Raw genomic sequence first — 72,089 nt, 5'->3', positions numbered from 1 at the left:
ATTTTAGATATGTATGTAGACATATGTATTTATATCCAAATGTGTGTACTTACAATTACATATACATAAGTATGTATATATTAAAATTGATAAGCATACTTACAATGTATAGATATGATGGATGTTCCCTATTCACATTTATATGCATATACATTAATTTAAAATTCAACAACCAACATTAATCATTAATATTTTTTCGTTATAAGTTTACTTATAGATTTCAAGCTTTTTTAAAATAAATATGAGCTATAATAAACATCACTGTTGAATTTTATAGACAATATATTTTTATGAAATGTGCTATGTTCCTAATCCTAGTTAAAATCACATTTAAACTACATGGACCCTCTTTTATCATGAGGATAGAACCAAGTGAAAGCTCATTTGAAAACTCTGGTCGTATTCATATAAAGAGACCTAAACTCTCTCTTCCCAGAATTTATGTAATTATTTAATCTCACTCTGATTGTTTTTACTACCTCTAAGCTTTCTTGGCTTTATATGTCATTACTGATCCTCAAATTAGCCCTTGGTTCTCACAAAAGATCTGGCTTCTTTCCTCTTGCTTTAAGCCTTGGCATTTTTCTCTGGATAGAGCTTACACTTCCCATCTGGCTCCATTCCCTCTTGACCATTAAGGAAAACTATGAAACTCAATCAACTCAGCTTGGCTGGGTTTGCTCAGTCTGCCTGGGATTTAAGTGCATTGTAGGAATGGAGAATTTATATTGGGAGGTGTGCTTGGATTATTCAAGCCTCAAGTGCCAAGATAAACAGTTCTAGCCCTTTTTTGTAGATAGTACAGTGTAAATCTAATTTTTAAAATAAGGCTTACTTTAGATAGATTAATTTTACTTTTGTGTGTGAAGTAAAATTGAGAGGGAAACATAGAGATTGGAAGAGCAGAGAAAGCTAAGTGATATGTATCTTGACTGTGCTACAGCACTGAAATAGAGTAAGACCAAAAGAAAAATCTAACATTTTTTTCAGATTTGTGCTCTATTATTATTTCAGCCCCACATTCAATTCTAACAGATCCTTTAAAAACTAGGTTAGTATGATTTGATCTGTGTGGATATGACTATGGGTAATAATATCAACAATGACATTGTATAAATCTTCCTATTTGTCTTGGACTACATTATGGATTTTATAGACATTAGCTCAGTAATTATTTATAATGAGGAAGGAATCTACATACAAGTATTTGAAAATGAAAAACAGAATTAGAAAAGTTAAGAAAGTTTCGAAGGATCATGCAGCTAAGGTGGACTTCAAATCTAGTCTATTTCTAATTCTAATGCTCCTGCTCTTTACTGAGTTAACCTGAAAAGTCATAATTAATATAACAAACACATAGGAAATGCTAAGTTGTTAATATCAGCTAGGCAGAAGAGGTATTTGTTAGAGGAAGTCCTTCTTTTAACCTGTAATTAAAATTCAAATGACTGCTTTTGATTTTCATGAAATAATGTTTTTGCTTCACAATAAATTGGAATTATTGGCTCATCATTCTTCTTCTTCCCTCAAATCTCTTGTAGATATTCCTATTTTGCTTACACAGAATTGAGCAGCTTGCATTGTTAGAGTCTTGTCTAAATTGTGATTGCAGAATTAGCCTCCTGCTGTTATAACTGGTGCTGTGAAATGAGGTCTCAGGATAGAGTCCCAGTCACCAGTTGATGCTGATGTTTTCCTGTTGCTCTTTCTTCCCATACAAATAAAACTGCTGCCAGATACATTTATCAACTCTTCATAGAAAGCATGGCTCTGAATTTAGTCAGACCTAGTGCACTAAGTTAAAGGTTATGGGTGCAAGAATATTGCCATTGGAGGATATTGTCATATACAAGGAACCCCAGGTTGACCTCTAAGTACAGGTCTCTTTTTAAGTGTGTGTGTGTGTGTGTACAAAAACTCCCCTCTCTATAGCTGGCTTCCATTAGAGCTGCAAACATACTAAATTTTTTTTCTAGCTAGCAATATAGTAATTTATACATGTATATCACAAAAATTAAATTATTCAAAGTCTTTTCAAGGTAGACAGCTTATACATTGTAGATTATATGTTATAAAAAGTCTATATAGTATAATCATTAAAAAAAATCAATGCTTGCCAAAGCCTACACTGTATTTGTACTCTGCTGTATTAAGATCTATCTTTTCTTTAAAATGGAATGTTCACCAATATATTTTGTATGTAAGTGTCTCATATTAGCATAGTTTTTCTGATTTGAAAATAATTGAATCATCGGAGACATTCTGAATGGTGACCCAATTATCCTTTTTCTTTTAAGCTCCTATAAGAGAATGACATAGATTGTATTGCTTACACAGAAATGTATTTTTTTTTCAGTTTTGGCAGTTCAGATATCTTATATTAGGATGCTGGCAGGTTTGGAACCTGGTGAGGGCTTCAGCGTATTTATTTGTTTTTCCCTGGCTCAGGGATTTGAATAATATATATTTGTTTGTATGGAAAGTTAGATACAAATATTCAACTTCTAATGATCTTTCATAGACATATATATATGTATATATATATGTATATATATATATATAAAGATAAGTAAAAGTTAGCAGGAAAAGTAGAGCAAATATCACTGAAACTGAAAACAATATTGGTAAGAAAATGTGCAAAACAAAAACCTGCTTCTCTGTAAAGTTCAACAGAATTGTTAATGCTAGCCATGGTAACCAGGAGAAAGAGAAAAGAAAATATATCAGAAATGAAGGCTGGTCAATTGTTACTGGTTCCATAAATATAAATAAATGAATTTAAATATTGTGACCAGTTCCATGTCCACAAATTTGATGAAATTATTTTACCCTCTAGGAAATAGAAGCAGAAAGGTCACTTACCACTTAGACCAGTATTATCCTAACAAAATCAGGTAAAGACATGGGAAGGGAAAAACTACAAACTAATATCTCTCACAAAGTCAATGTAAATATACTGAAACAACAATAAGTAAACTAGATAAAGAATATACTAGTAAAATGGATCTAACAATGTATGAGAAGAAAGTATACATTAAAACCAAGTGAAATCTACTCTACTTAGTAGAGCCAGATTAAAATTCAATTAAGGTCCTATTAATAGGCTAAAGGAGTAAGACTATATGATCACATGAACCAATGTAGTCAGAAACAAAGCTGTTGACAAATCTGTTTAAGTGGGAACAGAGGGGAAACTTCACAGTAAGATTTAAAAAATATGCAAAAATTGTTTAAATAGTTGCAGTGGCTACTCAGGAAGCAAATATAGAGAGGATCATGGATTGAGGCCAATCTATTCAAGAAAGCAAAACAACCTCTCCCCTCTTACAATCACAAACTAAACTAAACCAAACTAAATCAAAACAACAACAAAACACAAGATCTCAACCACTAAGCCAGCAATAGTGATGTATGATTCTAACCCAAGCTATTTTGGAAGCTGTTGAGGGGATCTAAGGCCATGCCTTGGCAAAAACATTTCCTAAAAATAATCAAAGAAAAGGGCTGAAGGCATAGTTCAAGTAGTAGAGCATCTGCTTTGCAAACATGATATTCTGAGTTAAAGCCTTACTTCCACCAAAAAAGGATGCCCCAAAGGGAAGAAAAAACACACAATATCATAATTAAAAATGAGAAATAAAGTGTTTTCTCACTCCTGTTGCTCTAAAAGTTGTAACACAATGAGATCAAACAGGAAGGAAAAGGCACAAGTGAGGGAGTAGGAGGAAACCTGTATGTGCAGATCACTTGATTGTTTAGGTTAAAAAAAATAAAGAACTAACAAGAAAAAACCTGTAATAAGTAACAGAAAGTTGCAGGATCCAAGTACTGGTGGTTCACACCTCTAATCCTAGCTACTTAAGCTGAGTTCTGAGGACTGCCATTCTGAGGACTGCCATTCAAAGCCAGCTCTGGCAGTAAAGGCCATGGGACACTTATCTCTGATTAACTACTAGAAAGCCAGAAGTGGTGCTTTGGCTCAAAGTGGTAGAGTGCTAGCCAGCCTTCAGCAAAAGAGCTCAGGAATAGCACCCAGTCCCTGACTTCAAACCCCATGATTGACAGAGAGAGAGAGAGCGCATGCAAGAGAGAGAGAAAGACAGATAGAGAGACAGAGACAGAGACAGAGACACACAGAGAGAGGGACAGAGAGACAGAGAGACAGAGACAGAGAGACAAAGAGACAGATAGATAGAACAAAAGAGAAAGTTGCAGGGTAGAAAGTTAATATTAAAACATCAACCCCTTATCTACATTTGAAAATTGAACAACTAGAATTTGAAATAAAAAAAAACTTAATGCCAAACCAGGCTGCATGGCTTATGCCTATAATGCTAGGAAGATGAGAATGTAATGATCATGGTTTCAACCTGTCCAGGGAAGAAAAGTTCATGAGATCCTCTTCTCCACTCATAGTTGCCTTCAATTACATATGCCTGCCATCTCAAGTTATGTGGGAAAGGAGAAGATGGTAGTGCTGGGCCAGTTAAGGCAAAGAAGTTCCAGAGCCTCTGTCTCTATGGAATGGAAACTGGATGCTGTGGTGTGTGCTTGTGCCAACAATGACAGATAGCTTAAAAGTGAGCAGATTGTAGCTCAGGAACATGCTTGGGTGGGAAGCAAGACCTTCACCTAAAAATAGCCACTGAAAACTGGTCTCGAAGTATGTCTCAGCAGCCTAGCAAGCTAAAGTCCCTGAGTTCAAGCCCCCACTACTGTCCTTCTCTTCCCTTAAAAGCCCTAAAACAAAGCAAAACAAATACCCAAAATACTATTTACATTGTCACTGAGGAGAAGGTAGTAGGGAAGGAAAGATACATATAACAAGATGCATACTTCTATCAGGTCATGTAGAATTTCTACATGGAAATACCAGAATACACCCATGAAAATGAGTAAAGAAGTAAATAAATAAGTAAATATGTAGGGTCACACACAGGAAGACTCAATATTGTGAAAATAGTCAATTCCTTAAAGAGGCTTCTGCATATCAAACGAAAGATTTCTACAGTAAAGAGATAGTTCACAGAAGGGAAGGGAATCTTTGCAATCAATTATTTGTACAAAGCATTAATATCCAGAATATATAAAAACAAAAGAACAAATAGTCTAGTTAACAAATGGCCAATCAACTAGAACAAACAGTTGCAATATCAAAAGTATATATGGAGGTGGCAGAGTGCTAGCCTTGAGCGGGAAGAAGCCAGGGACAGTGCTCAGGACCTGAGTCCAAGGCCCGGGACTGGCAAAAACAAACAAATAAAAAAAAAAAAAAACAGAGTAAGTTCTAAGTGTACAGGGATTCTGGCCAGAAAGGAATAATCGACTTTGCTCGTCTGAAAACACAGATTTGAGCTCCGGGTAGCATTCCGCCACCGCGCCAGTGCCGGTGCTGGCTCAGTGCCCAGCACAGCAACCCGCACTCCACGTGGCTAAAGCACACAGCATAGACCAGGGAGAAATCCTCCAGACAGCGGCTGAGCACAGACGACCTGAAATTGCAGAGAAAGCGTGAGTACCCCACGAAAGATATTCTCACTCGCGCCCACAGAGCACCTTCTGGAAGGCAGCCCTTCCCCCACCGCCAGAGCAAAGCACCATCTTTGACACTGGCATAGGGTCAGACCAGATTGGAACTAAAGTGGGCCTGGGGAAAGCAAGGTCAAAGGAGCCATCTTGGAAAAGGGCAAGAGGGACCAACCAGTGAAAGCCAGCTCCGCCCAGAAGAACGCCCCCTGCCCTGGTGGGAGGCGAGTCCTGGGCCTCCGCTTAGCCAGAGGTGCCCTGCCCTGCCCACTGGAATTTCTAAATTTAAAACAATAGCGGCTAGCAGCCACCAGCGGCACAGAAACACCAGACGGGGGAACAAACAGTTCCTGAGACAGTTAAACGGTCCTGTCACAGAGGAAGCCCAATTCCCAGCCTGAAATGGAGCTGCATTCCATAGCCACCTCTGGGAAGGAGGCCACCCGCCCAGGAGGGAGGAGCCTCCCCCAGGCAAGCAACTCTCAGCCGGGTAAACCAGGCCAGAGGCGCCCTGCCCTGCTGAGTCCACAGCCTATTCAAAGCCAGGCATCAAAGGCAGTGGCCCCACAGCAGAGGAGCCACAGTTCCCGAGACTGCTCAGGTCCCCATCTACAGAGGATACCCAAGGCCTACCTGCAAGCTGTGCGAACCACAGAGACCCAGCATTGCATCAACAGGGGAGAAGGGTCAGAACAGATCCACCCCCTGCAAACTGAAATCAAGTCAAACCAGCCAATCAGGAAAATAGACTACAGACCATCGCAAGGAAACCAGAGACTGGGGAAAGACCACCCAAACAAGAAGGACTCCATTTTTTTTCTTTTCAAATATTTTTAAAACTTTTTAAAAAGAATTTTTTTTTTAAATTTTTTCACTTCTGAAATGTTGGGTTTTTTTTTGTTGTTGTTGTTTATTTTCCATTTTTACCGGTTTGTTTATCAAGTTTTATTTTGTTTGTTTGTTTGTTTGGGTTCCTTTTCTGTTTTTTTTTTCTTTTTATTTTTTTCTTTTTTAAATAATTTTTCTCTGTTTTGTGCAACTGTCTTCCAGTATTTTTACTTTATTTCTCTCTTTGCATTCTCTTTCTTTAAAAATTACTTTCCTATGAATAACACCTCCACTCTTTTCTGCTAACTCTCCATTTTCTATCATTTTAACCTTGTTCTATCTACTGATTCTACTCTTCTCCACATTTCCACATCAATGAAACTAAACCAAAATCACCCCCCCCCCAATATATTTTACTCTATTATCTTTACTACCTCCAACTTACCCTCCTGAATTACTGCCTGGACCTCCAGTTTCCATTGACTCCTGGTTATTGGATAGAGGGTATCCCAGCTTAATTGGAGTGAATCAAAGGGGTTCATAGAGAATGCCAGTCCTAAAAGAACTTAATATAAAAACAAGAATTGCTTATAGGGTCGTAACAGTAAATAAGTAACTACTGAATACAGGGCGCAGGATCGGTTGTTATATTGAAATTGTATTCTTTTTTTGGGGGGGGCAGTCCTGGGGCTTGGACTCAGGGCCTGAGCACTGTCCCTGGCTTCTTTTTGCTCAAGGCTAGCACTCTGCCACTTGAGCTACAATGCCCCCTCTGGCCATTTCCTGTATATGTGGTGCTGGGGAATTGAACCCAGGCCCTCATGTATAGGAGGCAAGCACTCTTGCCCCTAGGCCATATCCCCAGCCCACTGAAATTGTATTCTTTAGGAACACCAAATCTAATTTTATAGACAGGTATACAAGGTATCTGTATATAATTGTGAACTTGTAAGATTTACACAACAGTGCTTGGTAAGGGCTGCTTTGGGTCTTAAACAGTGCTCACAGGTACTGGTAGACTGGCATTCCCAATCCAAATGGGCAGAAGGAACACAAGAAAGATGGCAAACAATGAAGTCTTATCCCCCACTCAAAACAAGCAGGAAGCAGAGCAGACAATCAAAGACATAGAAGAGCACCCCCAAATGCTCTACAAAGTCTACTGATAAACATGATAAATGAAAAGTTTGAATCTCTTCAGTCAATTATTCCAGAGCGTGAGAAGGCCAAGCAAAAATTAATGGAGAATTTCATGGCATCCACAAATAGAAAGATAAATGAACTTCAAGAGTCAAATGAAACGATAGCTACCTAGCTTAAAGATTTGAGAGACAACACTTAAAACCAAAGTAATGAAGTTAATGAAGTAAATAAGTCCATATAAGACCTAAGAAATGACATGGAAATCATCAGGAAAGACCAGTCAGAAGGAAAAGAGATTCGAAATCAAGTAGCTAGCCTACAGTCCCGACTAACTGAAGCAGAGGACCAAATCTCAGGGGTTGAAGATTCCTTAGATTCTATGGAGAAAGATCCAAATTCAATACAAATCCAGTCCAATCAACAAAACAGATCACTACAGGAGATTCAAGACACGATCAGGAAGCCCAATTTAAGGATAATAGGTATTGAGGAAAACTTGGAGAAAGAGGCTAATGGGATAGGCAAACTATTTAACAGAATATTAGCTGAGAACTTCCCAAATATCCAGAAGGAATGGCCTATACAGATACAAGAAGCATTTAGAACCCCAAACTGACTAGACTGGAATAGGACATCCCACTGACATATTGTGATCGAAACAGGATCAGTAGAGTACAAGGAAAGAATCCTTAAAGCTGTTAGGGAGAAGAAAACAATCACATATAAAGGAAAAGCAATCAGAATCACCCCAGACTTCTCAGCAGAGACCATGAAAGCAAGGAGAGCCTGGAATGAAGTATACCAAACACTAAAAAAAAAAACTACCAGCCAAGAATTCTGTACTCAGCCAAACTCTCATTCATAGCCGAAGGTAACATGAAAGTCTTCCACAGTAAGGAAAAACTGAAACACTATATCTCCACCAAACAACTTTACAGAAAATCCTCAAAGATGTACTATACAGGGAAAATAATCAAGATCCCAATACAGACAGAGAAATGAACCCTAAATAATAAACATCAGATCAAGAAATGGGAAGACACAGCTTTAAACAAGATAGTGATAATGAAAGCAACAAACGATCATCTCTCAATCCTAACTCTCAACATTAATGGACTTAATTCTCCAATCAAACGGCATAGGCTCGTAAGTTGGATCAAAAATCAAGATCCATCTTTCTGCTGCCTCCAAGAGACACATCTATCCAGCAAAAGTAAACATCTTCTAAATGTGAAAGGCTGGAATCAAATCTAACAAGCAAATGGCCCCCATAAGCAGGCTGGAGTTGCAATCCTAGTATCAGAAAAAACTGCCTTCAAATTTAAAAAGGTAAGAAGAGACAAAGAAGGCTAGTACATACTGGTAAAGGGATCTCTCCAACAGGAAGATATAACCATTCTAAATATCTACACACCAAATGCAGGAGCACCCAACTTCATCAAACAAACACTACTGACTCTAAAAACACTCATAGACCCAAACACATTGATAGTTGGGGACTTTAACACTCCACTATCACCTCTGGACAGATCAACACACCAAAAACTGAACAAAGAAACCACAGAACGAAATAATTGCATAGACCAACTAGACTTAACCGACATCTACAGAATATTCCACCCAGCAACAACAGAATACACATTCTTCTCAGCAGCACATGGAACATTCTCCAAAATCTATCATATCTTAGGGCACAAAGAAAATCTGTACAAATTCAGAAGTATCAAAACCAGTCCCTGCATTCTCTCAGACCACAATGGAAAAATATTAGAGCTAAACTCAAACAGCCACCACAGAAAATCCTACAATTCATGGAGACTAAACAACACACTACTGAACTATCAGTGGGCCATTGAAGAATTTAAAATGGAAATTCAAATGTTTATGGACTTCAACCAAGTTGAGGACACAAATTACCAGCTCCTTTGGGACACAGTAAAGGCAGTACTCAGAGGAAAATTTATATATTTGAGTGCATACAACAACAAACTGGAGAAACAGCAACTCAATAATTTAAAGAAGCACCTTAATTTTCTGGAGAGAGAACAGCAAGCTAAACCCCATGTCAATAGACGATAGCAAATAATTAAAATCAAATCAGAATTAAATCAATTAGAGACGAAAAAACCATCGAAAGAATCAACAAAACAAAGAGTTCGTTCTTTGAAAAAACCAACAAGATAGACAGACCCCTGGCAAACCTGACCAAAAAACGAAGGCAGCTCACTCAAATAAACAAGATAAGAGATGAAACAGGTAACATCACCACAGAAATAACCGAAATTCAGAAAATAATAAGGGACTATTTTGCAAAACTTTATGCCAACAAATTTGAGAACTTGGAAGAAATGGATGATTTCCTAGAAAAAATTCATATCCCCAAACTTAAACATGAAGATTTAAACCTTCAAAATAGACCCATATCCAATATTGAAATAGAAACGGCAATAAATGATCTCCCATCCAAGAAAAGCCCAGGTCCAGATGGATTCACTGCAGAATTCTACAAGGCCTTCAAAACAGAACTCACACCAATATTTCTCAAACTCTTCAATGAAATTGAAAGAGAACGTTCACTACCAGACTCATTCTATGAAGCCAGTATAACCCTCATCCCAAAACCAGGCAGGGACTCATCACAGAAAGAGGACTATAAACCGATCTCCCTGATGAACATAGACGAAAAATTCTCAACAAAATTCTGGCCAATCAACTTCAACAGGTCATCAAAAAAGTCATACACCACGATCAAACTGGATTAATCCCAGGGATGCAAAGTTGGTTTAATATACGCAAGTCAATTAATGTAATCCACCACATCAACCGGAGCAAGGTAAAGAACCACATGGTTTTATCTCTGGATGCGGAAAAAGCTTTCGATAAAATCCAGCACCCATTTATGCTAAAAGCCCTGGAAAAACTGGGATTCCAGGGAACGTTCCTGAATATAATCAAGGCAGTTGAAGATAAACCATAACTCTAAATGTTGAAAAACTAAAGCCATTCCCTTTAAAATCAGGAACAAGGCAGGGATGCCCACTATCTCCCCTGGTCTTCAACATAGTACTAGAATTCCTAGCCAGAGCAATTAGGCAAGAAGAAAAAATAAAGGGGATGAAATAGGAAAAGATGAAGTTAAGCTTTCTCTCTTCGCAGATGACATGATCCTATAACTAAAAAATCACATAGACTCTACCCCCAAGCTACAAGAGCTGATCCAAAACTTTGGCAAAGTTGCAGGATATAAAATAAACCTTCAAAAATCAACGGCCTTTCTCTATGCTATGACCCAAAGACCGAGGCTGAAATCAGGAAAGCAACTCCTTTTGCAATAGCTTCCGAAAACATAAAATACCTAGGAATAAACTTAACCAAAGAAGTGAAAGACCTCTTTGATGAGAACTTTCAAAGCTTGAAAAACGAAATTAAGTCAGAACTAAGGAAATGGAAAAACCTCCCATGATCCTGGATTGGGAGGATTAATATAATTAAAATGGCAATATTGCCAAAGGCTATCTACAAGTTCAATGCAATACCCATTAATATCCCAACACCATTTTTTTTTAATGAAATAGAGGAAGCAATCCAGAAATTCATATGGAACAATAAAAGACCTAGAATAGCAAAAACAATCCTAAGCAGAAAGAACAGTGCTGGAGGAATTACAATACCCAACTTCAAGCTGTATTATAAAGCTATAATAATAAAAACAGCTTGGTATTGGCACCGGAACAGGCCTGAAGACCAATGCAACAGAACTGAAGACCCAGAAATGAACCCACAGAACTACGCCTACTTAATCTTTGATAAAGGAGCTAAAACAAGAGTATGGAAGAAAGATAGCCTCTTTAACAAGTGGTGCTGGCAAAACTGGTTCAACACATGCAACAAACTAAAACTAGATCCTTATATATCACCCTGCACCAAAATCAATTCCAAATGGATTAAAGACCTCGAAATCAAAACAGACACCCTGAAACCCTAAAGGAAGGAGTGGGACAAACACTTGGGCTCCTTGGCGCAGGATGGAACTTCCTTAACAAAGACCCAGAAAGGCTACAAATCAAAGAAAGGTTGGACAAATGGGACTGCATCAAACTGCAGAGCTTCTGCACGGCAAAGGACATAGCTCGCAAGACAAACAGAAAGCCCACAGACTGGGAGAAGATCTTTATTGGCCATTCAATGGACAAAGGCCTCATATCTAAAATATATGCAGAACTAAAAAAATTACCTTCTTCCAAAAAAAAAAAAAACCTGCAAAGAACCAATAGCCCCCTCATCAAGTGGGCTAAAGACTTACAAAGAGACTTCTCTGATGAGGAAATGAGAATGGCTAAGAGACATATGAAAAAATGCTCTACATCACTGGCTATAAAAGAAATGCAAATCAAAACAACATTGAGATTCCATCTCACTCCAGTAAGAATGTCCTATATCAAGAAAACTAACAATAACAATTGTTGGAGGGGTTGTGTCCAAAAGGGAACCCTACTTCATTGTTGGTGGGAATGTAAACTGGTTCAGCCACTCTGGCAAGCAGTATGGAGATTCCTCAGAAGGTTAAATATAGAACTCCCCTATGACCCAGCAGCCCCACTTTTGGGTATCTATCTAAAGACCACAAACAAAATCACAGTAAGGCCACCTGCACAACAATGTTCATCGCAGCACAATTTGTCATAGCGAGAATCTGGAACCAACCCAGATGCCCCTCAGTAGACGAATGGATCAGGAAAATGTGGTACAGATACACAATGGAATTTTATGCCTCTATTAGAAAGAATGACATTGTCCCATTTGTAAGGAAATGGAAGGACTTGGAAAAAATTATACTAAGTGAAGTGAGCCAGACGCAAAGAAACATGGATTGTATGGTCTGTCTTATTGGGAATAATTAGTACAGCGTTAGGCAAGTCATAGCAGAGCATCACAAGGCCCAATAGCTATACCCTTATGAACACATAAGATGATGCTAAGTGAAATGAACTCCATGTTATGGAAACAATTGTTATATCACAGTTGTAACTACTTTCAATGTCCCATGTGTATCTGTAGCTTCTATTATTTATGTTCTTGTATCACCTTTCTGTGGTTGTACCTACACTATCTCTGTAATCTTATCTGAGTATATTGGAAACCATGTATACTGGTATTGGAACTAGGAAATTGAAAGGGAATACCAAAATTGAGAGACACAGCATAAAAAAAGACAAACAACTACAAAAGCAATACTTGCAAAACTGTTTGGTGTAAGTGAACTGAACACCTCAGGCGGGGAAAGGGAAAGGGGGAGAAGGGAGGGGGGTTTGAGGTACAATGTAACAAACAGTACAAGAAATGTGTCCAATGCCTAATGTATGAAACTGTAACCTCTATGTACATCAGTTTGATTATAAAAATTTGAAAAAGAAGTATATATGGCTGATAAATGAATGAAAGAATGTTTGGTTTCCATAGACAAAATATCTGTTGTATAAAATACATTCTTAAGGAATGTAAGCAATCAAACCATCAATCAGAAGAAAATTCTTAGCAAGTGTAGAACTAATAAGGGATTTATAGGTAAAATACTTAGTGTACTCTTAAATTAATATTTTATTTATCATATTTATGTATTATACTGAACATATTGCTGGAATAAATTTATTATTTGTTAATAATAAATTTTAAACAACACAATTATAAAATAGGCAAATGTTCTGAATAGACATTTCATTATATAAGCATAAAATGGATGCTCAGGCAAATGACAAAGGGTGAACCAAAGCAACAGTGATACTCAGAAGACAGTATGTTGGAAATGAACTGTACAACTTGAGGTGCGACTGGGAGGAGGGATAGTGGGAGAAAAAGCAGGCGGGTAACAAGAAGTAAACTCACCACCTTACATATGTATCTGTAACCCCTCTGTACTCCACCTTGACAATAAAATTAAAATAAAAAACAAGTTGAACAAGAAATGTACTCACTGCCTTACATATGAATCTATAACACCTCTGTACCACACTTTGGCACTAAAGAAAAAAGTTTAATAAAAAAACCAAACAAGAAAAACCTGATGCTCAACTTCATACACCATTAAAATCTGTAATATGAAATCAATGAGGCACCACTACAAACATATTAGAATAACTGGAAGAAAAAAACACCCTCATATTATGCTGAACAGGATATTGAGATATAGGAATGCTCATTGATATTGTGAGATACACAATGACACACTACTGTGGAGGAGATTTGGGGCAATGTTTTTCAAAAACATTTTTTCACTACACAACCTAATAGTTGGTGCTCTCAGGAAAACTTATCATAGCAAGTCCTGCATTTAAAGGCTCATGGCCAATTTATTCATAAGAGGGAAACATTCATCATGCTTTGTTAAATGGCAACATATTTGTGCAACTACTTAAAGACAATAAAAAATTATTTATAATCTCCAAAAGTTGAAAACAAAGGTATCTGTCAATGAGCAAATGAATACACAAACTGTAGTAAATCTGTGAGATGAAAAAAAAGGATTCAATAATTATAAGAAAAGACATGGAAGAAACTTAATATAATGACAAGTGAGAGAAGCCAGTATAAAATCTTTGCATGCTGTATGCTTGATTATATAATATCTTGAAAGGGCAAAGTGCTAAGACAATAGGATCAGGAATGTTTGCAGAGGAATCTGACGATGGTGCAACTGTTCTGTATGATAATGCACTGTGCATGTGTAGTACTTTACATTTTGTTCAAAGATGTAGAACTCTAAAGTGCACACCTACCTTGAATAGTAACAATTTGTCATTATAACTTTATTAATTTAAGAACATGTGATACACAAATATAAGGTTTTAACAAGATATGAATCTCTGCATGACAGAATGCATGGAAGTGCTCTGTATTAGCTGCACCAAGCTGCCAAAAATTAAGCACATTAATTAAAAATTAATTTATTAATATCATCACTAATTGCCTTTGATGCATGGCAGAAATGTTTATGTTTCATCCCATTGCATCACACAAACCATTAAAATGAAATCATGTACTCAATGGCTAGTATATTGAAGAATTATGCATCACACAAAACATTAAAATGATGTCATGTATTCAGTGTCTCGTAGATTGAAGAATTATGCTTATCAAAAATACTAAGTGTAGGTGAGCACTGATGGCTCATGCCTTTTAATTCTAGCTACTCAGGAGGTTGATATTTGAGGATTGTGGTTCAAAGCCAGCCCTGGCAGGAAAGTCCACGAAACTCTTACCTCCAATTAACCACAAAACAAAACAAAACAAAAAACAGGGCTGGGGATGTAGCTTAGCCATAGAGTGGTTGCCTAGCATGCATGAAGCTATGGGTTCGATTCTTCAGTACCACATACACAGAAAAAGGCAGAAGTGGTCCTGTGGCTCAAGTGCTACAGCACAAGCCTTGAACAAAAGAGGCTAAGGGGAAGTGCCCAGGCTCTTGAGTTCAAGCCCCATGACTGACAAAAAAACTGTAAACAGAGAAACACACAAAAATATGAAGTGAAATGAACCTGGCTCTCCACCACATTCCTGCCATTTTTGTCTGAGTGTGTGGTTGTCAAGAACACTTGGATAACTGCTACAAGATAGGCTATAGATTGATTTGGACCAATCTACTAGGAATTTTCACTTCCTCCTGATTCCTTCTGCACCATCACTACAAATATAGGCCTAGCAAAAGGAGCAAGTAACCTCTCATAGAATTATGAAAATAGTTTTTCTAGTATAGACCCTCTGACGAGGTCTTAGGGTTCCCGAATGTTAGTGGTTCACATTTTGAAAAATATAGGTTTTGATTTCGACTCTGTAAATTATTATTCTTTCACTTTGCAATACTGTTAAATGTGATTTCAACATATATTTTTCTTTCTTCACATGGAGATTCAAGCTAAATTTAACCCTTCCTCATTTTGTTTTCACATCTGCCTTTTAATTTTTGATACCTTGTTGTTTATTTATGCTTCAGTTGGTCTTTTCAATTCTTTAATGTTTTGTTTAGTTTTTATATTGTGGAGTTGTAATTATGTGGTCAAACAGATGATTTTTGATGGAAAGTTCGTCTGAAAGTTTGAAGGAGTAAAGTGGGGTTGGTCTTATTTAGGAGACATTTAACAGTTGCTTCTTGTCCCAGCCAGCTGGAACTACTCAAGAGGATCACTTTCTTTGAAGAGCTTGATTTAATTCAGAGATAAGCACCACATTGGCATCTGCTCTAGACCAACTTTATTTTTCCCTTTAGCATACTGATTATAATTAATATTTTGGCTTACCAGCTATTTCTGTAGGTCAATTCCTTACTTTCTTTAGGAATGAACTACACTGAGTTATGCTTATCTTTCTTCGGTTTAGAGACCTATTCATATCTTATGGATGGGAGGTGACAGTTTGAAAGAAAGAACTTGAACTTAAGGGGGAATTTTTTCTTTTTTCTTTTCCTGGGTCTCCCCACACTACCTGGGGGGAGCGTGGACTGCAGAGCTGCGTATTTCCTTATTTTCTGTCTTTTTACTTTTTGGTGAGTTAGTTCTTCTGTAGTAAGCTAACTTTTTACCTGCTTATAAATTGAATGGTGTGGGTCTCTTGAGGTAAAGAATGTCCTGTGGCCCTAAATCTCTGTGTGGTCAGAGACACCTAGTAAGCTTACCTGTGACAGTGTCGCTATCTTGCTCCTATCTTGGGATTTTTTTTCACTGCTTTTTTCCCCCCTACTCTGTTCTGCTAGCAGTATGTATACCTGTATTTCACGATACTTATGTCCCACCTCAACTTGTACTTTTAAATTCTACCCATTTATTTTCTAGCTTTTCCACCACACTGTACATTTCAAAAGGATAGAGAATTTTGTTTTATTCTTTATTGAAACCCTAGAAAAATGCCCTTAAAAACACTAAATAGAATTTTGATGAGCAATTGACAAATGAATGACTGAACGTACGCATGCATAAATGAAGTTGAAGTTTCTATCTCTTTTTTGAATATTTTAATTATCTTTAAGAAGTTGTACAAGAGAGTTGCCATTCAGCAAAGTAGTTTATGAATACAGTGCATCTTAATCAATGTCACCCCTTTAAACATTCTCACCCTCACCTCCCAACTCAGCCCTTCCCTCACTTTTCTTAATTTTTAGATTATGTGTTGAATGTTTTGCTATTTACCAAAGCACTGTATGTATACAATACATCTTGATTTGTGTCAGACCTGAAATTTTTATCTCCTATGACTTATCCTTTCCTATAGTTTTCAGTTTTTCTCAAAACAATTCTGAATATTCTTTTGTAATGCTTTTTTAAAGTATGCCTTACTCAAATAAGGATTTCAGATAACAGTATCTAGCCTAGAAAATCACAAGTTTATCCTTGAGATTGGAAGTGGTTTGCTAGGTTTCACTAGGAGGTTTCTGACAGGATTTGAGGCACAAAGACTTATGCATGTATCAGACACAAATCTTTACTCTTTGTATCACTACCTAACTGGTTAATAGTAACTGTAAGTGAGATAGATGAATAGGCAGTGTAAATTTGGAATCCATTTGAAGTTCAAGGGAGTGCCAAGTCAAAAGATGAGTCAGATAGAAGTAAGAAATTGCAAAGAACTTGTTCTACAATGCCTTTCAAAATTACCCTTTCTTTTCTGAAACTAGAAAGGTTTTTTCTTATTTAGAAACTCTGGTCAGAGAATTTGAGCTAGGTAGGAGACTAATGGATGTTATTCACAATGAGTACTACTAGTCCAATTGGTGAAACATAGCATTTAAGCAAATAACAACCTTTCACTGCTTGATTCTGGTGTAGCCATCTCTATCCACCTCTCATTTCTCCTATAAAAAAAGCCTCTGATAAATAAGACTCATTTTATATCTGTGTCAGATGAGCAACATCATCCTTAGTATCACATGTGTGCCTTTGAAATCTTTTTCTACATTTTCCTTATCTTGTCAAATCTGAGACTTTATTTTAAGAATAAATCTTTTTTACCAGCCTTGTACAGTGAAGCGATATAACAAGTTGATTCTGAGCCAATTTTCTTTTCCTTTTGAACATTTGCCTTGGAAGTCTTTTCTATGTTAAGGAATTTGTATGTTAGGGTATAAGTTCATCCAAGAAACCCACATTTTGACACCTACGTTCAGAGCAAAAGAGGCCATTTAATCAGTAGTGCTCCTGTGGGGCAGAATAAAGAAAGCTTGTACCACAGCATAACCTAGATTGGACAACAAGGTGAAATGTTACCTCAGAAGAGCAATGGTAGATGGGAAATGGAGGATTAGGGATCTGCCTGGTGCATAGATACGGCAGTTGTACCTGCTGCTTTGGTCTTACAGTATGATCCATTCTGCTAGCACCCTTGGTACATGGGATGAGAGAATAAAAAGAGGCCTTCCTGGGGGGAGAGAGATGTGCAAAGCTGGCCTCCTCCCCCATGACTCACCCAGCTGGCTGTGAGGTTGCAGAAGCCTTTTTTAAGACTGGGAGGAGAGTGGAGGAGGCAAGAGAGAAGCACTGGAAGATTATGTTGAAATTGACTCTTCTATATAGTATATAGGAAAGTGCAGATGTGGATGAGATGAGTTTGGTCTTGCCAGAAATCATGCAGTTTACTAAATAAAACATGTTATTTGGAGAGGTGTACGTATACCTAAAACAGTCTTCAGAAGACCTACATGGGCTGGATGACAGAAATTCCCAGGATCCATCTTTTTCTGTTTTATACAGTATCTAGTGTAAGACTAGCAGCCTCATTGGTGCCCAGCACAGCTGTCATTACGGATCTAGATCACCCAATGGCCTCAATTCTGCTGTGAAGGTGTTGTGGCACAATGCAGCAGATTCTCTCTTAAGAATCTCAGACCCACATACAGGCTGACTGCTTCTTCCTAATTATTTAGTTATAGACAGGATCATATATTCTCTTTGGGTACCATTTTTATAATCAATAAAAAGGATCCATCAATGCTTTTCCTATCCATCTACATATTGCACAAATCGAATCAGAAAAAAAAGGGGAAGCAGCAAACTGGTGCTCTGTAAGGAAAATGTACAAAGATGAATGGTAATAATGATGAAAATGGTAACATTACTGGATACTTCTGAAATATATTTCAGGCATAGAAATAGGGAGATTTCATTGAGATTATATGATGTGTTTTGATAGGAACCATGTAAAGGAAGTATTTCTCTGTTGAAGGGAATGATTAAAGTGGTACTGGACAAGTACTTGTTAAATTGGGTGTTGGTTGCATCACTGTGGTCTTTTTTTCATCTCTCCTTATTAGATCATGTTTGCTGAGCTTTTGCAGTAAGCCAGACACCACTCAATGCATTCGGTCTATTTTACCCCATTTAAGACTCACAATACCACTCTACGGAGGAAATTAAATATGATTATCATCCCTTTACAGCTGATAAAATAATATCAACAGTTATTATTATATTCATTGAACACAAGGCCAGCTTTAGCCCTCAGAAGCTTTCCTCTAACTGGGTCATAGAGGGTTCCAACTGCCCACCCACCACCGGCCTGCAGGGAACCAAGAGAGTGCTATTTATGCCTCCTGCCCATCCCACAGAGCCTGGCACCCAGCTCCCTGGGGGAGGATTAATCTTTGGGATTCTTGGCACGGGCTCTATTCTCCTCCTCCTTGTACGCTGCTCATCTCTCCCAGTAATGCCTATGTTCAGTTTGTCTTTTAGCTCAGGCACAAGCAAACATCATTTAAGCTTAGGTGGGGTCTCAAAGTGGTTCCTGAAATGTAGTCAATGCCTCTGGCATTTCATATTTTTGGAAAGGAGATAGGTAGTGAATTATCAGAGGCAGGCTCCTCACCTGCAGCTTCCTTTCAGATTGCAGAATAGCCACTTTTTCTGTGCATTTGGATGTGCTGTTTGTCTGGGGACTGCAGTTCGTACCCCTGTTTTGCAGTGTTGGAGAGCTGGCAAACTAGGAAATGATTGGTGTGGAGGAATAAGACTTTGTGTTGCTGAGTTGCCCATGTGATTGTCAGCCAGGTGGGCTGACTCTGATGTGGTAGGTGTGTGAGAAGGAGGGTGGGGTGCTGGGAGCATGCATGCTAGCCTGCAGTTGCTGGAAAACGAACACTAGGCTGTGGGTGGGACTGCAGTGTGAGCCATGCACACAGAGGATTATTGTCAGACAGCTCAGATTTTTCTTTCCTGTCACTTTCCTTCTCTCCCCTTCCCTTTCTAATTTATAGTAGGCGAAGGACTCCTCCTATGCATCAGCCAGGTGATATTTTGAAAAGTTTCCAAGGGATGGATTCTGTGTTGTCTCAGTTGTTCAGTGTTATTGTTTCTCTATGTCTTTATGACTAACTACTATTTCTTAATGAGGGGGCCTGGGGTTTTGATGAAGCTTGCCTGCTTTTTTTTTTTTTTTTTTTACCATGGAAGGTGCACATCTTAGGGGAATTGCCAGTTAATACTAGTGTTTGCATCAAAACTCCATAGTACATATCAAAATTTTTTGGTAATATATAGACCCAAATATGCTCTTGAAAGAAAAATCTCATTTTGAATCTTCATGTGTAAGTCTGAGTAAGACTGACTCCAGGTCCATTGGCCAGAGACTGCTCACAACTCAGACCTAAGCCAAACACTATGTATCATGGAATCACAGCAATAGCTGTTTGGGAAATGAACCTGAGACTCAATTCAGACTTAGAAGTGTCAGACTTAAAATGTAATCAGGGAAGAATGGAGCAAACTTTCTTTCTAATGTTGGAAGTGAAAGGCATATATTAATTTTTTTTTCAATAATCTTATGTAAGGAAAATGCAGTTAACAGTAAAGCATTCACAAAAGTGAAGGGAACAGAATCTACTTTTGGGGGGCCCTGGTGGGATGAGGCAGGAAGATTTAGGAAACATAGTCTGATTTTGCAGATTTCTGTGTTAGGTAATGCCAAAATAGAATATTTCTTCTCTGGGTCTTTATGGGCTCATCCAGGTATCTTTTCTGAGTCTCTTCCCATTGTGGACAGAGTGATAAAAATGAGCTCTCTGGATGATCACTTGTAGTTTTCTCTTCAACTTCTGTCTTCCTTTATTCTAGTACTGATGCCATTTTGACCACTGAACCTTCTCCTAAGGTGAGAAATTCTATTTCCTTCCAATGTTGTTGTTGTTGGTTGACTAATGAGAACATTTGTTCTCAGCAGAAAAAGTTCAGCAGAAAAAAATCTTCCAAGTAAAACTTTCCTTAGACTTTCAGCTTTCAACCTTGAACCCCTCAAACAAAAACTAGATGATGAACTCAGGGTTTGATGTTGGGAGCCATGGAGGAGAATGATGAAAAGAGTGACACTGATCAAAATTTATTATATCCATATACCACTTAGTTGAGTGGAGACTCCTTTGTATAACTACATAAATTTAAAATAAACTTTTAAAAATGTAATGTTGCCAGTTTTCATAAAACCTAACAATGGAGTCTTTTGCTAATTGCATTGTCATTAACTATTGATATCTTTATAGAAATCCAAGATATATATATATGTATATATACATATATTCTTATTATATCTATGCAAGGTGAAAATAATACCCCAGACCTTATACTCTAAAACATTTGTGTAGATAATTTTTATCTTTGAAATGGAGGTAAGAATTTTATCTCCACAATCAAGAAAAAGATATTTTTGATCCTCAAACTCCCAAATACAATGGCTAATTTTAGACTCAAATTTGATTTGGGGTATGAATTTGGCTGGGGAAATATAAAATGATGAACCAATGTATTCCATCAAATGTCTCACCTGTATTTTTACCAGACAGTTATATCTAGGCAAAGATAATCATCTTTCTAAAGAACCCTATTGACTTTTTGGAAAGCCTGGTTTAATCACAAACTATAGAGTATTCACACACATTTATTATTGATACATCACTTAGCCCTCTGGCCTCTCAACACTTTTCCTGGCAGAAACTTATTACCTCACTTGTTACACTTACTTTCCTGATGGAAATTAACTTTTCAGACTGTCATGAGAGGCAGTAGTAAATTCAAACTTCTGCCAATGGCTTGGAACTTTAATTCCACTGTCCTTCTTGGATGTGAGATAAATATGAGTTAGCGACAAATATTTCTATCTGTACTAAAATATCTTACTGCTCTACTTGACTGCCACTTACGGTATATGTATGTTTGCATTATACATTTTCCTCTTTGTAGCTTACATTCCTTAGGAGAATTAATGCATCCCAGTTTTGTTCAGCTCTTTACCAAATTTGAAACTCAGATATATAGTAACAATTGTAATAAATTCTTTATTCAAGTATTAAGTTGAGCAAATGAATGAACAATTGAATAACAAAATCAACCATTGACTAGTTTAAAAATAGAATGCTATTCACCTGACAAAGACTGTAAAATGCCCTTTGAAAGAAACCAGTTTTGTCTTCTTCCTCCCATACTTTATGACCATAGCAGAAAAGCTAGTCCATTAATCACAGATGATCAAAACAAGGATGGTCAGCTAGCTCATGTTAAACAAAGTAGATGCTTTCTGTGCTTTGAATTTTTGAGACAGTAACTCAGAAATGATCTTGACTTTCTGTCAACCTTTCTGTCAAACTGTGCTGATAGAGCTACCTTAGGGGGGTGGGGTGGGGGCAGGCAATTAAAAAACAGCACATGGGAGAGCAAAGACAGGTAGACCTTGAGAAAATGACTGCTTAAGTTTCGATAACTTCACAGTTCTCTATGACTTGCCATTCAATTCCTGATTCTGGGATCTGAATTTCCATTCTCAACTCATGGATGATTCTCTGCAGATGTGCACTTAGGTAACTCTTTTCCCTCCCTTTCCCCCCCCTCCCTCCCCTCCCTTCCCCTCCCCCTCTCCTCTGCCCTCCCCTCCCCTTCCTTCCCCTTCCCTTCCATCCCCTCCCCTCCCCTCCCCTCCCTTCCCTTCCCCCTCTCACCCATCTTCCTCTCCCCTCCCCTCCCCTCCCCTCCCCTCCCCTTCCCTTCCCTTCCCTTCCCTTGAGAGGCTTAGTGCTCTTCCTTAGCTTTTTCACTCAAAGCTGGTACTCTTGTAGTTGAGTCACATCTCCAGTTTGGCTTTGGTAGTTTATTGAAGATAAGAGTCTCACTGATTTTTCTGGCTGGGCTGACGTTGAACTAACGATCCTTAGATCTCAACCTCCTATGTAGCTAGGATTATAGGCATGGGGCTTTTGCCATTCTCATATGAGTTTGGATATTTGTTACTAGTAGAAGTCTCTCTGCTTAACTTTCCATATGACATTTAACTTAAGATGTTCTTTTCCTATTTGAGGTTTTGTTTATTTGTTTGTTCTTTAAGGTAGTGTGAACTCATGTGCTTGTGCTTATGAGACAGGGTCCACTTCTGCTTTTTTATTTATTTATTAGAGTCCTTTGTTAGAATTATCACATGCCAACACAAACCCCCTCTCCTTGGCTGACTACTCTCTTCTCAGCTCTGTATGGCATTAGTTGTATACTAGAAATTACAGTAAATCATTTTGTGAATATATAATAAATACAATAAATATTCCTAGTCCTATCTGCTACTTTAAGGAGGCCTCCATCTATTCCAACTGTTATAATGTGAGCCTGTAGGCAAAGGTGGTGGTAAGTAGCTTGTATTGTTGAGATATGCCTTGGGATGGCTGTCCACTAACCCCAAAGAGATAAACCTAGGGGGGGTTTCCATGCCTGTTTTTTTATATTTGCTCAATCTCTCCACCTCAAATCCACTGCAATTATTAAATTGTTTATTTATCTACATCCATGGACCACTGGGAAATGCTGGTATGTTTATTATTTGCCCTTCATATAATAACCTCCAGTGCTTGACAATAGTGGTAGTGAAGATAACTGATTTATCATGGTTTGAAACACCTTTTATATAATATTCAGGAATAAATTATCACACTGCATAAGTATAACTTTTTTCTGTTTAATATTGAAAACCTTCTGAGGGAGTGTAAAACATGTACATCCAAGTATGAACACCATCTAAGAACGAAGTGAGAAATCTCACCTTGAAAAGGTCTCCTAGAAATCTAGAAGTATGGCAGAGTTTTGTGGTATGGAAATGCAAGCAAGTGAACAATGCTGACTCATTGGTGTAGTATGTGCAGTTCTATTGATCTCTTATTGGCAGTAATAAGCCTGCACAAGTCAGGAATGAGGTGTGGGAGTGCATTGTTCAGTTCTAAGGTACGGAGCATGCGGGGGCTGTGTGTGCCGTGGAGCAGGCTCCAAATGAGTCATCTGTCGGCTAGGACTGTTCCTTTGAATCTGCTGCTGTATTTTCAGCTTCATATTACTTCTAAGCCTCTCCCTATCAATCCGGATTCACATATGATAGCTTTGAATGCCCAGCTCTAAATGAACAAGACAACTGAGTCAAGTCCTAGAAGGTTGTATTAGGGAATATTGGTGTTCAGAATAGGCTGAAAATATACCTTCTTACAGACAAATGGACTTGAATTTTAATATCTGTTAAGTCTTTCTCTAACTGTGGGACCTTGAACAAGATCCTTCATTTCCCTTTGTGCATTAATTGTTCTTTCTGTCAGAGCATTATGGCACACTAAACTAAATTATTTCATAGCATTGTGGTGATAATTGAATAAGACAAAACACATATAACTTCTTATTTTTATTTATTTATGTATTCAGTTTTGGAAGTTGAACTCAGAGATACATGCTTCCTAGTCAGGCACTCTACTACTTAACTACATTCCCACCCCCATTTGAAACTTTATTTTTCAATTAATGCCATAGGTCCCCCATCCCCATTAAGCCAGCCTGGACCCGATTCCCTTGTCTATAGCCTTCTACATAGCTAGGATCATAGGTACATATAATCATATATAACATAGTTGTTGACCTGGGAGTCCTGTAAATTTATGCCAAGGCTAGTCCTTGAACTGTAATCCCATATTTCTACTTCATCCTTAACTGAAATTACAGGCAAAAGCCACCACATCTGGCACCATGCAGATAACCCTCAATAACCATGCCACTGTAAATATTGTAGGTATTACCATTTTTCTTGGAGACTTGATTTAATAAATAATGAGTAATCTTGATGATATCACATTTTTGAACATTTATTCTGTAACAGACACTATGCTACTTTAATTAGGTGTATATGGCCAATTATATTTTTCTGTATCCTTCTCACATTAACAGACTCTTCTCTATCTGGCGCATGAACTTTCTTATTTGTGTGTGTGTGTGTGTGTGTGTGTGTGTGTGTGTGTGTGCACGTGTGTGTGTGTGTATGTGTCTTATGAAAGTAAACATAGCCATATGACAATATACTGGCTAAAGATTTCGATTCAGCGTCTGCTAAAGAATTCTGGGAAAACTCTGTCTCTCACACTTCCCTCTGTTTCTGCCTGAAGAGCATGTATAAGCCAAGGGATGAGAAGCCTTTTATTTTTCATCAGGCAGCCACAAAGATACAAGCCTCAGATAATGGATAATGAAGCAGGAGGACAGATGGAGCCTGGGGCATTGTGGAACATCTGTACCAAACTGAAACCTGTATCCATACACTTCCAGTTTATCAATACATTTTCTTTAGATGCTTAAATTTCCATAATTGGATTTTGTACACTTACAGCAAAAGTTAATTTCCAAACAATATGCTTGTATTATCTTATTTCCTGACCAATTTTAACATTAATACTATCAAAAAAAATTTGCTGAGGATTTTGATTCTTAGAAACTTAATGCTACCTTCTCAACACATTTGTTTATAATGTACATAGTAGAGGAAGCAGTGATTTGAAGCTTTATTTTAACCAGTAAATTATAAAATTCAGGTGATATTCTTAACTCCTTCACTAATCATTGACCGTTGACCCTTCTACTCTGCAGCTGTTTTGTAACTACTTGCTTTTTAAAAAATATAAAATCTTCTTCTCCCAAACTCCAAAAGTATTGGGAATTACTTTTGGACTTACATGGTAATTTCAGCATCAGTAGCTAGAGAAATTTGGCATATTTCATTTACCTGGTCATTCTGAGGATGTCATGGTTTGAATAGATTTTCAGTAATGTCTTTCCAGTTTTAATTGCCTATGACTCTAGAGGGACAGCTTAACAGGTTTTTAAATAGGCAGTTAGATAGATGATCATGAAATTTTTATTTATCTTATTCCATTTCATGTATCCAGTAAGTAGTGAATAAATACTAATTGGTAATTTGCTAGGAACACAGCTACTTTTTTATTTGTTCATTTTTTCTTTTAGGTCATGAGCTTCTTATTTTTTCCTTCCCAAGCTCAACATCTCATTAGTTGATTTGAAGGAGTTGATCCAGTTGAGGTAAAAGACTATTGCATCCAAAGAGTGAAGCTTTCTTCAGTCATGAAGGAATCAAAAGAAACAAATTAAAGGCTTTAACTAAGTCATGGTTTGGGGAAAAATACAAACATTTCCCTTGGGTGAAATAATGACTTACATGTAGATTCAGAAAAATAATTTTTCAAGTAAGAAATAGAAATAAAAACAAAATAATTTTACTTGGAAATAAAGGGAAAGGGGCAAGGTGGTAGACTGAGAGTCTTAGACACTCAAACAATTGTTTACTTTGCACAATTTTGAGAACATTTTAATGCTTAACAATAGGTTAGTGGTATAATTTAGTTGGTATATTAGTTGTGAACAATTGTAGCATAAATAGTCCTAATTTTGGCATATAATTTCAATATATAAATAGCACTGAAAGATGGGTAGGATGCAGGTGAAAATCAATTTATGATTTGAAAAGATAAAATATTCTGTATACTTCAGGATAAAAACAAGTTGGAAATTCTGTGCTGCAAGGTAATTAGCTGTGGTAATTTATGTTTATGTGTTTATGAAACTATTGCAGAACTTGATCCCTCTAATATTTAACAAGAAGAAGCCAAGAGTTTCATGAATTTTTTGCTAATTAGAAGTTTTATGTGAAGCATGCATAATTTTATTTTTAAATGCTTCTAATCTGTTGGGTTTCTATCTGCTAGGCCTTGTTTTGAGTGCCAGTTATATTGTAATAAGCAAAGTTGAGAAGGGTCTGTGTTTTCATTGTGAGCACAGCTCAGCAATGAGCAATAGACAGTAATTCAGGAAAGAGTTGTATAAGATAATTCTATGTGCTACTTCCATGCATGCACATAATGTAACTCGAATGAAATCATTGCTTCTATGACTTTATTCTATCTCTTCCCTTGAAAAAGAATTCATAATGGATTTCACTATTCTAATTTCATACAGGTATACAGATTTCTTTGATCACATTCCCTATCCCCTTCACTACATTAAAAATATAAATTCAACTAGTGGTACTGATGAAATATAAGATACAGAATAAGAAAAGGAAAAATATGAGATAAGATTTCTTTATCAAAGAGCTTAGAGGCCATGTGAGGATTGTAGAAAGGAGTTCCATTGCTTCATGGCTGGTCAGGTACATTAAGTGTATAAAACTTAGAATTAATCAAGACTTTAATGCAGAGAAACCAAAGAAACTTGATGATGAAAGGTAGAACTATTTCAAGAAAAGAAAGAAGGAAATTCAAAAATTCTGAGGAGAAAATAATTGGTCATTTCAAGAAACTGTGTGAACACTGGCAAATGTGAGCTGTCGTTGACTTTTCCCTTAAATAAAATAAAAGAAGACCACTCCAGGATGTCATTGGTGTCAACCCTCCTTAACACTGAGTTCTACTCTACTAGAGTCATTCAGTTCTCCATCGTTTAGAGGCCTTTGAGGATGAAGCTAGAGATGGATATTCTTAAAGAAGCTTTCCAAATAACTCCCAATGGGCATGAAGTGAAAGTTTTCACCCTTGAGGCAAAACCCTATGGTGATTCTCCTACAGAAGTGTTGTTACATTATGAGATTCTTTATTAAAGAATATAATGTCATTTAATGATTTGAAATGCAAAAGGGAAAATGGGAACATATAAAAAAATCTACAGAAAGTTTCCACCATTCCTAACAGTAGAAGTTACATTCATCAGAAGCTGTTAGTCCTCAGTGCCACTGTTTTGAGGAGAAGGTTTTATAATTCAAGGTGATACGATACTGAGATTCTCTAAAGAAAAGAAAATCTGTTTTGAGATACTATACAATTGGCAGTACTCACTGATGCTTACCATCAGTGAAACCAGTACTCATTTCAATTCCCTTGGAATGGAGTGATTAAAAATTATTTTTTGTTAGATAATATGCTAAAAAATTGTAGTACTAATTGTAGTGATTCCCTTCCACAGTCTTTTTAGACTTAATCTGTCAAAAAACTAGAAATTGCTAAGCTTTTGTTCTACTCTTTAACAATCAGAAAAAGTATTTATGGTAATGAAGAAAAAAATCTAGTAAAATTAACCATCTTTGCATTCCTGCATTCTCTTGAAGTCCTGGAAGACAGGAGAAATTCACAATGAAGATGTTGGCATGCTGTCTCTAAAGATGCTTGCTTCTTCTCAACTTTCAGTGGCTGCTGGTAATTTTCAGAAGCATCACAGTTGTCTCTTTTATCATCAGTATGTGGCCTTTCTTTCTGTGGGTGATTGTTTTCTCTTGTTAAAGGAACAGCAATCATTAGAATTAGGATGGCTTTAATTTAGCATGTTCTTATTTAAATACAATTAATTACATTGACAAAGATCTTATTTATAAATAAGCTGATATTCCTAGGTTGCACAGAGACATAAAGTTTGTAAGTGTTCTATTCTACCCAGGTCACTGACTATTAGTATGAGGGTATTTTTTTATACTAAATTATACAACTGAAAATTAAAGTAATGAAAAGACACAATAGCTCTTAAAATCGGGACATTATCCATTTGTAAAATCTGCACCCATATTTCCTAGACCATAGAATTAAAATTTAATATTTCCTAAATGATAGAATTTAAAAATCAGTCTAATGTACTTGGATTATGCTACCAGAATTTAAGACTGGTATTTTGAAAAATATATGATTGAATTGTCTTTGGTCATTCAGTAAATAAAATTATCATAAATTAATAAAAAAACATTGCTTGGTGAACCGAATTATAAACCTATCACCAAACATTAAAAATTGACAAATAAATTGATGAAACTCTTTGAACTGTTTTAGGGCAGTTTCAAAGAATGTACATAAGACAGAACTTCAAGTTATAGAAGGATCCTGAATGGATAAAATGTCCAAGAAATTTTAATTCTGGGGCGAATTCAATGACAAGCCTAATATTAACTATAATTTTCTATGGCATTATTTTATTCAGCTTCTGATTCATAATTATTATAAAGCTTTGAAATATTATAAAAGTCTTTCAATGACACTCATATTCTCACAAATCATCTAAGGTATAAGATAGATAAATGATTATGGGCTGGGAATATGGCCTAGTGGCAAGAGAGCTTGGCTCCTGTACATGAAGCCTTGAGTTTGATTCCCCAGCACCATATATATATAGAAAACAGCCAGAAGTGGCACTGTGGCTCAAGTGGCAGAGTGCTAGCTTTGAGCAAAGAGAAGCCAGGGACAGTGCTCAGGCCCTGAGTCCAAGGCCCAGGACAGGCAAAAAACAAGACAAAACAAAACATAACTGATTATTAAATGGAAAAGATTCAATGGAGCTGATGAAATGAAACTGCCCACTGCATGGTTCTACAATGTGGTGACAAAATGATCATTTTGTATTCAGATCAGAAAAGGCTCTTTTATAACAAAATTGTGTAAGAACTGGTTATACTTGCTCAGTAGGACACTACAGTCAGAGCCTAGGGTTTTTTGGTTTATTTTTATTTTTATTTTTTACAGAGACAGATGTGAGAAAGAAACTAATAAGGACTGACATATTTTATTTAAGTAGATAAATATCTTTCATAAGAAATTGATCTGAAAACAAGTCTCTAGCACTATTGGGAGCACAGAGTTAAACTCCATTATGGCTATAATATGGATATGAATTCTTTGATAACTTATCTTCATGGGTACTGCCATTAGCAACTTATGCAGGTATTTGTGCTATGCATGTGGCTTATCCTTTAAAATTCAAAAGATCCTTTTTATATCCAACTGATCTTTCATTAAGGAGATACACTGATATTCCATTAAGCCATAACCACTTCCCTGAGACAATCGAACTTATATGTCATTTGCCCTTGCAGCTCTTGATGGCAGGCTTACCAACCTCTGCTCCCACTGACCAAGTGTTTTTGGTAATAGGTCAGGGATTACAATGCTGAAATGGTCATATGTGCACTGTCTGCTGATGTAGCCTCAGAGGATGCTGTCTTACAAAAAGATTCAATCAGAGAAGAAGTACATGTTTGAAACCAACCCCCAAACCTCAGAGCAATCTATATGCCTTGAGCAACTGAGCCTCAGCAGCAGAAGCAGTTCAGGAGAACAAAATTCTTGTTCTTTAACCTCCTGCTGAATTTTATTTTAAGTTAAACCTAATTCTTTTTTGCTCTCTGACCTTTGAGCAGACTTTAATTTGTGAAGTTAAAATCTGATCTAAACCAGTAACATGTTCATGTCAGGCAGACTTTTCTCTCTACCTTTGAGAACTCAGGATTATGTCAAGCAATTACTTGAATTAGGATGTTTAACTTCCTCCTATGAGGCTGACATTTTTGGCTACCAAAATACAACAGATGTTATGGAAAAAGGGATGAGAGGATAATGATTTGCGTATAAGAAGTATTTTTATAGACAAAAATGGAGACAAAACAAAAATAGACACTAGGATCTTGAAAATAAGTAAAAGTGAATGCCCATTAACACTTGTATGGATTACAACTATTTTGTCATCCCATTGAACTGAAATTTTAAGTACAGTATGTAACATAAGTTGTTATTTTCCAGATGGGTTATGATTGCCTTTAAAATATATTTTATTATATTACAGGGTAGTAACAAGTGTATCTTCCATGGGGACTATACAGATATATAGAGGAAAAGTAATGAAGAGTTTGTAAATATGGGAAGCATCCTGGCCCACTATTGAGCCCATTTCTAGTTCTATGCTAGTTAATGCTTAATTAATATAGTAGCTATCCAACTTTGGGTTATGAGATGGTTGAAGCAATTGCTAATTGCTCTACACCATGGATATGTGCACATATCAAGTATTTTTAGAGTCTATAGTTACTAATCTGTATTTTTGAGAGCTATTCAACTTTAAAATTTCAGACCAAAGACTCAGGTCAATAGATTAAATAATTTTGCTTCTTACAAAGAGAAGCAAATGGTTGTTTTGAAGTTTTTCCAATATTCTCATGTAATGGTTGTGAGCTATTAGAATTTATATATACTGCTTTCCTCCAATTAAAATATATGATCCCAATTAATGCCATCTTCATGACCTGACAGTCAAGTTTAGAGCATATATACAAACTGACAATTTTATTTCTCCTTCCAGCTAAACATTTCAAATTTGTGTTTATTTTTATGTGTGGAGTCGCAGGAAAATATAACTATTTAAATTCAGGAAGATTTTGGAGTTCATTGTGGACTTCTGCTAACCAGCTTCAACTACGGAAAGTTTTTTTCCCATCAAGCATCTCCCATTTGCAACTCAGCTGCTCTGGTTTCTTGCCTTTTTAAAAATTTCTATTAGCACTCACATTAGCAAGCATACTTGGTTACTTTGAGATACAATGAATTCATTCATTCACGGAATTAAATTTTATTAAGTTTCTTCTATTGGTTTGCATAATGGCATCCAAAATTCATGTCCAGTGAAATCTTTAGTATATGACCTAATTTGGAAAGAGTCTTTCTATTCTAATTAGTTGAGACAAAGATTTACTGGCTATGCAGTGACATAAATCCTGTATACTAGTATCTTTATAAGAAGAGAGAAATTTGTGCCCAGAGATACAGACACAGAAAAAGACCTTGGGTGACAGAGGCAGAGACTAGAGTGATGTAGCCCCCAGTCAACATATGTCAAGGATTGCCAAGAGACACTAAAACTGGAAGAGGCAAAGGAAGATTTTGCCCTTGAGCCTTTGGAAGTAGCAAGGCTCTGCTAATACTCAGATTTTGGATATCTATCTTCCAGAACTGTGACAGAAGAATTTCTTTTGCTTTAAACTAACCACATGTGCTGATTTAATAGAGTACCTCTAGAGTACTAATGCAAATACCTAATATGAACCCAACATTTTGTGAGCCATTTGTTTGCCACAAGAAAAACAGTAGGCTGTTTTCACGAGCTCTGTTGCTAGCCAATATAATACATATATAACATTTACTGAATTATTTTCAATACTTTAAGTACTGTGTTTGTAGTGATTTTTCTTATCAGCAATAGAAAGCTAACATATCTCCCCAAGCAACATGGGGAGTAACAGTAAATAGCAGAAGAAGGATCTGAATCTGGCTCCAACTTCGATGTGTTTAGGAATGAAATCTTCTCAATAAATGAATTATCTATAAATAATTCACTGGACCTTACTTAACTAGTAGTTTAGTGCTATGAACACAAGATTAGAGTTAGACTAACATTTAAATCCTATCTTTTCAATATTTTGGTTGATTACTTAGGGCTATTCACTGAGCTTTCTGTACCTCAGTTTTTATAGATACATGTTATTATGACATTACCTACAGAATGATTTAGGAACAGCAAAACATCTCTCATATACTAGATACTCAACTCTAGTAGCTGTTATTATTACCAAGAACTAAACATGTAAGTTAATTCCTGGGTGGATGCTTCTATGAAAGTTTCTGTGATGCCTATCTTAGACTTAGGTTATGAGGCTATCATTCTAGTTTAAATGGCTATTGTTTGTTAATCATATTGTTACTTTAAATTTGAGAATGATTTTTGTCTTCTTTCAATGTTGAAATGCATGTCTTTGGATTATGGGTTAATCTCCTTGGTTTTTTCATCACTCTGTAGACATTTGCATTTGCCTTCGGGCCCCTTTCTCTCCTGAACGCTGATCCACTCTAAATCTCAGAGGATCAACCTTTCTTGTTTCCCAGACATACTTGCCAGTTGGATAACTGATAAATACAGGCCATGGAGACCTTAGCAAGGGGATGAAGGGTCAAAGGAGAAAGGAGAGCAAATTATGATTTCTTTTACACTTCTACTCCCTGGGACATCTCTGCCCCAGGCCAAATCTATTTTCTGGCTGCAGATAATTCTGTAAAAACTCTCTATCAGTCACTGGATCTTGGGCCATTGAACTACCTTCTCCTGGCTACTTTCCTTCTATTTTCGTCCCTGGATGTCATTGTGTCTCTCTAGAGTTTTACACTTGAGTTGCTGCATATCTCCTTGTTGGTTTTAGTTTATTTGAGACTTTTCCAACTAGGTCATACTGTTAAAGTTCTTTTTTGAAGTGGTAGTACTTTTTAATGCTTGGAGGTTGACAAATAAAGCGTTCTTCATCTCAAGCCTTACTTGAATCCAAATTTTAGCTCATATCCCCAGTTTGGCAAACATGAAGGCAGTATTTCTTCATGGGCCTAGCTTTTGCTTGTCGCATCTGCTGTCATGAAAATCCCACCTTCTATTCCTTGCTCATTTCTACCCATCTATTTTTAATATGCTGCATCTATTTTTCTTAAATAGGAAAGTAAGAGTCTATTTCCCAGATTAATTTCTCTCCTTTGAGTTCATTTCATTCTTATTGGCTACCTTTGGACACTTTGATAAACCAACGTCTTCCTGGCAATTAGTCTCTGCTGTAGGTTCTATATTCTGTCTCTGTTGATTTCATAGTATTCCATTGCTGATCTAAGTGCTAGACCCAATCATAGTTACATGTTTGTTTCCGTTGTTAGCTAGCCAGCACTGGAAAATTAGACACTTTCCACTCTTCTGTCCCTATAGCCATGCCCAGTGTTTGACATCTGGAATACCTTAAGTAAATGAATACAATGTAAAGAAAGCAATGGTTTCCTTTAGGGAATCTAAGCATAGATTTTACTACTATTTTCAAGTTTGTATGAATGATAATGATTTTAATAAAATATAAAATTTAAGAGGTGGGTAAAATCCTAGAGATTCCCCAAGTATCTGGCAGTTGGTCATTGTTTTTTTTTTTTCCCCACAATGAAATTTAACAAAGTGTAACAAGTTTTTTTTTTTAAGTAAATTTTAAAATGGATAACATGGAGACCCATTTTCTCTGTCAGAATGATAGTAACTGGAGACAGGGACAAATGACTGTAAAAATTCCTCATTTTCTAATCCTGGTCACATGTATAAATATAACAAACATCTCTCCATCCTGAGTGACTTACATATTTGCTTCTTAGAAGAATTTGGGTTGGACCTGCAAATTTGTCAAGGCCCCTCTGGCTATAGGTTTCTGTAACAGGTCTAAGCTTCATGGAGGGAGCTACGGTTGGAAAACAAAAGAATCTTATTAACCTTATAATTTGTAAGCATTTAAGTAGAAATACAAATGCTAATTAAATAGGATTGTGATCAAAGTAGGTTAATTAGGACTAGAATCTAGAGATAGGAAAGAGGACATGGCCATCTAATCAGTAAAACTAACTGTAAATTTTTGAATAACTTTTTGAACATGTTTATATATTTCACTGAAGGCAATTTCCATCTAGAAATTTTTTTTATTATATTTTTAAACACAAGAAGAGGCACCATTTCCTTTCTCAATTCTAGTTCTTTCTCCCGCTGCTCTGAGAAGCATTTTATAAATGAAGCCCTTCATGTGCCCAGTACATTTGCCCTGCTGTCCATTTATCCACATGCAGGAAACATGGAGCTTTTCCATCTGCTGTGCCATGGCGTTGGTGATGCCTGCAGCACCTTAGCCTGCTGCTTGGATCCAGTCCTTCAGTCCTGCTCCCAAGTGAGAAGCTGGTATATTATGAAAGACCCATCAAAGCAGCTCCTGCTTCAGTAGAAAACAAACCCTTCCAGAAGGCAGAAGCAAAACATAGCTAGTAGTAACAAATGAGAAAATCCACCTTTTAGAACTATGCTGCCTGTGTGTTGAGAGACCTTGAAGTTGGAGATCTGGGTTTGAAATTGCCTTTACTGTTCATGGCTTGTAAGTGGGGTTGGCCTTGAATGAATAATTTAAATCCTCTGTTTTCTCATCTGTAAAATTATAAGATAAAATGGAAAGGAGATTTAAACTATCTTTAAGTCCTCTTCAAGTGGCAACAGTCTTCAATATTATGAATATTTTTAAATATCCTTATCATGGAGAAAACAAAATGTAAGGAAAGCAGGAAAGACGTGAGTGTATACTGAAAATTTCCAGGGTTCTTTTCTTTTTTTCAAAGAAAATCTTTGGATGTTATAGTCTTTTCATCCAACCCTTCCATATTGTATTTATTTTCTTTTAAAAAATGATATTTAAGTAGTTGTACAAAGGCGTTTCAACCACTTGACAAAGCAGTTTATGACAGGCAAACCTCGTTCAACACCTGCAACAAACTAAAACTAGATCCTTATATATCACCTTGCACCAAAATCAATTCCAAATGGATCAAAGACCTCAAAATAAAAACAGATACCCTGAGAACACTAAAAGAAGGAGTAGGAGAAACACTTGGGCTCTTTGGCACAGGACGAAACTTCCTTAACAAAGACCCAGAAATGCTATAAATCAAAGAAAGGATGGACAAATGGGACTGCATCAAACTTCAGAGCTTCTGCAGGCAAAGGACATAGCTCGCAAGATAAACAGAAAGCCCACAGATTGGGAAAAGATCTTTACCAGTTGCATGCCACAGTTAACTCCCACCTCTGCATGTGACCCTGTCTGCCACTGGCTGGGTGGAAATTACCCCTAGTTCTTATTCAGTAGGTTGGTATTTAGAGATTTATTGAATGTGAAACTTCTCCTGTTATTGAAGTTTTTTTTTTTTTTTGGTGGAAAAAAATAACAATTCTTGCCAACACCAAAACATAAAAATAAAATAAGGATCTTTACCAGCCATACAATGGACAAAGGCCTCATATCTAAAATATATGGAGAACCTAAAAAATTAAATTCCTCCAAAACAAAACTGCAAAGAACAACAGTCCCCTCAACAAGTGGGCTAAAGGCTTAAAAAGAGACTTCTCCGATGAGGAAATGAGAATGGCCAAGAGACATATGAAAAAGTGTTCTACATCACTGGCCATAAAAGAAATGCAAATCAAAACAACATTGAGATTCCATCTCACCCCAGTAAGAATGTCATATATCAAGAAAATTAACAATAACAATTGTTGCAGGGGATGTGGCCAAAAGGGAACCCTACTTCATTGTTGATGGGAATGTAAACTGGTTCAGCCACTCTGGAAAATAAGGCTAAACACAGAGCTCCCCTATGACCCAGCAGCCCCACTTTTGGGCATCTACCCAAAACACTACTAGCAAGAACACACTAAAGCCACCAGCACAATGTTCATCACAGCACAATTTGTCATAGCTAAAATTTGAAACCAACCCAGATGCCCATCAGTAGACGAATGGACCAGGAAAATGTGGTGCATATACACAATGGAATTTTATGCCTCTATCAGAAAGAATGACATTGCCCCATTCATAAGGAAATGGAAGGACTTGGAAAAAATTATACTAAGTGAAGTGAGCCAGACCCAAAGAAACATGGACTCTATGGTCTCCCTCATAGTGAATAATTAGCACAGGTTTTGGCTAGTCACAACAGAAGATCACAGAGCCTAATAGCTATGCCCTTATGAACACCTAAGATGATGCTAAGTGAAATGAACTCCATGTTATGGACTGTTATATCACTGTTGTAATTACTTTCAATATGCCATGTGAAACCGTAGCTTCTATTGTTAATGATCCTCTTGTATCCCCTTCCTGTGGTTGTACCTGCACTATCACTGTATCTCATCTGAGTACCCTGGATACTATATATTCTGGTATTAGAACTAGGGAAGTGAAAGGGAATATCAAAATCGAGAGACAGAGGATAAAAAGACAAATGACACCAAAAGAAATACAAAACCATTTGGTGTAAACCAACTGAACAACTCATAGGAGGAGAGAGAAAAGGGGAGAGGGAGGGGGGAATGAGGGAGGAGATAACAAACAGTATAAGAAATGTACCCAAGGCCTAACGTATGAAACTGTAACCTCTCTGTACATCACTTTGACAATAAATTAGAAAAATAAAATAAAATGAAATATTCTAAGTGGTTTAGGTCCATTTTCAAGTTCAAATACACTCTGTTCACATTTTGAGATTATAAAATGCCATGTGAGCATGTTGTTGGCTTTCAAACATACTTTTGAAGCACCAGGTATTGCTTCAAAAGGTAATTGAAGGTCACTTCTGTAGGGGAAAAAGATAATATTTCTTAATCCTATTACCCAACAGTACTGTTTGAACTTCACTTCAGGTTTTTCCACCTGGGTGCTGCTGTATCATGCCTGTAATTCTAGCTACTCAGGAGGCTGAGATCTGAGGTCCATGGTTCAAAGCCAACTGCAGGAAATTCCATGAGACTCTTAACTACCCCAACGAAACAGAAATAGTGCTGTGTCCCTAAGTGGCCTTGATCACAAAAGCTCAGGGACAGTGCCCAGTCCTTAGTTCTTGGGGAACAACACAAAAACAAAAGAGAGGTGGGGGGGAGGAGGGAATGAAGGAAGGAAGGAAGGAAGGAAGGAAAGAGGAACAGAGGGAGAAAGAAAGAAAGAAAGAAGGAAAGAAAGAAAGAAAGAAAGAAAGAAAGAAAGAAAAAGGAAGGAAGGAAGGAAGGAAGGAAATGTTCATTATGTATGTTCATCATGTATATATATTTACTATGGAATATTTCTCAGCCATGAAGAAAAATGCAATTGTGCCATTTACAGGAAAATGGATAGAACTGAAGATCATCTGGTTGGGAGGAAGAAGCAGAGCACAAAAGCTGAACAGCATGTTCCTAATAAGAAAAACCATAATAATATTAGTGGGATATGAACTTAAAAGGAGGACTGTCTGGTGATCAGTGAAAGGAAGGAAAGGTGAAGGGAAGAAGGATACTGAGGAGTAAAGAGGATTGAAATGCACTGTCTATAAATACATGCCTATGGGAGTACATACACATATGAAGATTGCATAATGAAGCGTATCAAACACTGAAAAAATGGGGAGAAGGGAGGGAGGAATGGAAATAGAAAGTACAGGTTAAGCTTGTTCAAAGTACGCTGTACTCAGGTAGATAATTATCCACAATAAAACAATGAGAGTCTAAAAAAATGAATACAATGCAACTTGGTCAATGCCACCCTTTTTGTCATTCTCTCCAATTCCTTCCTTATCCAATCCTTCTTTCAACTTCTTTTAATTGTGGAATATACATTGAATTCTTAACTGCATTCTTTCTTTCTCCTATTATATTATCCAGGAATTTTTATAATCTTTGTTTTCCTTTGGTGTGGGACTGTACCTACTGGAAAACTAAGCCACAGTTCTGATGAGATCACAAAAATGAATTCCTTCTGACTCTTCTTGCTGGTAGATCCACAATGGACACTCCACAAAATTGGTCAACTATCCAAATGTGCAGTGATTTAGCAGGTTCAGCTGTTAGAAGTTGAGTCATTGTAAGGGAATGGAAGATGTAGAATATTTATCTTATTGCTACTATGGAGCTTAGTTAAGTATGTTATATATTCTGTGTGTCATATTCTGTAATAACATATTTAATCAATTATTTCTATAGAAATTTTCATTCTTTTTCCCATTTCACAGTAAACCTTACTAATTAAACCCAACAGCTATTTATTAAAGATATAAGTTGAGAACTCCTAGAAAAGAAGCTTTCTTGAAGCCTCCATTAGAAATAGTGAGCCAGTATTTCAACAATTTGCTAATATGCAATTTTTAATTCTGTTCAACATTTTTATTTTGCTTTTTACTTGAGTGTATTGTATATATATTTCCTCACTATATAATGGGTATTTTTGAGGGGTAGAGATTGTCTTACTTACTTATATATTTTCTTTCTTCAATTCTTAGCATCAAAGAGACATTGCTCATTGATAGCCTAGCCAAAGCAAGACCCTGGGTTTGATCTCTGGCATGACAAAAAATTAAATATGAAGTTATAAGTGCTACTAAGCACTTACTAAGCACTCAGGGTATTAACCCTGGGTAATAAGAGTCATTTAATCATTTTCATGTATTAGTAGGTCTCAGCACTCTATATGTATTATGTTTGTAGTAATTCTATGGCATAAGTTTTACTATTATTATATAAATAACAACAGGAAGGCTCAGAAAGACTTGACTAAGTATATTGAATAACAGACTTGACTAATATTGACTAATAAAGACTTGACTAATATATTGAATAGAATACATACATTCTAATGACCATTTTGTACTATTATGCAAAGAGAACAGCAAGTCATTAGCAATTATGAAAATGTAAGTGGATATCACCAGCTCTATATTTTCAGAGGTAGTGTTTGACTAGAGATTTGACTGGTATTCAGAAATCTTCATCTTAAGACTTAGGACATTTTTCATTTAATTGCTTGTTAACGTATTCAATATTCAAATTCCCAACCTTTCTATGATTTTCTATATGGCCCAGGGATGAAACAACTTACTGGGTAAATGGAAAATCCTATGTCTCAGTCTTCATCTTTTTTTTTTTTTTTGCCAGTCCTGGGCCTTGGACTCAGGGACTGAGCACCATCCCTGGCTTCTTCCAGCTCAAGGCTAGCACTCTGCCACCTGAGCCACAGCGCCCCTTCTGGTCGTTTTCCATATATGTGGTGTTGGGGAATCGAACCGAGAGCTTCATGTGTAGGAGGCAAGCACTCTTGCCACTAAGCCATATTCCCAGCCCATTCTTCATCTTTTTATTCACCATAATGACAGACGAAGAGATGTGAAAGATGGTGGTGATAGGTTTAATGCTGGTAGTTATTGGCCATTATTACATGGATGGCCACCTCACCACAAAGGAAACAACTGAACCCAGGATAAGTACAGTTTATGGGTATAAAACCTTTACTATGGCATCCAAGTGACGAGACATTTTCATTTGCGTAGATAGTGTGGCATGCACTGGAAAGTTTGGAATGTGTATCTATATGTACATATCATCTCATGAAATTTCAAAGGACATCATATTTAACCCTGGAATTGCAACTGCATTTGTAATGCAGTGTCAACCAGTCCAAACGGAAAAGAATGTCATTGTGATAACACCTACATGCTTTCTCACGACTGTTGAGAAGCAAAAGTAGTTTTTCCTCACATAAAAAGCAAAGAAAAGTATTAGATTTGTTTAAGGCAGAACAGATGCATAGATGGTCCTGATACACTATTGTCAGTATTGATGCACATTTGGGATGAACATAAGTCAGAAGAAATCAGGTATAGTCCAATTTTTCTAGGTCTTTAGCTTCCAAGAGAATTTACTATTTGGCATTTGGTTAACTGACTTCATGCAGAGAAAACATTAGTTCTAGGATTAGGTAAAATGGAGAAAAATAGAAGTCACCACTTCTGGGAGGATGCTGCTTCACGTCAAGGGGCCTTGCTGAATTTCATTATTGGATTCTGCATCTTGAATGCAAGTCCTTGAGTAGTGCACAGTGTTGTTAACAGCTTGATAGTACTTGTTTTATTTTTTCACATGTAGCCTTTACATTAACAATTACGTTAGTCAGTACTCTTGTTTGTAACATAGCATTATTTAGCTTTTCTTTAAAGAAAGATGACTAAAAATCTTTTTTAACTGAGGGCAGAGCAGTCATATAGCTTAGAGAAGAATTGGCTGTCCACTAGGAAAACATGATCTCCACAATCTGTGCTTGTCTATGTGTAATTTTGGTCATCACTACTGACTACCTTCCTCTCCAGAATAGACACAGTGACTGCCTTTAATTTCAATGTGCCACTGTAGAAAAGAACATTAACTCTCTCCAATGTAACATTTGTAGCAGTTGCTCAATTCTGCATGAACAATTTTCCTGCATCAATTGGATACGTTGATGAGTCCATAATGAACCATGTGCTGAGTGTGAACTGGGAAACTGTATTTCTGAAGGCATGGAGATATCCTCTTAAATTAAGCTGGGCACCAATGGTTCACACTTGTAATCCTAGTTATTCCAGAGGCTGAGATCTGAGGATCACCATTCAAAGCCAGCCCAGGCAAGAAAATTTATGAGACATTTGTCTCCAGTCAAGCACCAAAAACGTGAAAGTGGCACTGTAGTTCAAAGTGGTAGGGTACTAGCTTTGAGTGACAAAGCTCAGGGAAGTGTCTGGGTCTTGAGTTCAAGCCCTTTGACTGAAAAAAATAAAAATAAGAAAGAGCAAAAGAAAGCATGCATAGAATCAGAAGAAAAGAACTTCCTCAACATAAAGGTAGTGGAAATTGGTTTCTGATTCAAGAAAGTACACAGAATAGGTGTCCATTTCACAGATCCCTAAATTTGAACTTGTTAGTTTCCAATTTCTGGAGTCTTATAAGGATATCAAATTATACAAAAAGGCGCTGTGACTCTTTAACTCATAGACACCTAAAACAACAACAACAAAAAAATCAACAAAACCACCTCAACCTTAACCTGTAGGAAAGTTGAGAGGAAGCCAAATTGTTAAGGCGTACTACCAAGTATGGCATTAGAGTAAAGGCAGTTAATTTTATGATTTCAAAGTTTTCAACAGGTGAATCCCAATATAGAATGCCATTTTGTTTTAAGTTTTTGCAAAGATTTACTTTTGCATAACAGGGTTAGTGTAGGAAGAAGTAGAAATAAAAAGAGAGAAACATTTCCTACTCCCCATACTGGAAAGGAGAGACTCAAAGGTTCAAAATGGCAGCTGCTATTTGCTGAATTTATTCTTTCTGAGCTGGGAAATACAAGGGGTTGTATTGGTCTCTTAACCCTCAACCATTAGACAGTGGTTCCAGGTGGGTAGGATGAGAGTGAGAGCCATCTAAAACTTTTGTCAGAAATGCCTTTCATTCTTTTGGTCTTTACCTATTCAATAAGAGTTACCAGCTTTTTATCATCTCAAAGTAGAACACATATTTATATATTCTTCCTGTATCTCAAAGGACAGGGCAGACTTAGAAAAGCCTTCTCAAATCTTATTCTTGTAACTTAATATTTAAAAAGAGATATTTTCTGCTTTTTCAGCTTACTTTCTGTTTTTAACTTTTGGGTCAGCATTTTTGATAATTGTTTAAATAATTTTCCTGTCCTCTCCTCTGTCTATTTTGCTTCATCACTTCACATATGGTTTAGGTCAAGTTTAATGTAAAAGGGGTACAGTGATGTGGTGGCCAGTCTTCTATAGCTATTTTGCTGAGAATGCATTACTGGATTGGCTCTAATTTAGGAGATGAATGAGGAAATACAGTTGACAGGCTTAGGCTTCCATTTTTACATTTCCACAATGAAGAGCAATGTTCCTGAATAGGCAGTATTTTCTGGGCTGTGCAGGACTTTGGTCATGTTTCTGCTTGAAATAAAGATACTAAATCTAACTGGTGCTATCTTGGCTTCTTGGTGGATGAAAGTGAAGTCCCAGGAATTCCTAGAAGCAGGTGCAAGAACTTGGACAGTAGTTTACTGGACCCACCATACCTATACCATGAACTCATGAGACTAAACTCTTTTTTTTATTTGTTTAATTTAAAAAATATCTTTAGTTGTAGGACAGAACTGTACATTGAATTTTTTAAATTGATTAATTAAATTTTGTTGACAAGATGTTGTGCAAAAGGGGTACAGTTACATAATAGGGTAGTGAGTACATTTCTTGTGATATCTTACACCCTCATTTTTCTTTCCCTTCCCTAGATCAGGTAGGCAGGTATACAATACCCAGTGTACCAAAAACATATACAGTAGCCACGTGGCATATGCCAAAGGAAATTCACCCAGAACTTTAAATATAACATCAAAAATAGAGTTTGCTTATCCTTGTCTTATATGATCATACATATACAGCTTTTGAGCTATTGTGATCCACTGAGAGGTCTATTTTAGACCTTTTTATGTTTAGTAGTTGTTTGAGCTCCCTGTGACCCCTAACTGTGACTGTATTTAGGCCCCAATCAGCTCAGCCACCATTTTGTGCATGTCTCCTGTCATGACTCTTTTCAGGTCATCATGGCTTCCCTCTTTAATTCTCCATTAGAGTAAATCTGGATTGTTGAGATTGTTTTTCTCCTTTTTTTTGTTTTTACTCTACTATCCTCATGGCCCAGTTTTCTAGCCTGAAAGTTTGCTAGCCTGAAAGATTTTAAGGAACATGTGTCTGCCTGCAGTCACTGGCTTTCTTATAAAAAGACTTTCAGGGCTGAGAATGTAACCTATTGGTAGATTGCTTGCCTACCGTGCATGAAGCCCTGGGTTCGATTCCTCAGTACCACATAAACAGAAGAAATCAGAAGTGGCACTGTGGTTCAAGTAGTAGAGTGCTAACCTTGAACACAGAGAAACTCAAGGACAGCACCCAGGCCCTGAGTAAGTTCAACCCCCAAGACTGGCAAAAAAAGAAAGAAAGAAAGAAAGAAAGAAAGAAAGAAAGAAAGAAAGAAAGAAAGAAAGAAAGAAAGAAAGAAAGAAAGAAAGAAAGGAAGGAAGGAAGGAAGGAAGAAAGAAAGAAAGAAAGAAAGAAAGAAAGAAAGAAAGAAAGAAAGAAAGAAAGAAAGAGAAAAGCAAAGACTTTCAATTCTACCTCTCAAAATGTGGCTTCTTCGTATTTCAACATCTAATTCGGTATAAAATGCTCAAGTTTCACTATCTATATTTGTCCTTTGCTTGGATACCTAGGCTATAGTGCCCTAAAGGTTTTAGCTCTGTCATTTGTAACTGAGGAAAAACTTTAAATTATTTAATGACTATAAGCCTATCTTCTTGTTAGTTGAACAAAGTTAGTTGTACAAAGGTGTTTCCATTTAACAAACCTGCATATGATTGCAATATATCTTGATCAATATTAACCCTTTCATCATTCTCCCCAAGTCCTCCCAACCCTCTTCCTTCCCTCAATTTTCTGATTTTGTAAGATATGCATTGGATTTTCTGATTATTTTCTCCCTGCTTTCTCTATTCATTTGTCTACTTTCTCCCCTCTATCTCCTCCCACAATGTTTGTGAATTCATTTTGTTTCACTGGGCTAGTCTTTCTAAGGAATTACATCATTTAAATTTTCCCCTGAAAATACCATATTTTGGTTAGTATATTTGTGTTTGTTATAATTAACCAAAATAATTTAGCTAGCATTCCATACAGTATCAACCCTTAGAGTATATTCATTTAAAATTTTTCTAAGTTCCTCTTAATATGGTTCCTGTTTTGGCATTGTATTTTCACTACTGAGAGCAAGTTGTGGCTGTACAAGATGACTATCATTCTGCTTTGGTGAATGGTGTGCCACTTTCTCAAGTGGCAACTTTATTTCTATCTATAATTTGTATTTTTTTCAGAAGGCACCAAAATTGTTGCTCTACATAAAAATCTGAAATTTTATACAGATTAGAGAAGACACAGGCTGATGTTGAAATTTCATTTTCTAAGATTATAAGGCAAGTTTGGGAAGAATCATTGCCCTGAGATTTTTCCAAAGACCCCTTCCTATTGAACATACAGCATGTCAAATCTTTGGATATGAAAGTTGAATAGAAATTTCCTAGAATTCAAGACCATTCTTGTTTCTGCATAGTAGATTTCAGGCCTAGAGATTTATATATTAAAAAAGAAGGAATAAAGGAAAAGAAAGGCTTTCTGCCACATAAAACTCAAACAAAAGCAATGCTAAAATTTTCCATCATTGATCCTCCAAAAAAGCAGGCAGGCAGGAAGGAAGGAAAATAAGAAAGAAGGAAGGAATTTCAAATTGAGGAAAGGAAAATGGAGTAAAAAGGAAAGGAAGAAAGAAAAAGAAGGGAAGGAAGAAAGAGAAACAAAGGACAGAAAGAAAGAATCAAAGAAAGAAAAAAAAGAAAAAAATCAAAGGAATATCTGGGCTTGGGGGAAAGTTTGAAATGCTTTAATTATTGATAAAATAAAATAGAGTGAGAATGACCATGTGTATCAAGCAGAAAGCACTTAAAAGTGTGAGCATGTACACACGAATTGCCTAGTGCTTGATTGAAAATGCAGGCTGCAGTATACAGTCGAAGTGAGGAAGAAAATTGAAGAGACTTATTTTTATCAAGAAAACCAATTATGGAAAACTCCAGGCTCTTTCTTCAAGGAGGGTTATTATCAGTTCAGTCTTTGCTTGGTCCCTGATTTTGTGAGAAAAACCACTGCCAGAGAAGATGCTATTTAGTCAGGATGGAAAAAGACTTTCAACAAATAATAGTACAAACTGGCTGAGGTGAGCCAGTAAAATGAAAATCTGAGAGTACCATTAACAATGACAATGCCAAAGCTGAGAAATAAAAGTTTTTTACAACTGCAATAATTTCTTTTTGTCACTAAACACAAATTAGTTTGACTTCCACTTTCTATTTTACACTTTATTAAGTTTAAGGAAAACGGTGTTTACATTTAATGTCAATTGAAAAAATATGTTTTTAAGGTAGTTATTATTTTTTGCCTTTGCCTCTCCCTCTTATGATGGAAGTTTGACATCTCAGACATCGGTGTGATTTGTATTTTTTTGCCCTTTTGCTTTCCCAAACCCATTCTCCATTCTTTTCTGTTCTGCTCTGTGCCGGAAGCCTGGCATGTATTGCACTCATTTCTCCTTGTCTGATGGTTTCAACTTGTTATGCATTAATGTTACAAAATTGTTTGCAAAGCTTGCTGCCCATTAGGCTGAGAATTGATAGTTTCTGTTACTTTGCCCTGAAGGTCCCATCTCTTGTTCTCTTGTAGATAAGCCCAGAGAATTCAATCAGTGCTTCTTAATATGATTTTAAATTTCTTTCATGATTTTCTTTAAGAAGCTGTACAAAGGAGTTGCCATTTAACAAAACAATTTTATGAATACAGTGTACCTTGGTCAATGTGAGGGTGATCCAGTTGCCCCATTTGTCACTCCATTAATTGCAGAGTTGATTTGACTGCTCTGACTGGTTAGGCAGGTGTCCTCTTCCTCCCTCACTGCTCCATGTGTGTCCTTCCCTAAGCTGTGTACTTTGTCAAAGAGAAAAACCTTCCATGATAGTTGAAGACTATCAGGTGTATAAGAGTAGCAGCCCTCCCCTGCTAGAACCTTCAAACAAGGTCCCATTAAGATTATCTGAACCATAAACAGTAGTTCTTCCCATCATTCACCCCTTTGTCTTATTCCCTTTTGGTGCTGTTTTTGAGGTCTGTACCCTGTGTCTTGTATATAACTTAATCTGGTTTGTGAAGGAGAAGGGGAAACACAGAAGTGGTGGTACAAAGGGTGAACTAATTCAGCAGTGATACTCACTAGACACTATGTTGGAAATGAACTATACAATTTGAAGGGGGAGGGAGGACCAGAGGGGAAAAACAGGGAGAAAACGAGGGAGGGAGTGACACTGTTCAAAAAGAAATGTCTTTTTAAAAAAATTGTCCTCCTTTCTGTGACTTCTGTAACCATAACCCCCTGTACAGCAACTTTACAATAAAATATAAAAGGCTAAATAACAAAGATTATTTGAATGTATTCTCCAGAGTTACAGTGTTGGAAATTTATCTCGAAAACAACACCGTTGGGAGCTTGGGTCTAGTTAGAGGTGATGTGTAATAAAGACTCTATTCTTATGAACATATTACTGGCATTATCACATGAGTGAATGCAGTTATCATGATAATAGGTTTTTTGTGAATTCATCACTCATTCCTGTCGTCTGTGCCAGCTTACTTTCACTTGCTGTTCTACCATATCCTAGCACAATAGAAAGACCTTTCCAAATGGCATACCCTTGCTAGATGACATGGTTGTGGATTTCTGAGACTCAAGAACTATGCAAAATGAATTTATTTCTTTATAAATTACTCAGTTATGTTACATGATATAGTATCAGAAAACAGGCAGAGACTTCCTAATAAGCTATTTAGAAAGGTTGTCAGATGCTGGTGGCTCATGCCTGGAATCCTAGCTAGTAAGGAGGCCGACATTTGATCATTAAGGTTTACTACCAAAAAAGCTGGAAGTAGAGGTTTGGCTCCAGTGGTAGAGCACTAGCCTCGATCACAAAATCTAAGGAACCTGGGCCTAGAGTTTAAGACCCAGGACTGGCACACTCCTACCACATGCCAAATTCTTCTTTTTTTTTTTTTTTTTTGCCAGTCCTGGGGCTTGGACTCAGGACCTGAGCGCTGTCCCTGGCTTCTTTTTGCTCAAGGCTAGCAATCTGCCACTTCCATAGTGCCATTTCTGGCTGTTTTCTATATATGTGGTGCTGAGGAATTGAACCCAGGGCTTCATGTATATGAGGCAAGCACTCTTGCCACTAGGCCATATTCCCATCCTGCACATGCCAAATTCTAAAGTTGTTGCTGAGAGGTAATATAGAGGAATGGAAACTACTGGAGTGGGATATAATAAATATCCAGGGAAAAATGCAAATCCCACATCTGAAGTTAAGAAACTCACAGAAATTCAGGAAGTACATAAGGTAACATAGGAAAGAGTCAAGCTAGAATTCAGTCTCATAGTTTCAAATTTCAAAGATTTTATTTCTGAAACTTTCACTCTTGGATTCAATATCACTGTTCTTTCTACTACTTCATGGTTTCATGTACTCATATTTATTAGCAAGATGCAATATTCTGGGTGAGTATCAGTGCTACTCCTTCAAAATTAATTCTTCCTTTCCAAGGTTTATGGTCTGGGGTATAACTCTTTTCCTTCACTCTTCTGCTTTATAAGAGTATCACACTAAATCCATCAGCACAACTATGTTCTCCACAGCACAATTTGTCATCACTAAAATATGGAACCAACCCAGTAGATGTGTGGATCAAGAAAATATGGTGCATATACACAATGGAATTTTATGCATCCACGGTACTCAGATGTGATATAGAGGTAGTGAGGGTACAACCACAGGAAGGGACTACAAGAGAAACAAAACTAAACAAACCAATCAGTCAAACAAACAGAAAAGGAAAAAGAGAAAAAAAAGTAGTACAAATTCACATGGCATGTTGAGAATAATTACAACAGTGGTATAACTCTTGTTTCTGTAATGTGGAGTTCATTCTTCTTGGCATCCTCTTATGTGATCATATGGGTGTAGCTATTGGGGTATTTTGATCTTCTACCATGACTAGCTCATTCATGTACTAGCTATTTCCTATGAGGGATACATAGGGTTTATGTTTCTTTGGGTCTAGGTCACTTCACTTAGTATGACTTTTTTTCCAAGTGCTTCCATTTCCTTATAAATTGGGCAGTGTCATTCCTTCTGATGGAGGCATAGAATTCCACTGTGTATTTGTACTACATTTTCCTGATCTACTCCTCTGCTGAGGGGCATCTGGGTTGGTACCATGTTTTAGCAATGACAAGTTGTGCTGCAATGAACATAGTTGTGCTGGTGGCTTTAGTGTGGTCTTGCTTGTAGTCTTTATAGGTGAAAATAGTTGTTAATTGTGTCAGTGATTAATGTAACTTACTTCATATCATACAATCAAAATTAGAATTGAAATATAAAACCAAGTCTATAGGATATTATAGCCTGTTTTGCACATTTGGGACTACAAAGGAAAATATTTTTCATTATTACAAACTCCAAAGGCCTCTCTACTACTTTTCAGGTGAATCCATTTATTCTCATTTGCTTCTCACAGAATAGATAATAAGGACATTTCACAGATTAAAAACATGGAGACTAGGGAAGGACAAATTACATAACCCAATGCATTACAGCCAGTTACAGTTGAACAAATTACAGCATGAAATATTTGGATCAATTAAGGTATACATACAAGATTCTGCTTGACTTGTGATGAGAAGTATATCTTGATAAATACGTCATAAGAAGGTATCTCACAAGCCAAGTCTACTGAACCTTGTAGCCCTGTAGCATAGTGTACTATAAAAAGTGGATGTTTACAGTTGAATGAATGAATGACTGGAAGCTGTAACTGATGCTGCTCATCATAATGAAAGAGTATTGCATGAGATATCACTAGGTATGGAAAAGATCAAAATTCAAAATTCAAAGTTCATTTCTATAGAATGCATGTATGGCTTTCATACATGAAACAGAAAAATGAAAAATTGAAACAGTTAATGGAGGGTGGCTGTAATCAGTTTATGCCAAGTTTTGTTCTCATCACAGGGTACTCTCAAATCTCAGCATCCCATTTCTCATTAACATTAGTTGTGAGCCATTTTGTTCTCATTTTCTTGCATCAAGATCAAGGTCAAAAGAGCATTTATTTCTTAGGTCGTGTTCCTGAGAAAGAGTAGAATGTGATGGTAAATAATATCCATTACTTCTGTTGCAGTTCAGTAGTTTAAGACATATTATGTCATCAAGTCTGCCAACAAGAGAGGGATATGTAACTCTGAAGGAGAGTAGATGATTAACAAGGATGAAAAATGAGTAAAAACTATATAACACTGACCATATTGTACTCAGTATTTCATTTCTAGATTTTTACCCATAAGACAATTGTGTGTGTTCTTATGTGTATGTGTTCTATCATATTTGGTACTTGAAATGGTCAGATTTAAGCCCCAAATTTATTCAAACTCTTTTCAGCTTGATATGTATATATCCTAAGATTCTGCACAATTACTGGACTTACTCTTTTATGTAAAAGAAAAAGAAGATAAACCTGAAGCATTTTTGTTCTTAAAATTTTTCTCATCAAAACCTCTTATATTTAACCTCAATTTTCTCCCTATACAAATGAAAATGTTCTAGAAAATTTCCCTAATTCAGTCCTAAAGCTTCTGCCTGTGCAAGATCTCCTCCCTCCTCCTCCTCCTCCTCCTCCTCCTCCTCCTCCTCCTCCTCCTCCTCCTCCTCCTCCTCCTCCTCCTCCTCCTTCTCCTCCTCCTTCTTCTTCCTTCTCTTCTGTGGTCAATTATGCAGCATATTTCTCAAAATATGAAATAAAGCTGGTTGCTTGTAGCTCACACTTGTAATCCTAGATACTCAGGAGGGCAGGGTATCAGGATCAAGGTCGAGCTTTGAAGCCAGTTTGGGCAGGAAAGTCTGTGTAACTCTTATCTCCAATTAAGTATCAGAAAGCTGGAAATGGAGGTGAGACTCAAGTGGAATAATGCTATCTTTGAATGGAATAAGGTCAAGGATATTGCCCATGGAACTGAGTGCAAGACCCAGGAGCAACACACACACACACACACACACACACACACACACACACACACACACACACCTTGTAAACAGAACTAGGAGAAAGATATAAAATGGAGAAGATAAGTTTTCTGCTTGAGAGAACTACGAGCCTGTGGATTTAGAAATCTCACATGGGAAGTTATGGGACTATATTTGTTACCACTGAACCTAATGTTTGCTGTTCTTTTTGTCAAAAGAGAAAAGTGAGAGTGAAGATATCCATCTTCTCTCTATTACTGTGTTACTCCCAGGACTTTAGATATATGGACTATTGTTATAGAGAAATAGATCAGAAGTTTGGTTTTTCAAAGTCAAAGGAGTAAAGAAAGTAACTTGTTTTGGGAAACTGCCTGGTAGTTTCCTGAAAATAGAAGAACTCACCCAAAAGTACTATTATATGTTATTGTCACCTATTCATAACACTGTTGTATGGCCATGCCAGTCTTTTTTTTTCTAAATGTAATTCTCAGTCTTACTTAGTATTGGGTGATACACATTTTGTACATTAATTTGACAGGTTTTGGAACATTCTCCTATTTGTGTATGCTAATACAAGGAATATTTAATATTAGTGAGTATTAGTAAATATTGCCATTCATATGAAACTTATTAAGTTTTTCTTTTATCTCCTGTGTGTATAAAGCAAAATATTATGTTAGTAAATAAAGCAACATAGCAGAGTACTTGAAGGTATTGTGATATATTCTGTGTTTATTCATTTAACACATTTCAATTGTAAATAATTCTTATTATATGTTAGACTCTGTTGGCTGAGCAAAAATGTGTGAAGTTCTTGAAATCCAAGAGTATAAATACAATATAATGCCAGAGAAATGCAATCTATTGCATTTCTATTATCAGGAGTAAATAGGTCCACCCATCATTTATTTTATATACATTTTCTGAGAAATTCTAAATGTTAAGGGATTGGGGCAAAGGATAGTATGTGATCCTTGGAATTCATAAGGACTATAGTTTTGATTAAGTGGGTAAAATATTTTAATGACAGGTTCCATTAGATAGATAACTACACTAGTTTTAATTATAATAGTGAGTATATTAGTGGTAATATACTAATGGTAGCTAATATTCCTTTTATTTTTACTATGTGCTAGATCCTCTTCTAAGACTACTCTATGTTTAATACCTTTAAACCTAAGAAAACCATATAATAACCACACAAAGCAAATATCAACATATCTGTTTGGCAACAGAAATAACTTACAACACCTCAGCTAACCACTATGTTAAATGTTTTGCCAAAATCACATGGCTACTGGGTGACAGGGCTGGAATCCCATGTTAAGGTGTCAAGACGACCATAGTAAACAAGGTGGTAACCAATAGGAATTGCATTTCATATACATAATCAAAAATTACTAATAGGAAAAAATAAGAATAGATTACCTATTGGAGTAGAGAAATGTAAGCTATTTCAGGCCAGACAAATAGCAATGCTTAGAGATGGGATGGGATTTGAAGAGAGTGTTATAAAATGGGCACTGCCCCTAAACTATGACATCAGACATATTACCACAGTGAACTTCAAGGCATCTTCTTTTATTCTGCGACATTTAGAAAGTCCTTCCTACCTATCTTCATGAGTAGGAAGGTCTCATTAAACTTGGAGAATATCTTATAGGAACATCTGATAGAGAAATATGAATAGTCCTACCTTCCAGAAGGTTTTCTTTTAGGAGCCTTAGAGTGTGAAGAAATTTCACTACTGAGCGAAGACATGATTTCAGGTCTGCCAAATTTAGAAATCACATGAACTGTTGAGTGTAGAACAAATTTTGATTCCTAGTCTTTCATTATACTTTTTATTAGATTGTTTAGAAATATCTTTTTGTTCCTCTCTATTTATGCCCATTTTCCTTTCTTTTCTCTTCTTTCTCTACTTTTGCTATCTTATTCTGAAGACCTCCAATTTAAACAGGAAATTGTACATAAAATAAATATCCTTTGCTCTAATGTAATTTGGAATGGATAAGAATCTGATTTCAGAAATTGATGTTCCTAAAAGTGAACATTACTTTTAAACAAAATTAGAATAAACATATAGCTTGATATAGCATGTAACATTTTGGCCAAAGATTTGGATGCATGCTGTGTTCTGTTAGAATTAGCTATAGGCCACTGTTTTATGTTAACGGTTCCTTAATGTCATCCATTTCTTTGAAAGTTCTAGATACTAAAAATAACCCTTGAGTTTTGGTGCATTTGCATGACTAAACTGCATAAATTTTTTTCTAGATACACTGCACCATGCTTGATATTTATGTAAGCAGTATGTAAGAATAATCTTTTTTCTTACCTTTTAGAGTTGCAATGTGTTTAGCAGAATAAGCTTATCTTCTTTGAGAAAAAAACCTGAGATGCAAACATATGAACTTTGGAACAAATAAACTGTACAGATCCAAAAAACATACTTGCTTTAACGTAAGTCCATAATGAACAATTTTTATGTAATGAGATACTCACAGTATGACTTAACTTTTTATAAATTGTATTTTACATAAAATTTGGAATCTCACCTATCCTATGAAATGAAGATTGCATTGCTTATAACAACTTCTGAATTAAAATTATTTAAAAAATATGATGCTCCAAGCATTGTAGGAGACATGCTTTTGAACATGATTTATGGAAGCAAAGGTGCAATATGTCAAATGGAAAAGTTTAATCAGAACAATGGACACAAAATCTAACACCATATAGATTTCTGTGGTTTTAATTTCAATAAAGGAATTTATATTCAAAATAGGTTGTATATTTCCTAAACCAATAATTAACTTGGACAAAATAGTAGAGACAGATTTTCTGAGTCATTGAGATATGGTCTTTGATACATCTTTCTAATTAGCTAGGGTCATCCATCAGTACACATTACTAAGTTAAATGATATGGTGCAGTGTTGGAAGCTTGGCATGTTATTTTACTAACACAGTGGTGACATTTTAACAAAACAAAGACTTAAAAATTTCCTTTTTAAAAAAAGTGAGTGAAAAGGATAGTTCTCCAAAAACTTCATGGACATTCTCACTGGGGACAAGGCAAATGACAAATGTCTGCCTTTATAAGTTTTGTTCTAGTTGTGTTTTCTAGCACATACAACTATTACAGAATGGGTATTTATTATATTAGTTCCTACAGAAGCAAAATGACAGCTATGGAATAAAACTAACCCCACAATCTCTGGTTCTTCATTTACCCTTTCACTAAACTGCGCAGATATTTGGTTCTTCTGTTATCTTCCCACTCACTGCACCATGAAACCACAAAGCAGGAGCACATCAAGGCAAGACAGCACAGAGCAAAGCATTAGAGGAAGGTTGTTTCTTAAGGCAGTTTCTCCAGGCATATGAATCAAGAATTTTCTTATTGGATATGTTTCCAGAAACAGCAAGAGTAGACAGTAATTGCTAAAGATGAAGACTAGCAGATCTGATAAAAATGAGACTGAATTTTCTACTTCTTTGAGGTATACTTTTGTATAAGTTATGATTTCTTTATGTTACTTCTTCTATTTGTGTAATCAATACTAAGAATGTACATATGTACATTGCAGAATTGCCTTGAGGATTAAATTATGTAATTCTCATTTTACCATGCTATTTTAATTTTCATTCAATACTTACAACTGCTATTTTGAATTTCCCAATAAAAGTAGTTTAAGTGATTTTTTTTTATTGTAAAGGTGATATCTAGAGGGGTTCCAGTTACATAAGTCAGGTATTGAAAACATTTCTTTTGAACAATGTAACCCCTTCTCTCATTTTTTTCCAGTGTTTGTCCTTCCCCAAAGTTGTGTAGTTCATTTCCAACATAATGTGTAGACTAAATTCTTAACCATGAATTGTCAATGGAAATTTTCCTAGACCTTGATTTCCACTTATGTATCCCAGGAAATATTTATGCTAGCAAAGTAATTAACTATATCACCATTATACTATAAGAGAAATAGAGAAGATCATGACTAGTTACAAGAGTCCACTGGCTCTTGAAGTACATCATCTATACACCTGGTTTAAAATTCCTTCACTTTTCATGGAAATTGGTTTCCATTGTGACTGACAGGTGTTTCCTGTATCATCATTAACTATTAATTGATACAGCAACAAAACTAGTAGGAGAGGCTAATCTAAGCACAATTATAGATCATGTCTTCTAAATAGCCTTATTCTCTGTAGAATTGACCAGAAGAAGAATGAAAAAGTTAAATATCACATGGCATCCAGGAGTTAATCTGATACTCTCAAGAGCTGACTTGCTGTGGCTACAAGGTGGCCTGGTATTCAAAGGTAGCTATTAAAGGCAGCTTTGGTGTTTTTCTACTGCACTTAAACAATTTCCAAGGACATCAACACCATATAAGGCCATGCTGCCATCTTGACGATTCAAGACAAAAATATAACTCCATAATCTTATGGGAGCAAAGCCAAAGCAAGGGTATTATCTAAACCACGAAAGGATGAAGTATTTTCTTACCCTGGCTGACATGAATGACTGCTGCTACTTCTTTATTCAATATCTACTCAGCCGAAATATTATCCTTCTGGATAAAATTCATTAAGATTCTCAATCACAGAAGTATCCCTGCGTCCAGTAGGTACAATTCAAAGCAAAACCCTACTTCTATACAGGCTCCCAGAAATCACTCCACAGAAATGAGTGTGTAATCACCATTCACTGTGATGCTTCATGTTTTTCCCTCTGCTGCAGCTACTTTGGATAAACCCAGCTTGGGAAGCATTGGATGTATCCCCAGTGGTCATTTGGCATTGCCTGACTGGCACTGGCAAAGGTATGAAATGATATTTTCTGTGTGATGCAGAAAGTGCTACTGTGAGTTAAGCTGTGTTGTAATAAATTCTGAAGCAAAAGCAAATGAAGTGACTCTGCTCTCTTGAGCTTCTAAACAAGTTATTCCCTTTTGTTCTATTGGTACCAACTTTAACTAATTTATTTCAGGAAGGAAATATCAAATGGTGAGATCTGGGCTATCACAAAGGGACATCTCCCCATGTATCTACAGAGACAAATCTTCACTTATGAAAACTAAACAAATTAAAATGTCTTGTCACAGAACTTAGATTTCTAAAGCATTTTCTTAAGCAATAAAATGGCTGATAAATATGATAGGGGATTGTTTAGGTTAGGAGGGTAATGGGGAATTTTGGTTTGTTAGAGGCTGTAATTACCTCCAGTGATTGCTTCAGCAAGTATGAATAAATGAAATAACATCCTACTTGTTGGTATTTGCAGAGAGCATGGGAAGAAGAAAGTGTTAGGAAGAAAGGTGACATGAGCTGGTTAGTCATATTTACGAAAAGATAGGGATACTATAAGGTGGGTGAAGGAAAGAGTCAAAAATGTTCCCAGGGTGCTGCAGTGCTTAATGACTACCATCTGTGGAGAATGAAATGAAATCTATGAATCAATGAATAATTTCATCAAATTTTGTGGCAAATATACTTCAGAAATTGTTATTTATAGCTTACTGATTCAGTAAAACAGTGATTGGGTCAGAGAGCAGAAGGAAGATTTATTTCACTCTGTATATACTTCTAATAACATATTACATGTAATAAGCTATATGATGTATAATAAATATTTGTTGCCCCTAGATTGTCTTTGCTAAAATAAATCAATAATATTTTGATATAAAATTAGCCAATTATAAATGTTTGCATATGCAGAGAGTAATATCTTTTTTGTGTGTGTTAGTCATGGGGCTTGAACTCTGGACCGGGGCACTGTCCCTGAACTCTTCAGCTCAAGGCTAGCACTGTACTAGATGAACCACAGTGCCACATCTGAGAGTAATATCTTATACAACAAAATCACATTTAAAAAAAAAAAAGAAAGGAAGCTGGACGCTGGTGGCTCACATATGTAATCTTAGCAACTCAGAAGGATGATACCTGAGGATTGCTAGCCTGGGTAGTAAAGTCTGTGTGACTCTTATCTCCAATTAACAACCAAAGAGTCAAATATGAAACTATGGCTCAAGTGGTAGAGCACTTCTAAACACAAAAGTTCAAGCACCCAGTCCCTGAGTTTAAAAGGATATGTCCCAGCCATCCTAGGGGACCATGTGGAGATAGTCACAGACAGGAGAAGGTTTATAAGGAGGTTTATTAGTGGGGCCATATCTCCCACGGGAGAGAGAACAACATGGCGTCTGCACCTTATCCAGGTGGCAACTTCTCTCTGGGGCTAAAGGGGAAGTAGGTTGGTCTTAATAGTGAGTAGGAGTGGCTCATTGAATATGGGTGGATCTGGGGGCTAATGGGAAGAGCTGAGGACCTGAGGCAGGGGAAATGCTAAAAGAGATGGAAAGAAAGCAAATGGCAACTGGGAATGAACATGACTAGGGAGTTTTCTGAAGCCCTTTTTGTATTCAGATAACAGTTTGAATCTTCTTTTAGTTGGTAAATTTAAATGGCTTAGACTACCAAATGGCATAGTTTTCCTATCTTCATAGAGAGGTTTAAAATTAGGTACCTCCCACTGTCATGTCCAGATTTAATGAATTTGAGGAAAAAATAAAATAAAAGCCTTCTTCCCTGTAGTGATGTTTATTGTTTATTAATTTAATCACCCTCCATCCCATACCCAGCCCATTTACAACTGGAGATAAGATCTTTAACAAAAGACAATGTATTAGAACTCTCTGGCATGTTTCATTAGTAAACACATAAATGCAATCTTTTTGGTTAATATCAAACTAGGCTTCTAAATAAATTGCAAGTGAATTAAATCAACCAGATATTACATACTTTCTTTTCTTCTTAGTAATTACTTATTTATTGTCAAAGCATTGTACAGAGGAATTACAGATTCATATGTAAGACTGGGTAAGTTTCATGTACAATTTGTTACCTCCTCCCTCACTTCACCCCCTCCTCCTCCCCTTTCTCTCTCCCCCATGAGTTGTTCAGTTGGTTTATACCAAAGGGTTTTGTAAGTATTGCTTCTGGAGTCATTTGTTTTTTTATCCTTTGTCTCCCGATTTTGATATTCTCTTCCACTTCCCTAGTTCTAATACCAGTATATACAGTATCCAGGGTACTCAGATGAGTTACAGTGATAGCAACGGGGACAACCATAGGAGATACAAAAGGATTATCATCAACAACAACAAAAAGCTACATTTTCTCATGGCATGTTGAAAATAATTACAACAGTGATATAACACTTGTTTCCATAACATGAATTTCACTTCACTTAACATCATCTTATGTGTTCATAAGGGCATAGCTTTTGGGTTCTTGTGATCCTCTGCTGTGACTAGCCTAAGCCTGTGCTAATTATTCCTATGAGGGAAACCACAAAGTCCATGTTTCTTTGGGTCTGCCTCACTTCACTTAGTATAATTTTTTCCAAGTCCTTCCATTTCCTTACCAATTGGGCAATGTCATTCTTTCTGATAGAGGCATAAAATTCCATTGTGTATATGTGCCACATTTTCCTGATCCATTCATCTACTGAGGGGCGTCTGGGTTGGTTCCATATTTTAGCAATGACAAATTGTGCTGCGATGAACATTGTTGTGCTGGTGGCTTTAGTGTGTTCTTGTTTGTGGACTTTGGGGTAGATGCCCAAGAGTGGGGCTGCTGGCTCATAGGGGAGCTTTATCTTTAGCCTTCTGAGGAATCTCCATACCATTTTCCAGAGTGGCTGAACCAGTTTACATTCCCACCAACAATGTAGTAGGGTTCCCTTTTGGCCACATCCCCATCCAGCATTTGTTATTGTTAGTTTTCCTGATAATGGACATTCTTACTGGGATGAGATGGAATCTCAGTGTTGTTTTGATTTGCATTTCTTTTATGGCCAGTGATGTAGAACATTTGTTCATGTGTCTCTTGCCCATTCTTATTTCTTCTTCAGAGAAGTCTTTTTAGGTCTTTAGTCCACTTGTTGAAGGGGCTGTTGGTTCTTTGATGTTTTGTTTTGGAGGAATTTAATTCTTTTAGTCCTGCATATATTTTAGATATTTAGATTTGTCCATTGTATGGGCAGTAAAGGTTTTTTTTTCCCAATCTGTTTATCTTGGAAGCAAAGCCCTGCAGAAGCTCTGCAGTTTGGTGCAGTCCAATTTGTCCAACCTTTCTTTGATTTGTTGCATTTCTGGGCATTTGTTAAGGAATTTTTAACCTGTGCCAAGGATCCCAAATGTTTCTCCTACTCCTTCTTTTAGTGTTTTCAGGATATCTGTTTTAATTTCGAAGTCTTTGATCCATTTGGAATTGATTTTGGTGCAGGGTGATATACAAGGATCTAATTTTAATTTGTTGCAGGTATTGAAGCAGTTTTGCCAGCATCATTTGTTAGAGGCTATCTTTCTTTCATCGTATTTTTTTAGCTCCTTTATCAAGTCAGCATAAGTCAGCATAGTTCTGCGGGTTCAGTTCTGTTTCATTGGTCCTCATGCCTGTTCTTGTGCCAATATCAAGCTGTTTTTTTTTTCTTTTTTTTTTTTTTTCTTTTTTTTTTTTTTTTACAATAGCTTTGGAATACAGCTTGAAGTTTGGTATTTTAATTCTTCCAGCATTGTTCTTTCAATTTAGGATTAGTTTTGCTATTTGGAGTCTTTTATTGTTCCATATAAATTTCTGGATTGCTTCCTCTATTTCATTAAAAAATGGTGTTGGGATATTAATGGGTATTACATTGAATTTGTAGATAGCCTTTGGCAATATTGCCATTTTGACAATATTAATCCTCCTAATCAAGGAGCATGGGAGGTTTTTTCCCTTTCCTTAGTTCTGCCTTAATTTTCTTTTTCATGGTTTTAATGTTCTCATCATAGAGGTCTTTCACTTCTTTGGATAAGTTTATTTTATGTTTTTTGAGGCTATTACAAAAGTAGTTGCTTTCCTGATTTGGCCTCAGTCTTTGGGTCATTGGCCTATAGAAAAGCCATTGATTGTTGAGGATTTATTTTATATCCTGATACTTTGCCAAAGTTTTGGACTGGCTCAAGTAGTTTGGGAGTAGAGTCTACGGGGTTCTGTAGATACAGGAGCATGTCATCTGCAAAGAGAGAGAGTTTGACTTCAACTTTTCCTATTTGGATCCCCTTTATTGGATCCCCCCTTTCCTTATTGCTCTGGATAGGAATTCTAGTACTACGTTGAAGAGAAGAGGGGAGAGCAGACAACCTTGTCTTGCTCCTGATTTTAGAGGAAATGGCTTTAAATTTTCCCCATTAAGAGTAATGTTCACTGTGGGTATGTCAATACACAGCCTTAACTATATTCAGGAATGTTCCCTGAAATCATAGTTTCTCCAAAGCTTTTATCATAAATGGGTGCTGGATTTTATCAAATGCTTTTTCCACATCTGGCAAAATAATCATGTGATTCTTGACCTTGCTCTGGTTGATGTGGTGGATTATGTTGATTGACTTGCATATATTGAACCAGCTCTGCATACCGGGAATGAATCCATAGTGTTTATTTTATTGATGACCTGTTGAAGCCAATTGGCCAGAATTTTGTTGAGAATTTTTGCATCAATGTTCAACAGGGAAATTGGTCTATAGTTGTCTTTCCGTGATGAGTCCCTGCCTGGTTTTGAGATAAGGTTTACACTGGCATAATAGAATGTGTTAGGTAGCACACTTTCAATTTCAATTTCATTGAAGATTTTGAGAAGTATTGGTGTGAGTTCTGTTTTGAAGGCCTTGTAGAATTCTGCTGTGAATCCATCTGGACCTGGGTTTTTCTTGGATGGGAGATCTCTTATTGAAGTTTCTATTTCAATGCTGGATATGGGTGTGTTTAGAGGTTTACATCTTTATGGTTAAGATTAGGCATATCAATTTTTTCTAGAAAATCATCCATTTCTTCCAGGTTCTTGAATTTGTTGGTGTAAAGGCTTGCAAAATAGGCCCTTATTGTGTTCTGAATCTTGGTTGTTTCTGTGGTGATGTTACCTGTTTCGTCTCTGATCTTGTTTATTTGTGTGTGCTGCCTTCATTTTTTTGGTCAGATTTGCTAGGGGTCTGTCTATCTTGTTAAGTTTTTCAAGAACCAACTCTTTGTTTTGTTGATTTTTCAGTGTTTTTTTTCACTCTTACTGTTTTAATTTTGATTTAATTTTAATTATTTGCTTCTGTCTATTGGCTTGGGGTTTGGCTTATTGTTCTCTTTCAAGGAGCTTAAGGTGCTTCCTTAAGTTGTTGAAATTATGTTTCTCCAGTTTGTTGATGTAGGCATTCAGAGATATAAATTTTCCTCTGAGTACTGCCTTTGCTGTGTCCCAAAGGAGCTGGTACTTTGTGTGCTCATCTTGATTTAATTCTATAAACATTTGAATTTCTGTTCTAATTTCTTCAATGACCCATTGGTCTTCAGCAATGTGTTGTTTAGTCTCCATGAATTGTAGGATTTTCTGTGGTGGCTGTTTGAGTTGAGCTCTAATTTTATTCCATTGTGGTCTGAGAGAATGCAGGGAGTGATTTCTATACTTCTGAATTTGTACAGATTTTCTTTGTGCCCTAAGATGTGATCTATTTTGAAGAATGTTCCATATGCTGCTGAAAAGTCTGTAAATTCTGGGGTTGCTGGATGGAATATTCTATAGATGTCAGTTAAGTCTAGTTGGTCTATGCAGTTATTAAGTTCCGAGGTTTCTTTGCTCTGTTTTTGGCATGTTGATCTTTCCAGGGGCATCAGTGGAGTGTTATTGTCTTCAACTATCGATGTGTTTGAATCTATGAGTGTTTTTAAAGTCAGTAGTGTTTGTTTATGAAGTTGGGTGTTCCTCTATTTGGGGTGTAGATATTTAGGATGGTTATAACCTCCTTTACGAGAGATCCCCTTACTAGTACATAGTAACCTTCTTTGTCTCTTCTTACCATTTTTAATTTGAAGTCAATTTTATCTGATACAAGGATTGCAACTCCAGCCTGCTTATGGGAGCTATTTGCTTGGTAGATTTTATTCCAGTGTTTCACTTTTAGAAAATGTTGGCTTTTTCTGAGTAGATGTGTCTCTTGGAGGCAGCAGAGAGATGGATCTTGATTTTTGATCCAACTTATGAACCTTATGTCCCTTAATTGGAGAGTTAAGTCCATCAATATTGAGATTTAGGATTGAGAGATGATTGTTTGTTCCTTTCATTATAGCTATCTTTTGAAAGGCTGTGTCTTCCCAATTCTTAATCTAATATTCCGGTTTTCTATTTAGGGTTAATTTCTCTGTCTATATTGTGATCTTTATTATTTTCCACGTGTAGGACATCCTTGACGATTTTCTGTAATGCTGGTTTGGTGAAGATATATTGTTTCAGTTTTTCCTTACTATGGAAGGCTTTTATTTGACCTTCGGCTATGAATGAGAGTTTAGCTGGGTAAGGTATTCTTGGTTGATGGTTCTTTTTCTTTAGGTTGTGGCATACCTCATTCCAGACTCTCTTTGCTTTCATGGTCTCTGCTGACAAGTCTGGAGTAATTCTGACTGGTTTTCCTTTATATGTGATTATTTTCTTCTGTCTAGAAGCTTTAAGGTTTCTTTCCTTGGTCTCTATTGATCCTGTTTTGATTACAATGTGTTGGTAGGATGTCTTATTCTGGTCTGGTCTGTTTGGGGTTCTAAATACTTCTTGTATCTGTATAGGCCTACCCTTCTGGATATTTGGGAAATTCTCTGCTGTTATTCTGTTGAACATATTGCCTATTCCATTCACTTCTTTCTGTAGGTTTTCCTTGATACCTATTAGCCTTAAATTGGGCTTCCTGATTGTATCTTTGAGCTCCTGAAGTGATCTGTTTTGCTGATTGGGTTGGTTTTGTATTGTTTTTGTTCTTTCTCCATAGTCTTGGGAATCTTCAGTTCCTGAGATTTGATCCTCTGCTTCATCTAGCCTGCTCTGTAGGCTAGCTACTTGATTTTGAATCTCCCTTCTGACTGGTCTTTCTTCATGGCTTCCATATCTTTGCTATAATTTTTTCTTAGGTCCTTTATGGACTTCTTTACTTCATTAATTTGGGTCTGGGTTCTGTCTCTCAAATCTTTTAGCTGGGTAGCTATCTTTTCCTTGGACTCTTGAAGTCCATTTATCTTGCTATTTGTGTAGGTCATGAAATCCTCTATTAATCTATGGGCGGATTAATGTATTAAACTTTGGCTCGCCTTCTCATGCTCTAGAATAGTTGTCCAACTTTTCATTTAACTTTTTATCAATAGAGTTTGTAGATCATTTTGAGGGTTCTCTTCTATGTCTTTGATTGACTGCTCTGCTTCCTGCTTGTTTTGAGTGGGAGATGAGATTCTCTGGCTTGCCATCTCTCTTGTGCTTCTTCTGCCCATTTGGGTTGGAAATGCCAATCTACAAGCAACTGTGGGCACCGTTTAAGACCCAAAGCAGACCTTACCAAGCACTGTTGTGTAAATGTTAGAAGTTCACAAAATATACAGGTACCTTCCCTCTCTTTTTTGTATATAAAAGCAGACTTGGTGTCCTTGAAGAATACAATTTTAATATAACAAGCAACCCTGAGTTCTATATTCAGTAGTTACTTATTTACCATTATAACCATATGAGCAAATTTGTTCTTACATTTAGTTCTTTTTGGACTGGTGGGATTTACCTATGAACCCCTTTGACTCAGATTGAACAGAGATAACCTCTATATAGTCTGCTGATAACCAGGGGTCAATAGAGTCTGGAGGTCCTGGAAGTAATTTTGGAAGGGTAAGTTAGGGATAGTGAAGAGAATGGAGTAAAATGAATGGGGGATGATGATTTTGGTTTAGTTTCAGTGAAGAGGAAATGTGGAGAAGAGTAGAATTGGTAGAAAGAACATGGTCAAAATGATAGAAAATGGAGAGTCAGCAGAAAAAATGTATTAGTCAAAGAAAAGTAATTTTAAAGAATGAAAATGTGAAAAGAGAAACAAAGAAAAAATACAGGAAAATAAACACGCAACCCCCCCCCCCAAAAAAAAACAACAACACCCAAAAACCAAACGACAAATTAAAAATGAGGGGACTCTGGTTCACACAGCTTGCAGGAAGCAGTTGGGTGTCTTCTGTATTTGGAGGAGGCTGAACTGTCTTGGGATTTGTGGTTCCTCCCATCTGCTGTGGAGCTGCCGCCTTTAATGCCTGCCTCTGACTATGCTTCAGACACAGCAGGGTGGGGCACTTCGGGTCTTGTTTACCTGGCTGAGAGCCGCTTGCCCTGGGGGAGGTTCCTCCCTGCTGGGCGGGGCCACCTTCTCCTGGGCGGAGCTGGCTGTGGAATTCAGCTTGGTTTGCTGGTAGGAATTGGTCGTCCTCTGTAATGGGGCTGTTTATCTGTCTCAGGAATTGTTTACTCTCCTGTCTGTTTGTTCCATGCTTCCAGTAGTTGCTCGCAGCTTTTGGTTTGATTTTAGAAATTCTGGCTGCTGGGGAGTAAGCAGCCACAGTGTGGGCAGTGGGGTGGGGCAGGGCGGGGTGGGGAACCTCAGGCTGAGTTTACCTGAGTCTGTGAGCTGCTGCCTTGGGAGCGAGCCTCCCACATAGTGGAGGAACCTTCCCCTGGGTAGAGTTGGGTCTCACCTTTCAGTTACTCTTGCCCTTTTCAAAGATGGCCCCTTTGTCCTTGCTTTCCCTTGGTCTGCTTTATTTCCAGTCTGCTCTGGCCAAGTTATGCTAGAGTCAAAGATGGTGCTTCACTCTGGTGATGGGGGAAGGGCTATCTTCCAGATGCTCCTCTGTGGGCATGAGTGAGAATGTCTTTCTTGGGGTACTCATGCTTTCTCTGCAGTTTCAGCCAGTCCGTGCTCAGCCTGTGACTTGCATCTGTCTTCCACCATCTGGAGGATTTCTTCATGGTTGCTGCTGTGTGCTTTAGGTGTGTGGAGTGCTGGGCACTGTGCAGGCACTGGCACTGGCATGAAGGTGGAACACTACCCAGAGCTCAAATCTGTGTTTTCAGGCCAGCAAAGTCGATTTTTTTCTTTCTGGCCAGAATCCCTACACTGTTATAACTTACTTGGGCTCTCTTTCTAGGAGTGAAAGTTTCTCTGGAGTTGTAAAACTGGGATCTTTGAGGGATCTTAGCTAGGGCTCTGCTGCTCCAACGCCATCTTCCTGGAAGTCTACATACTTTCTTTCATTGCTTATTCTTGGTTGCTAATATCACATGTTAATTTTATTTCATGCAAGTTGAAAATGGCATACAAAACCACATAATAGGAGAGAATCTGGACAAATACTGGGGAAAGAAAGTGAATAGTTGGAAAGGATAGACAGTTTTAAGATAGCTTAAACTCCTTAAACACTTTTGCATGTGTGTGTGTGTGTGTGTGTGTGTGTGTGTGTGTGTGTGTGTGTGTGTACTGGGGGTTAAACTCAGGTCTCCATGCTGTTATTTAGCTTTTTCCCTTGGCCCACTACCACTTGAATCACGCCTTCACTTCCATCTTTTGGTGGTTAATTGGAAATAGGAGCTTCATCAGCTTCCCTGTGTGAGATGGCTTCAAATGTTGATTCTTGGATTTCAGCCTTCTGTAGCTAGGGTTACAGATATGAGCCACCAGCAGCTGGTTGACATTCAAAATATAAGAAGGTAGAGACAGAAATATAGAAATATAGTCATAGAAATCCTACCAGTTCAGGAGGAATGAAGATGCACTTAATTACAAGTACTTCTGAATGATTTGAAGCTTTCAGCAAGCAAGAGCTTCAATGTATATAAGGTAATCATTTCCAAAGGGTCTTTCTAATATTACCCTTCACTGTGGACTGAAACCACCCTAACTAATGCAAATTATACCATTACAGACAGTTATAGAGACAGATTAAACAAGAAGAATGCAATATCCATAAAATTACCATATTATTGCTAATTATGTACATTTTCCTCTAGGGTATTTTATGTCAAATTTGATTACCTGGAATTGCAAACCATGGTCCTGCTTTAGAAAATTCAAGGACGATAATTAAGTTCAGCATTAAAAAATGATTACAGTAAAATAATACTCTGCAGTATTTCTTTCTGTATTGTTTATTCAGACAACAGGTGGAATGTGAGTTATTTTGGAAGTTTGCCTTTGAAGTTTTCAGTTTTGTAATCATAAGGAGGAGAAAGTATCACTAGCTTTATTAAAGTACTTTCATCCAGAAGTATGAACCATGATGTGGTAAAAAGAGCCTGACCCTTGGAAATAGACTTGCTTGACACCATTTTGTAGGAGCTATGTGAATGTGAACATGCTTTATTCTGAGCTTTAACATTATGCTGATAAAACCTACAGCTATAATGGGGAGGCCAGGTCTATCTGACACCATCTTGGCCACCTGGATAGAGATTGGGTCTAACTAGTGCCATCTTGCCTTCATGGTGGAGAAAGGTGAAGTCCCACCTCCCAGGTGATGGGTGTGCCTAAATTCAGAGAGGCAGGTGTGGGGACTTGGATGATAGCTTACCTGACCTGTCAATCCTGTGCCTTAAAGTTGGGAGACTCACCCTGCCCTCTGTTCCTGACACTATTTAGACGCAAATCAGCTTAGGGACCATAAGGCCATGCCACATGTCTCCTGTCTTCTAGTTCTCCGCCAGTCAATATGGTGTTTCACTTCAAGTCTCCATTGGAGCTGAATTGGTTTGTTGGCCTTTTTTTCTGCTCTCTTTGTCCTCTACTGCTCTCATGGCTTAGTTTTCTAACAATGTCAAGTATATTTGCAAGGCTTCAAATTTTTGTGACAAGAGTCTGCCTGCAGATGCTGGTTTCCTAATAATGACTCCTAATTCGACCTCTAAAAATGGGGCTTCTGTTTTCTCATGACTGGATTTACTGTACAATATTGAAATAGTTAAGATTCATTGGCTCCCAGCAATACATATTACTTGTTAACCTTCATGAAGGGGAATTTATTGGGAAAATGCTTAGGATAGCCACAGAATATATGAGAAACAGTGAAATCAGGGTTATGTATGAGCAGGAAGCAAGATTGCATGAGGTCTCAAGAGACAGACGTACCAAGCAAGCAGTCAGATGATGGGAGGATCAACATCTCCACTATCCTGACTACCTCAATGGAGTAAGTAAAAATGAAAATCTATAAAGATCATGAAGTACTTGTTGCACATTTGTCTTCTCTGCAGTGACCCTCATGGGGGCAAGAACTTTGCTCCACTAGATGTTGCATCTGAAAATCTTATTAAAATCACTTATGATAGCATGGGATCAGGTAAAAGTTGTTGAGTACAGCTTCACAGGACGGCAATAGTGATTTATAGTATAGATTTATACTGTACATAGTAAAAATAGTTGAGTGTAGATTAATAGTGTTCTTTCTTCATTTCTGCCATCCTGATATTTATGTTTAATTTTGACAGAAAATGCCAGTTTTTCTTTGAAGTATCTTGCCCCAAGTAAGGCTCATTAGCAATAAATGTGATCTGAACTATACTGTTATGTGATCTTTGGATTTTTCAGTTGTTTACTGAGGCCAATGGAGACATCCCCAGAAGTAAAACAATGTCCTTGGTCAATATGAATGTCTGTCTATCTGAATCAGAGCTTGTTTGTTCTTCCTGTTTTACACACTGCTTCCACTGATTTTCAACCAGATTTTCCCCTGGATATGTGACATGATTCTTTAATGAAGATTTATTTATTTTCATGACCAAAGCTAATAAGTGGAACTGTGTGTTAGGAAAGATCAGATATTAAAGGCTGGGCCTGCAACTGAAGCACCTACAATGGTCTCTTAGGGAAGACACCATCATTTATATTCACATTATTTTGTACTGCTACTCATTTTGACGGACTGTGCCTCTCGATAACATTAAAATTAGTTTTGAAAAAGTAATTAAAAGCTACCTGGAAATAGCAATATGAGTGTTGGAAGAACCTAGAATTTTATCATCTGAATTGTGTATAACGTACATTATACATGTTATACTTGTGCATGTTAATTGATCCTTTGTGTTTGGAAAGAAATAGGAAAAACATAGCTTAGAATATGAGTATATTTATGCCTTAGAAATTGCTATAAAGATCAAGGAATTAATAATTACAATTCACACCAAAGAGTGATAAGTATGGAAAATATTCAGAAATTTAGATCCTTGACATTAAAGAATAGATCAAAAGAAACTTTGCTTTCCACATGAAAAAAAAGTATCCACTGCCTTCAGGATTCAGAAAACTAAATCTGACAGTATTATGAACTTGAGTATATTGAATGTTAAGTCTAGACACCTTATATGAAAAATGGAAATAGAAATATCTACTCTCTGTAGCTTTCAGGGTTGTCATAAAGATCCTATGAAACATGTGAAGATGTGAATGGTGAGTTATTAAATTTACAAACATTTGAACAGCAGTTTCCACTTATTTTATAATTGTTTTGTTCTAGATCTGGCATTAAATTCTTTACATACATTATTCCAATGATTTTAGAAGCTTGGTAGTGACAATCAAATTATCACTACAGTAGAAATAATTTAGGAATCACTTCAGTTTCCCAGAGCTGCTGCTACAGAGATTTACAGCTCAAGTGCCTCAAACATTATAAACCAATTCTCTCATATTTCTTGACACTACAAGTCTAGTATCTAGGTGTTGGCAGGGTCGTGCTCTACTGAAACTTGTAGCAGAACATCCCTTATGACTTCTAATTGTCCTGTGGTGAGCCAGAATAATGATTGTAAAGAGAGCAAATGGCTTTGAAGTATGAAGAATCTAGGTCAATGTTTGCTGTTTTGTAATGGATAGATGTTTTACTCCAAACTCTACCTCAATCAAAACATAACATTCTCCCTCTCTTCTGATCACATCATTTATATTGGATTAGAGCCCATATACCTCATATACATAACTTAGTTGGAAGCTTCTTTAAATACCCTATTTCCAAGCACAGGCACAGTCATAGATATCAAGAGTTAGCATGCAGACTTATCTACCAGGAAGATATACTTCAACCTTTACATTGCCCTAAAGTCAATCACCTAAAATTTTTTTAACTTAGATTGGAATTATAGCATGCTATTTCACAAGCCTAACTAGGACTTACATAAGATAATTTATTTAGAAGGTAGCTGATCCATATATGTGTGTCATGTGTGTTTCTAAGTCTCATTATCCCCAGGTCATTGATTTTTTTTAAAAAAAATTATGCCTAACTGACTCTCAGAAATCTAGAAAGCACAGTACTTATTTTATTAGACAGTGATTTCTTACTGTGTTTGAGAACACATTTCCAAAAGATGGGGAGTTAATAGAAACCTGCTGTAGTAACTACTGAGCAGTGTATTCCCATTAAATTCTAACTTAGAACATGTTTGGATGAAGCTGGCTTCAGGACAGACTTATCCTGAGGATGAACATGTTGATAGTTTTGACCAAAAATAATATTCTATCTCTCTTACTCAGTCATGGATTGAGGGTTGTACATTCAGCACCAGGTAGGTGCATAATATTCAATTACAGAACTCAACTCCAAAAAATATTAGAAGAAAGAATCCCAAGTTGCTGAGCTAGAAAGAGGTAAATTTGAAGATTGTTGGGTCCAGTGTCTCATTACTATGGAAGAACTCTGAGGTCAGTAGGAGAAGACACAAAAAGGGAAAGAGATAGTGAGAAATGGAGAGTGCCAGAATCAAACATTGCAAATGTTTACCTATTCCTGACCTTTGAAATATGTGAGGGAATTAATTGCTATTTCTCTATGTAAGCCATTTTGTTGTCATTTGCATATACCTGCCCAAATGCAATTGTACATGGTATTTGAGATTTTTTTAGGTGGGGGGAACCTTCATTTTTTGCACATATAACTGAAGTAGCTTTTTGGTAGAAGTTCCTTCTTTCTTTCCATATTAAATCACTGGTTATTTCCTGAAAGTTTATAAAATAACTTACTTTCAAAATTACATGAGTTCTAGTACAGAAAGGAATTGAGGAAATACGATCAATGAAGATGGTCTTTATCCTTTCACAACTCAGTATAAATGATAGATAAGAAGCAGTACCTCAATTACCATCCAGTCTGACAAATTGTAACGATAAAACCCAGGCAGAATGGAGTCCGCTAAGGAGATATGTGCAGCTATTAGTAAGATATATAGTTCATAGTATTAATTAGTGCATAACAGCTTTAACTGTTCATTATAGTGGCAGAATAGTAGCAGAAAAATAAAATTTTTGTTAATAGACATTGTTTTTTTGAAAAGAATGAAAGTAAGACAAATTATTAGCTGAAGTTACATTTGAGAGGGATCCCAACATAAGCCAAAATAAAAATAAATCTTGGCTGAATTTACAAGGTGATTTGGTCAGGATTAGCTTTTCCAGTTAACTAGCCATGTAGACTAATTTGCTGATAAATTAAGTTCATATCAATTCAAATTATTCCTATTATCAGAGTAATTAAGAATGGAGGCTCTGGAGGAAGTGAATGGATTTTTATACAGTAAATATTGCCCGATATGAGCTATATATACTTTGGCAATTTATCTAAATATTTTCTAAATTACATTTATAAATTTCAAATTTTTGTTTAAATATTCAGGTAATGGTGGACAAGTTTTCTTTCAATGTTTCAAATAATTATCATTTTTGTTTTAACTATGATGTTTAGAGGATATAACACACCTATACACTCAATAAATATATAGCATCCACCATGTATTTGGCTGGTTTTATTCATTGTGGAATAACAGTGGGAAAAACTGACAGGATTCTCTGCCTTTCTGGAATTTTTTGTAATAAGTAGAAGACAGATAAATAATAAACTAAAGGACTACGTTTTCATGTGAGGATGCTGTTGTGAAATGAAATGAATGAGGAATGATAAGGGGGACTAGAAGTTTTAAGAACTGTAATTCTTTTTCTCTTGAGATGGGGACTTGCTTTGAAGCCCAATGTAGCTTGGAACTTACTACATAGCTGTGACTGGCTTCAGATACTCATCCTTCTTTCAGTCTTCTTGCTTAAGCTTTTCAGTGCTGGACTAACAGGCATACCACTGTCGGGCTTGAGTCGCCTCTCCCGGCGTGAGGATCAAGGCTCAGCTAGGTTTCTCGCCACCCCCTTTTCTCATCCTCTCTCCTGGTCACCCGGCCGGCAGATAGCCAGGATGGGGCAGAGGGGTCAGTACTGACCTCACGTGCGTGCGGCCTAATGAGAACGCTTGCCCACCTCCTTACTGGTAAAGAAAGCCAGGCGTACGCGAGTCTCGGAGAAGCTTCCAGAGCAATCTGATTTATTAAGGTAGGTGTAATGGGAAATGATAGCTAGAGAAGGCGATCGGCCAGGACGCTGATAGGCTGAGAGCTATCACATGACCCCCTTGAGCTAACGTCACTCGAAAGCGACGAGCCAGGGTGAGACTGGGAGGCACCTGGGCTGGTGAGAGAGTTGGGGGCTGGGTGCAAAGCCGGTTCTTCTGGTTCCGGATCCAGAGAACCATAGCCTGCTTCCGCATTCCCCAGGGCTGGGGGAAGGGCGTCAAGTCCCCCGTCAAGTCCAAAGGCTGGATCCCAACATCTGCCCCTTTTACATTTATTTTTTTATTTTTTTTCTTTGATCAGCAGGAGGCGCCCTACTTGAGAGCGCACCGTGTCTTAGGTTGCCCCCCCATGGGGAGTCGTACCCGTCTTGGGCTAACACCCTAGCTCTTCAGGCTGACCTTCCTGCCGGGCTGGCGGGCCCGATGAGAGGACTCAGGGAGAGTGGGATTGGCACTTGAAAGAAAGCCCTGATAATTTTCTCTCATGCCAGTGGACCTCAGTGAGCAGCAGGTCCTAGGGGTCGAGTGACGAGCCTCATGGGGTTCCTATATGGCTAAACGGCCAAAGGCCACTTGTTATCTAGACAGCTCTGGCCTATCGCTTACAATATAAGAGACCCATGTGTCTAGCACAGGGCAATGTAAACATAATGTAAATGGGAGCATAAAGCAGACATGAGCATAAGCAATCGTAATACAAGGCAAATGCAAACATGAGCAACTGTAACACATGGGCAATTACAACACAGGCACAAAGCAATGGAGGGTCTCTTATCTGGCTCAGTCCATAGGAAATAGAGGAATCCTGGTCCATTCTGGTGTCACTCAAGGTAGCGCAGATGGCTCTTCCTTCCCTCGATGGTGAGGTAGAGGCAGGTTCAGGTCCTGGCGATTTGGCTGCCAGGGTGCTGGTAACTTAACAACTGAGGTTAGTAAACACTTTATAGTAAACATTGCAGCAAGGTGCCAATCCCTTGCTTATTGTAAACATTTATCATAAAACATTAAGGTGTCCAAGTCCTTTAGCTCCTATTTCCCTCCAATGGGGACCCCTAAGATAAGCAGCAAAGGGGGGAGCGAAGGAAGGAACAACAGCATGCAAAATTTCCCTTTGTTCCTTGTGCAAGGCTGTGGGCCACGCTGCCACAGCAAACATTACTCCAAAGGGCGTCAGGCAAGGTCCAGGGAAGAAACAGGGCCAACACTGGGTCCATTGCTGGTACAGGCAGGCTTTCCCGTTTCTCCATAGAAAATTCCACCATGGTCTTTGCTTTCCTGAGAGGAAACAAGGGGAGACATCCCTCAAGGGCAAGTGCCCTTGGGTGGTCATTCTGATGAACAATATTTTACGTCTCTAGCTGGTATCCAGATTGGATTTGGTTCCCCAGTTGGTCAAACACAGGCGAAGCCCCTTCCCGCACTGGTACGTGGGTCTGGACCTTGCCATGCCCCTGTAAGGGGATCCTTCCAACTGACTTCCACCTTTAAGTAGGGTGTTTGGCTTGACCAGTGTCTCTGGAAAGCCGACAGAGGTTGGTCCTTTGAGAAATTTAAAATATTTAATGTAAACATCGCTGTCCTCAGCTGGTCATGGGGACTTTCCCCCCCTTTTTGTTTTAATAATTGATCCTTCAGGGTCTTATTATGCCTCTCAATTATGGCTTGACCCTTTGGGTTATATGGTATTCCAGTGGTATGTTTAATATTCCACATTTGGAAAAATGCCTGTAAAGGCTTACTGGTGAAGCAAGGTCCATTATCTGTTTTCACCTGTAAAGGCAGCCCTAGGATAGCAAAACATTGTAAGAAGTGGCTTTCAGCATGCCGTGCTCTTTCCCCCCTATGCAGAGAGGCTCAACACGCGCCAGAGCATGTGTCAATGGACATAAATATATATTTTAGCCTTCCAAAAGGAGCGTAGTGGGTTACATCAGTCTGCCAAATTAGGTTAGGTTTGAGACCTCTTGGGTTCACCCCTGGAGATTGCAGAGGAGGGACTTGCATGAAAGGCATACACGATTTGCAAGTCCTTATAATCTTTTTTAAGTCTTTTATAGGAATTGAAGGAAATCTCTGATGTAACCCTCTCCAATTTAAGTGATTACG

The sequence above is a fragment of the Perognathus longimembris genome, chromosome 13 (assembly GCF_023159225.1).
Source record: "Perognathus longimembris pacificus isolate PPM17 chromosome 13, ASM2315922v1, whole genome shotgun sequence".
Taxonomy (NCBI): domain Eukaryota; kingdom Metazoa; phylum Chordata; class Mammalia; order Rodentia; family Heteromyidae; genus Perognathus; species Perognathus longimembris.
Note: the sequence above shows the minus strand (reverse complement) of the source record.